General features: G+C 40.8%; 1 non-coding gene across 1 annotated transcript; it reads right to left on the reverse strand.

The window, feature by feature from the left end:
* Positions 1-45,834: 45,834 nt before the first annotated feature.
* LOC133793132 (small nucleolar RNA R71) lies at positions 45,835-45,940 on the reverse strand. Its single transcript, XR_009874592.1, has one exon. It is a non-coding gene; the product is annotated as a small nucleolar RNA R71 (small nucleolar RNA).
* Positions 45,941-72,089: the final 26,149 nt, after the last annotated feature.

Consider the following 72,089-nt stretch of genomic DNA (forward strand, 5'->3'; position numbering starts at 1 on the left):
TACATAGTCTGTTCGATAACTTTTACAAAATACAGAGACTAAAATGGTATTTACCCATTTAAAACAATATCGGTTTAATTGAAAGATAGGACCTTGTTTATTATATCAAGGGTCAATAAAAAAAATTCATAACGAACTTACGTAAAAATTAACAAAATTTAGAAATTTCAAGAGAAATGAACCAGCACATACCAGGATAATATACACAAAATTGAGTGATCCATCTCAAAAAGAGTGTAAGCAACCAGCGAATTTAATTAACAACAATAACTATTCATATGAGCAATTCAAGTCAAATCATTATAGAGAAAGAAAATCATCATAAAAATATGCATAACAATTCAAAGTTGAAATACTTACCATTAATTTTATCAAAATTTATGATAATTGTATACATTATACCGTGTTATCTTGAAAAGCAAATCCTAGATTTAATTTAGAGATCTGTTTTATAAATGAAAATACAACAAAAGTAGAAGAAACGAGAGACCTATTTCTACAACATATATAAAAATTCATCCACATTTTTTTGTCTATCTATTTTGTATTCTTGTTTAGTTCATGCATTTTGTTTTTTATGCCTTTTCTAAATAAATTTGTTATGCCTCTGATAACTCTATAAAATAGAGTTATTTTACCACTTTTTATGTGTTAATTGTTGCTTAGTTCTTGAGTTCTTAATTGATTTATTAAGTTTTTAAGTAATTTTATATTTATTAGTCTTATTGTAATTTTCTAGATTTTTATACATTTTTATAGATATTTTATTATAATATGTTGTAGTTTAAATTATGTGTAATTAATATAGTTTAGTTAGAAGTAAAATAAAAGTGCAATTTTGTTGATCTTTATTGATAAATTAAATTAAGTTTTAATTAAGTATTTTCAAATAATTAATATGATTTATTTATAATTGAAAATATTTTATTGTTATTTAATTTAATTTTTTATGGTGTAGGAATTATGTTGTAACTTTGTTGTGTTTGAAGAATAAAGAGAAGGAAAGAAGATTGGCATTTGTGAAGAAGAAATAGCAAAAATTGGCAAGGCCATCTTTTTCAGCAGGCCCACACCAAGGCCCGAAGCCTCCCCCAGCCATCTGGGCCGCCACCTCCTGCTGCTCCTGGGCCCGTCTGCCTAGCCAGGCCCAAGGCCCGGTTGCTTCCTTCACCGTTCAGCCACTCACCCCAACACCCAGCAGCAACAAAGTCATCAATGAGCTGCCTCCCAACTCCATCCAGCTGGCACCACCTGAAGCTCCTACAGCTACTCCAACGCCAGCCTCCAAAGCTCCACCATCCGCCAGCTGTCCTCATCTGCCTTCTCCTAAAGCTCTTCTAGTCGAGCATCTTGTGATGCATTTCCTTCCTTCAGCAAAGAAAGCCCACGCCACAGAAGGCCAAATGCCAATCTTCTCTCATTCCAGCAGGCCCGCAAGCCCAACTCGCCTCCAGCACCCAACCTTCGGCTAGCACCATCACATGTATCTCCTCTTGAAGCAGCCCTCTTGCCTAGCCCGAAGCATCTCATCACACAGCCACCAAAAAGGCCAAAACTCACATTTTTATTCCCAATGTTTTTCACTTAAATATCAATTCACTCTTCCCTATTTTTCTTACCTCAATAAACATTCCTAATTCATTTTTTTACCATAGTTTTTCACTAATCTTCCATCCAACCAAACATTTCATCTTTCCCATACTCTTACACTTACTCTATTTATCCTACCACTTCCCAACACAATTAAATTAATCAATTTATTTATTTTAATTTGATTAATTTAATCTCCATATTTTGCCTATAAATAGAGTCTTGTAAGACCATTTGGGGGGCTCTTCTTCATCTTTTCAACCTCTTCTACACTTCATATTTTTCTCTCTTCTTTTCACTATTTTCTCTCTACCATTTTCATCTTTTGAAGAGCATGTCAAGTATGTTATTTTGTAATTTTTATTTCAATCTAGTTATAAGCTTCTAATCTTTTTCAAAGATTATTAAGATGATGATGAAGCAAAATGTAACTAGATAGTATTTTTTGTTGTATGTTGATTTCCCATTTGTACAACATTATTTATGGATTTTTCTATCAAAGATATGCATTTTTCATCTAGTGTTGATTGTTAAAGCATATTACACTTAGTTCTTCATTATGCAAAAATATGATATTCTTTTATTAAATGTTTTTCATTAAATTGTTCACATCTAATTCTTAGAGCATAAGTATCATATTTTGCCTAAACATAATCTCTTTGATTTTTTGTAGTTTCATTAGGTTGTACCACAACTAATGCTTAGAAATTATATCTTATATAAGTGAAGAAAAATCCTACCTTTTTTAAAGTAACTTGTGCTTGAATAGAAAATGTATTTTGAAAAAAAAATATAGTGTGATTTATTTCAACTATATCTAAACTTGGGAATCAATATACTTATAAATACTATTGAACTTGCATTTTGTGGATTCTAATATCTTAATAATCTTATTTTACTTATATCATTTGAAAACCATTTTTCTATTTAATCTTAAATCTTTTTATTACTTGTCTTTTATTTTTCTAAAACAAAATCTCATCAAATATTTGGAACTAGGTTAGAATATTCTTGCTTTGTTTGAAATAGTTTATTTTGATGTTAGTCAACTCCCATGGGTTCGACCTCGTACTTACATGAACATTATATTCCGAAACGATTCGTGCATTTGCGAGTTTAAATATTAAAACACCCTCTTTTGGGATCAACAGCCTCATTCAAGACCAAAGTAATAATCTCACACTTATAATATAATTATTCTTTTTTTCAATTTTTTTATACTACAACTTATTAAAAATAAAATTCATTACATTATAAAATTTTAAATCATGAAAATTACTCTTTTTAAAAAAAATTATAGATAAAATTTTAATTAATAAAAACATATTATTCTAAGAGCAAAGAAATGTAAAGTATAATTATTATTTTTTCAATCTTTTTTATAAAAATGTTATAGATAAAATTTAAATTAATAAAAACATATTATTCTAAGAGCAAAGTGTTGACATCGTTTTTCGTCAACTTAAATTTGAAGAGCACTAAACAATATTTTAGAAAAGAACAGCAGAACTTTTACGTGGTTCAGCAATTAAAATCTGTCTAGTCCACTAGTCAATATTATTGATCTTAATATTCTCTCAAAGTTTTCTCAGAGCAATTTGACAAAGTATTTCCAATACCAATTTGTGCCTAAATGCAAATGAAAATTACCAGGCTATTTATAAGCCTAGTTGGGAGAATATCTTCCCCTGATTCAGGGAAGTTACAACCAATTATTTAAATCTGAAATAAATGTAAATAAATACATTAAATACATAATATCCCATGATAATTAGGATTTAATATCAGATTATAACAAATCCCTAAGAAATAGGGATCTCCTAACAGCTGTTGTGTGCAAGACGTGTTGCTGACCTCGAACAGAAGGTTAACGCGCTTTCGAGATCGATCAATACTTCGAGCTCCTTATTCCAATCAGCCTCCTCCCTAGTTAGTGGTTTCATTGAACTCAATCTTCGGAGACCAATATATTTGAGCTTACAACTAAGTCTTGAATAACACCCATATGCGTCGAAGAAGATTCTTTCTTTCGAGCTTGAACCTTAAGCTCGAGCCTTTTAAATTTATGCTTGATTGCCAATAAGAACAGGTCATGAATCATGCATATTTATACAAGTGTTCAGCTACTGCTTGTCATTTTCGATCTTAGCTTTATGAACCTATATTTTGATATTCATTTATTCATCCTCGAAATTTGGGTGTAACATTTTGCCCCCTCAAAAGTGTTGGTTCGAATCCTAAGAGAAGGAAACTTTTGAACTTCACTTTCAAGAATCGTGTCACCTACCACACTCGAGTGCGAGCATGCGTCACTTGGGGATTGAATACCCAGAGTACTCGACTACTCTATTTTTCTGCGCACATCCCATCCAATTATTTTTTGCCGCCATATTTCGGGAATCAAACATGATCCCTTGGATCTTCTTCTAATGTAAACCAACAGTCCAGATCAGCTCGACCCTTGAAATGCCGGCTGGGGTTTATATATACCCCTTCTCCATCTTCTTCATTCCCACTTTTATTCTTCAGAGAGCATGAACCATAGAGAAAAAGGAAGAAAGAACCAGAGCTTTCTTTGCATGTTTGTCAAATCGAAGAAACAAAACAACTCCAGTACCTTCAACTCTATGGGATCATTCCTACTTCCCATCCTCCAGTTGACGATCTCCACGTTTCCACGAACCAATTTGTGTAAGTGCTCTGATCTCTCCTGGTTGTGCATGTAAATTTTTTTTCTTATTTTTACATTTCTTTCGTCTGTGAGGATGTTTCTCTGGCTTTTACCAGATTTTTAAGGTTTTTCTCTTGCATTAAGCAAGTTTTTTTTTTATTTGAGGAGATTTGGTATGAAAAAAAACCACAGTTTAGGCCCAAAAAATTATGGTAAGAATAGGTAAAAATGTTGTTTTTCAAGTAATGGGGTGTTTTTGGTCATAGGTTTCACGTAGCTTAAGAAATAGGGTTTTGGATTAGGGTTTTAATGCACGAATCCCGAAAATATCACCATTTCGGGTAACTGCCAACTTTTTTCCTAGAAATTCAGGATACTTTTAAACTGGTAATAACTGCCCCACTCTCGCGTGGGTGCACACTCGATCCCTCGAACTTTACAATAGTTCGGGGGCGGTCATTCAAATTAACCTCGCCCTTTCGAGCCTTCAGGCTTGATTCAAGGCCATCTCATTATCTCAAACCTGCAAACTCGACTTATTAAGCTATTTTTTCCATTCTTTAAAATTATGGACCCTCACCTTTTTCGTTCTTGTTAGATATCACAATTTTTTAGAGAATTGGTGGGGGCCCGAGCTTGCCATCCCTTACCCTCCCTCAACCCCTGGACTTGAGTCACCTTTCACAGAAAATTAGCAATTGATTCACGAGCACAAAGAATGGTGCGAGCAAGAAGATATACGAGCTCACCTCCGACGTCAAGGAAAGAAAAAGGAAGAGACTTCAAGTCACAGCCTATCCCGACCCGGATCCCGAGATCCGGCCTATTCCATAAACCCTAATCTCAAAGTCACCATAGTATTTCCACCTGGTGAGCTCTCATTCACCCTAATGGAGAATACTTCAAAATAACCAACCACCTCCCAAGCCCTCTAAATCCCTACCTCGAAGGAGGATTTTTTCGAGGTTGAGCACTACTGGAGCTAAGTCACTTCCACCAGCCACATCTCTGAGCTGCTGGCCTACCATGATCTTAAGCTATCTGGTACGATGATGTGCTGACCTACAACCTCCAACGAAATAAGTTGTTATGCCCCGAGAGATGGAAATCCTGATCGGAAGGTCAATCTCGCTGCCTGGAGCTGCGAGCACTTAAAGGTTGGGGCCATGCTGCCCCTAAAATCTTACTTTAAGAGTTTTTTGGATTATGCCGGCGTTGCCCCCTTCCAACTTTAGACCAACTCTTTCAGAGTTTTATCATCTCTGAAGCGTTGTACTTCCAGATGAAGTGGGACAGGCCTTCGACACAAGAGATTTTATATCTCTTTTGCCTCAAGAGCAACCCTTCACAATCTCATGAAAGAGATGGGTTCTACTACTCGAGCTACCCGAATGAGAAGCGGTTGTTCGAGGACATCCCAAACTGTAATGCCCTAGTTACCCTAGAACAGTTACGGTGATCGGTGAACCAGAAATTTGACCCGCTACCCGAGTCCTTTGGTTAAAAACGTGCTCTAAGTGTTATTAGCAGGCTAAGGTGGAAAAACAATAAAAAGGAAAGGATGTATTTTATTCAATACATAAACTGCTCATGAGCTCATCAAAACATTTACAAGATATTTATAACTCAAAATGGTCACTACTGTTTCAAATTTACAAACCCCGCCGACCTAAGCGGCAAAAATACGGTAAACCCCTAGTTCCTCTGAGAACTCCTTGGTCGTGGTGGTCAAGCGGCCGCATATGTACACATCACCACCTAAGCTCTCCACTTAAGGCTGGGTGAGCTTTTCTTTCCCTTTACCTGCACCACATAGCACCCATGAGCCAAGGCCTAGCATGAAAATGCATTATAGCATGATATAATATCAACAATGATCATAATAATCATTCAGGACTATCAGTCCAAAACACTAGGTGACAGTCGCAAAAGTCAATAATGTGGGTACAGCTCCCTTAAGCCATGTGACGATAGGGTCACCAGGCTTTACAGATAAGTGAACCTTTCACTAGCTTGAACAGGATAGTTGCATGGTGACTGGTCACCAACATAACCTTCCTCATGACCATAGAGTCATAACCCTGGAACATCGTTCCCTAGCCATGTGGCAAACGGTCACCTGGGCCTTATGCCCTGGCTCTGAGTAACTAGTCTTAAACTAGCCAAGCGCTTATAAGTTTCATCGACCTTAGGGTCGGTCCAGCATTAATGCCTTAGAGACATTCAACGCTGATATCGATTAGATCTAATCTTCATTCGGCTCTGCGTTCAGGATGCTTATGCCGTTTCTGACTCTTAGGTCAGTGTCCCTGACTAGTCATGGCCATATACAAGTAAGCAATATTCGCTAGCATTTAATATGCAATCAATGTCCACATTTATCAACCAGCATGCCTCAACAACTATCATACATGTCATATACACGGGGTGCAGTTTTCTTACCTCAGGTTCGAGCGAGAAATATTATAAGAACGATTCTTGAGAACGATCGATCTTTTGGTTCCTTAGCGGTTACCTAATCACAACCAATTATAACCTCCACTAATGAAAATCAACATGGATAGGGTCTTAACCTAAGCACCACTCTTGGGACCTCGAAACATGCCCACACGGTGAGTAGATTCGATCCCGGGCCTTAAGGATTGAAACCCCAAGTCAAAAACTCTTAAAAATACTCAAAATGGGACTTTGAAGGAACAGAGTAGCGCTACAGCGCTGACCCCTAGTGCCCCAGCGCTGACCCCTAGTGCCCCAGCGCTATTCTCAGAACCCCCAACATGCCCAAATGCCCCCTGAGTAGCGTTGTAGCGCCCTAGGGTGGGCGCTATAGAGCTACCTCCAGATCAGGTACCCCCTGAAACCTCCTTCTTCATCTCCTTCTATTCTAACCTAATTCCAATGCTTCCAAATCCCATTTTGGTGCCAAATGAACCCAAAAACCATCCTAACATACCCCAAACATCACAACCATAGGAACTCTAGCCAAAACTCCCAACAAAACCAAGATCTCAACCTAGAAATCACAACTGTAAAACAGAATTAAAATAGGGCAAACCACGGATTTCAATGGTTAGAAACTTACCCAAAGCTCAGCTTATGATGCTCTTCAATGGAGGAACACACTCCCAAACTCCCAAGGCTTACTTCCCAAGCTTGAATCCTCAAGAACAGCTCAAAAATCCCAAAGGAAACTGAAGAAAAAGAAGGTACGGGAAAACTCTCCAAGTTGCTCTATTTTCTACCTCTTTCTCAGCTCAAAAATGGTTATATCTATCCTAGGGGTAAAAAGACCAAAATACCCCTAGGTCAATTAATAGTTTCTAAAGGCTCCCAAGGGCAAAATTGGTATTTTCTACCTATCTCGTTAATCATAATTAACGCTCTCCAATTCCCGCTATTCTCGATAATCTCAAACACCAATAATTTATATCCAGTTACCATTTAATTCCTGGTAACGCTCTAATCATTAAAATCACCCCGAGACTCATCCCGAGCCCCGAACTTAAACCTGTTATGACTAAACCGCTAATCAACATTCCAAGATCGTCTCATGTCGAATAGCTTGAACAAACCCACATTATAATGTGGTCTCAACAACATATCACCGACATGCATACAAATATACAATTATACCCTCAACGGGCCAAATCACCATCACACCCCTGTAATTTAAATGTGGACCCACATGCATGCATTTAACATCATATTATAATATAATTCACATATACATGCATTCTATCAATTAATGGCATAATTAAGAAATTATGGGCCTCCCGGCCTACTATCCCCGCCATTAAACCACATCGGAGAATTCGAGGCATTACACAAACCATCCTCCAAATTTTGAAACAATCTTCTTCTGGATGGGGGGGCGAACTCCATCCCAGTTCTATTCCTTCCAACGCATTTGTAAGTATTTAAACACGCTCTTCTTTTATTTTTTTTCTTTGACCTGCTGAGCTCGGAATATTCATTCAACTCTTGTCTGCACCCACCTATCATCGACCCACCCCAACAAAGGTCATGAAAGAATGCAGGGCGCAATTCTTCAGCTTCCATATGGTCGAATATCCCTCACCTATCTCCTCCATGAAGACAAGCTCCGAGCTTGTGGCCTCTTGGGTGAAGGCAAGTCCACGGACTATTCGGGGATTCATAAATACTTGAGGTGGGAAGACGTGTCATTCCCCACCGCCAAACTTCCCCTAAGAGGAAGCCTTCGGGCTCGCAAGCCCGTGCCACCACCTCCCGTCTTCCTGAGCGACCAGTCTCGGGCAATGAAGCCCACGACGAGGCCTCGACGAGCTCGATAGATGAAGGTAAAGTAGTGTTGGATCATTCCATGTGGTCTCCTACCCTCCTTAGCTTCGAGCCTGAAGAAATGGTTCTTTTTTAGGACTCCAGGAATACTTTCCTAGCATGGTCGAGGGTAGACCTTAGAGTACGTAAGTTTGATAGCTGGTTAGGAAAATACCAGACCATGTATAGTCTAAATGAGGTCTGGGATGGGGTAGTTGTACAATATGGGACCAACATCTATAGGGATCTATCGAGACTATCCCCCACCTATAGAGAGGGGACTCCCTTAGAGTCATCAGAAGACAGGGAGATTTCTTGGTCCCCAAGCTCAAGCTCGGCTGAAATTACCAGTTTGGTTTCTTTTATCTTGGAGTTTCGTTACTTATGGCAACCTTGTTCGATTGCTGACATACTATCTTTTCTATTTCTCAGGTGACATGGATTCAGACTTAGACGACCTTCTCAACAAGCTTGTGGCCTCGAGGGCAAACAAGCACCAACAGGTGTCTTAGAAGGGAGGTCGCCCCTCCAAACTCACCAAGAAAACTGAGGTGGTCCCCCCGGCCCAAAAGTCGTCAAACCCAGGCCAGATTGCTGAGCTCACAATGCCCTCCGAATTTGTGCCTCCTTCGGTTGCTCAACTGAATCAAGCCCAAGCTCCTATCCGAGACCGTTTCTAGTCGATCTCAACTTCTGTGCCCAAGTTTGTAGTCAACAGCACTATTGGAACCCCTGGGGTCAACCTCGGTTCTGATGCTTTCACCTGCGTGGGTCAAAGTTTCAGCAACCTCGGGGCCCCTCAGTGGGAATTCCTTACCTTGTGCCAAGATGCCAACACTCTTTTTGACAAGAGTGGCGAGCTGTTTTCCTCGGTTACTCATTTTTACCTAGCTCCCTGCTTCTGTGCTAACTTTGATTTGTGCTTTTGACCTTGACCTTTTTTTCTTCTTTTGTAGGCATTCATATCCTTTGTCCAGCATAATTTCGTGCTACTTAGTGAGGTCACAGCGAGCAAAGCACTTGCCCAAGAGGCCCGAGATGCCCAACTGATGGTCGAAGGCGACCTTAAGAAGGCCCAACTAAAAATTGAAGTGAGGGATGCGGAGATCAAGAGGATCCCCGAGCTTGAGTCCAAGCTGGAGGCAACCTTGAAAGAGATCGAGGCCAAGGACTCTGACATCAGGAGGATTCAGGAGCTCAACATCAAGCTGGAAAAGGAGAAGAAGATGACCTTTGAGGTTATCGAGGGCGAGAAGGCTCGTCTTCTTGAGAATTTTAAGACCAAAAAATATCGCGCTGTAGACATGGCGATGTATTGGATTTGGGCTAACAATCCTGACCATGGTACCAACTTCCTTGCTGACAGGGAGACCGAATTTATTGCCAAATGGCAAGCTTGACTCAAGGAGGAAGAGGCCAGGCACAATGCTGAAGAGGTGGCGGAGGTTTCCGGGATTGTGGCTGAAAAGACATCTAATCCTTGAAGTCCAAGTCATAGGCTGCAACCCATTTTTGTTTCGTATTATATTCGCATTATATTTTATGCCCTTGGGGCAAAGACAATTTACAGCTCGAGTTTGAGCTATTTTGATTATCTCGTGAATGTTATATTTTACTAGTAGTTTTATGTCTTTAACTTTCTATCTTGAAAACTTTTTTGCACATTATCTACCTTTAGCTTTTTTTCCTTAATAACATACATCATATTTCTGGATCGAAATATTTCAAGCATGTTATTAAGGACCTACTTTTATACTCGTTTATTTGTACAAATATACGTTGGGTTTAAGTTCAAATATCGATGCATTAATGCACAGTTTATTCGAAATGCCCATATTCGACTTTGTTATTGTCAAGGTCGAATCTTACTTTTACCACGTATTTAAAAAATACTCAAATGGTATGTAACCTCGTTGGTCTAGTTATATTTTGTTTTTCCAATTACTTTTCCTCATCCTCCAGGTTGAGAGGTCGAAACTCAGTTGCAAAAATTTCCAGCCCTAATCTCGACTTATGTTTTTTTTATTGGTTTATCTAGAATTCCAACTTTTGACTGTGTCAATTAGGTCTTGCTGGTCTGTTCCAGACTTGTTTAATTCGTGTTTGGTGAATGATCCATACACTTATTATTTTCTTCATGTTAGGTTAACAATCCATACATTTTTATTTACATTTTATTTTTATTTATGTTATATTGAATCGAGCCTATGGTATGATTGTATACCATTTATGCCCCTTAGTATCATAAGATTGTGATTTTAGGTTATTGAATTTTGAGGGCTTGCAAAAAAGTATAACAAATAAAAAGACAACATTTGAATGAAATTCAGTACTTTATTGACAAAAAGAAAAAAATCAAATACACGCTTGGTTAAAACGAATAAACAGCATTCCTATATTACTGATAATAAGGTTGTAGATGTTCACCATTCCAAGCTCGTGAAACCAATCCTCCATTCAGCCTTGCTAGTTTATAAACTTCAGGTCGAATAATGGATTTGATCTGATAGGGTCCCTCCCAATTAGGCCCGAGCACTCCAACACATGGGTCTCATGTGGCTAGAAATACACGCCTTAACACCAATTCACCCAATCTGAATTTCCTATCTCAGACCCTTTTGATAAAATATCTCGTAGCCCTTTGCTGGTATGCAGCCTTTTTCAGCTGGGCTTCATCTCATATTTCTTCGATAAGGTCCAAACTTTCTTCGAGCTGAGATTGGTTCGAGGTTTGTTCATACGTGTCGCACCTTATAGTTGGGATTTCGACCTCGATAGGCAACATGGCCTCGCATCCATAGGCCAGGGAGAAGGGGTATGTCCCGTCAAGGTTCTTGCCGTTGTTCTGTATGCCCATAGGACTTGAGGTAGTTCCTCCAGCCATCTCGCCTTAGCTTCTTTTAACCTTTCCTTCATAGAACTCTTTAGAGTCGTATTTACTGCTTCGACCTGTCCATTTTCTTGGGGATGGGACACAGAGGAAAAGCTTTTATTTACCCTTTTTTTTTGCAGAAGTGTGTGAACAAATCACCTTCAAATTGGGTCCCATTATCCGACAAAATCTTCTTGGGCATCCCGTATCTACAGATGATTTTTTTACTATGAAATCTAGGACTTTCTTCGAGGTGATAGTAGCTAAGGGTTCACTTCGGCCTACTTCGTCAAATAATCGACAGCGACTACAGCACATTTTATTCCACCTTTTCCGGTTGGCAAGGAGCTTATGAGGTCGATTCCCCATACCATGAATGGCCATGGGGAGCTCATCATGGTAAGCTCGGTGGGTGGAGCTCGCGGTATTGAAGCAAACCGTTGACACTTATCAGAACGCTTAACGTACTCGAATGAGTATGCCTTGATTGTTGGCTAGAAATAGCCTTGCCGAATCACCTTTTTTAACAGGCTATGCCCCCCAGTGTGGTCGCCACAAAACCCTTCATGGATTTTTTCTAAAATCTTCTTTGCCTCGAGGGGAGTTACACACCTAAGTAGTGGCATAGAGTATCCCCTTCTATACAATTTTCCTTCCAAGATGGTGTATCTTGGTATTTTGTACATAAGCTTTCTAGCCTCATTATGGTGTGTTGGGAGACTTCCAATTTTAAGGTAGTCAACTATCGGGGTCATCCAAGTGGGTTGTGAGTCAATCATGTTTACATCCTCTTTCTTAGGCTCGGTTATGCTCGGAACCTATAGGAATTCTACTGGAACCACATTGAGTGTGTCAGCTTCATTGGTCGTGGTGAGCCTAGAAAATTATTTGCATTCAAATTTTGTTCCAGTGGAACTTGTCCTATAGCGTAGAGCTCAAAATCCCCAAATGTTGCCTTAAATTTCTCCAGGTAGGCTACCATTTTTATGCCACGAGCCTAATATTCACCCAGGACTTGGTTAACGACCAATTGAGAGTCACTGTAGTAGTGAATGACCTTTGCTTTGAGCTCGGAGGCTATCCGAAGACCTGCTAACAACGCCTCGTACTCAGCCTCGTTATTCGATGCCTTAAAGCCAAACCTTAACGCCGAATGGAAGTGATTTCCCATCGGGGTGATCAAAATGAATCCTACCCCCAACCCATTTTCATTAGAGGACCCTTCAACATAAAGTCTCCACAGCTCGCAAGCTGAGGTTATGACTTCCTTGTTGGAGATCCATGTACATTCGACAATGAAGTTTGCCAAAGCTTGTCCTTTGATCGTTGTTCTAGGATGATAGGTGATATTGAACTGTCTGAGCTCGACAACCCATTTCAACAATCTCCCGGATGCTTAAGGCTTGGATACTACTTGCCTTAACAACTGATTAGTTAACGCATGGATAGGATATGCTGGAAAATAGGGTCGAAGCTTTCGAGATGCGTGCATTAGGCTCAAAGCCAGTTCCTCCATTAATGGGTATCTTGATTCTGCCCCCAGTAACCTTTTGTTGAAGTAGTATACAAGTTTTTGTACTTTCTTATCCTCCTGAACAAGTACTATACTAATCGCATGCTCAGTTGTTGCGAGGTATAAGTACAAGACTTCCCCTATTATCAGTTTAGAAAATATTGGTGGCTCGGTGAGGTGCTTCTTAAGGTTCTGGAACGCTAGTTCACACTCGTCCGACCATTCAAACTTCTTGCCCCCTCTCAAAAGATTAAAGAATGGAAGACATCGATCTATTGATTTCGAGATAAACCTACTTAAGGTCACCATTTGTTCAATTAGGCTCTGAACAACTTTATGTTTTCGAGGTGAGGGCATGTCAATTAATGCTTTAATCTGGCCGGGATTATCCTTTATACCCCAAGCATTCACTACGAATCCGAGAGAATTTCCCAAGGACACTCCGAATGAGCATTTCTATGGGTTAAGTCTCATATTGTATATTCGGAGCACAATGAAACATTCAGTGAGATTGTCCACATGGTTATAGTTATGTTTGGAGTTGACTAACATATCGTCCACATAAACTTCCATGTTATTCCCTATCTGCTCAGCGAACTTCCTATTCACTAGTCTTTGGTATGTGGCTCCTGCGTTCTTGAGCCTGAAAGGCATTACATTGTAGCCATACAAGCCCTTATCGATCAAGAAGCTTGTACGTTCTTGGTCGGGTGCATGCACAACTATCTAGTTATATCCAGAATAAGCATCCATGAATGACATGATGCTGTGACCTGCAGTGGCATCTACAAGCTGATCTATTCGAGGTAAGGAAAAGAAATCCTTGGGGCATGCCTTGTTGAGGTCCGAATAATCGATGCAAGTTCACCACTTGCCATTGGGCTTCAAAACCAGCATAGGATTGGCTATCCAATCAGGGTAGAAAGCATCTTGGATAAACCGATTTGCCTTTATCCTTTCGACCTCCTCTTTCAGGGCTTTCTTCCTATCGTCGTCCAGGAGCCTCCTTTTTTGTTGCTTCGGAGGGAAGCTCTAATCTATGTTGAGTGCATGGCTTATAATACTCGAACTGATCCCTACTATATCTGAGTGTGACCATGCAAACACATCCTGGTTTTCTCTCAAGAAGCGAGTTAATTGCTATTTTCCATTTTCGGAAAGATTTTTCCCTATTTTTACCACCCTCGTGGTATCTTTCTCATCGAGCTTCACTTCTCCAAGCTCCTCCATTAGTTCGAGATCGGCCTTTTCTTCAATCCTAGGGTCGATCTCTTCTTCAATTTCAAAGACGGATCCGTTCATTTACCGAATAACAATACATGCTTGTGCACTTGTTTGGTTCTTTCCTCTCATAGAAATGTTATATCATTCTCGTGCAGCGAGCTGGTCTCCCCTCAGCGTTCTGATGCCACTAGACGTCAGGAACTTGATGGCCAAATGCCTAACAGATGACACTGCCCCCAGCCCAATCAGGGTTAGTATCTTGAGCAGTACGGTGTAGGCCGACGGGGTGTCCACTACTATGAATTCCATCATCTTGGTCACCGAGACTGGATAGTCTCACAAGGTTATGGGGAGCTTGATGGATCCCGTGCTGGCAATCCCTTCTCTTGAAAATTCATACAACATCGTTGCACAGACTTTCAAATCTCGAAGCATGAGTCCCATCTTTTCTAGAGTGTCCTTATAAAGGATATTGACTGAGCTCCCGTTATCTATCAGGACTCTACGCACCCTTTTGTTGGCAAGCTGAAGTGTGATGACCAGAGGGTCCTTATGGGGAAACTGAACATGTGAAACATCTTCTTCTATAAAATGAATGGATTGAGATTCAACCCTTTGTTGCTTTGGAGCTCGTGGTTGAGGCTCGTAGGGAGAACCATCTTTAGTCTTGAACTCATTCACATATCTCTTCTGGGCATTTCTGCCCGATCCAGCAAGGTGTGGTCCTCCGAGGATGGTTACCATACCATATCCTCCCCATCTATTGGGGGAGGTCAATCATTCTCCCTTGCTCGGGAGGTGTTATTATGTTGGGCAGGTTGCATGAAAGTTTTCTTTTGTCCAGCTGACGCTTGAGTGGTATTTCGTTTTCTTATGTATTGTTCGAAATATCCTTTCAAGATTAGGCCTTCGATCTCGTTTTTTAGTTGTTGGCACTCATCGGTGGTATGTCTGACGCCTCTGTGGAACCTGCCATACTTGTTGGTGTCTCTCTTTGATTTATGATTTCACATCAAGTCAAGTCGCCTACATGGGACCTGATTCTCATTTATGACAAAGATATTATCCCGAGTTTTAGTGAGCTTGGTGTAAATCGTATAAATGGAGAAATACTTGTCTCCCTTCTTTTTTTCCCCCCGTCCGCCTTTGATTTATTCCCTTCATTTTTCTTTCTTTTTGAAGGGTTATCTCCGGAGGGTCGAGATGTTGATGGGGTAGCCAAGGTCGAGGCTGAGTTAACATTCGTCGTTGTAGTTATTATGGGCTAAGGGGTCAGTTTTAATGCTGACCTTGCCTCTTCTACATTGACGAATCTTTAAGCCCTTTTGTTGAACTCAGTTATTGTTCTTATCAGTTTTCTTTGTATATCATGCCAAAGAGGACTTCTTGAAAATATACCAACTCGAACGGCCATAAGATGACCACTATCATCAACATTACGAGCTCAGGCCACCTCTATGTTAAACCTTGCCAAGTAGCTTTTTAATGATTCTCCCGACTGTTGCCTAACATTAGTCAAGGTCGAGGCCTCGGGCTTGATGCCTACCATGGCCTTGAATTGTTTCTTAAATTCCTTTGCCAATTGATCCCAATATTTAGATCGAATGTCTTCTAAATTTATCGAACCATTTTTTCGCATGTCCTGTCAAAGTAGTTGGAAATAACATGCATCTGAGCTCGTAGCCAACGTTGTTGGCTCGCATAATGTGTTAAATGTGCCCAGATGGCTGTATGGGTCTGTGTTCCCATAAAAGGGAGCTACATGGGGTAACTTGAACCCATTAGGGAATGGAGTGTTTGAAATATGTGGATCAAAAGGCTCGAGCTCCTCATCAGAGTCGTTGGTGTTGTCCTTGTTCATTTCATCCTGAAGGAGCCTGAACTCTCTTTCGAGCTGATTAATTCTCTCTTAAACCAAGTCCACTGGAGGTTGAACTTATGCTTGGGGTATCTGGTTATTATTTATAAAATCTCCAGCTCCTTGTCCCAGTATAGGGTAATATTGGTTTCCATATACCGGCTGCACAGGTTCTTTTTCGGCTGTTTAGATGTGCACGTAAATCAGAGTTCGAGGAATTGGCTTGCCCCCAATTCTGGTTCAGATGATCTCGAAGATCAGGATTATTGTCATAATTCCCAGTATTCCTGAGCTCAGTATTATATACATTTACAGACCTAGTGCGGTCCAAACTCCCACTCATAAAACTAACATTTCTTTCGGGTCGAGGGGCTCGATGGTTGCGAGGTGGATCTTCCACCGACCCTCTTGCTCCAGTCGTTTGTGATCTCAACATGTGGCTTCCTGCTGGTTGGGTTGTTCTATGTCCTTGGGTTGTCTCTCGCTCACCCCCGTGTCCAGGTCGAGTTCGACGGTTCCCGTCTCGGCTGCCGCTTCGAGATGGCCTTTGTGGTGCATGCTCCCCTGCCCGGTTCCTATTAGGAGCAAGTTGGGGTGCTTCTCGAGTTGGTGATGGGTGCCTTATGGGAGACGGTGGATGCCTTATGGGCGATGATGGAGGCCTTCCATTGTTGGGCATGGAAGGTCCAAAATTGGCCCGGACTGGTTCCAAGTTATTCCTGACAAATTCAGGGCTAGTGCTCTGAGCTGTTGGGGGAGCTCGGTTATTCCATGTTCCTGCAGTTACCTCCACCGTCGGATTACCAGCAGTATTAGCTTGAGTATTCCACCCAGGGCGATTGTCGCCAGTGTTTGCCCTGGGCCTTGGCTGGGTTTGCTAGGCCCCTTGTTCGACCCTCCTAGCAATTGTGCTCCCGCGGGGACGCCCTCTGGGCCTCCGGGGTGGCGCCTAGACCTCGGCGGTCTGCCTAGCAAATTCTTCATTGCATCATGTGGCTTCTGCCAATTTCTGACGCAGTTGGTGATTCTCTAGTTCCACAATGGGAATGTACCTCTCAGGATTATAATAGAGGTCCTCGTCAGGCCTAGGAGCAGGCGGCCCCCTGGAGTTAGATGATGCACTCCCCTCGTCTGGGTCGTGATCTGTCATTGGTTGTTTCCCAGGCCTCTGGGGATAATTCTCAGTTTGAGAAGTCTGCTCCTCAGGTATTTGGGGAAATGGTCGCCCACCAGCTCCTGGGTTGTTCGCGGCGGTCATTGATGCAATGCAATAGGTTTCTGATTAAACAGTACAAAGTTTGCTTAATTCTCTCAATGAAAGCACCAAACTATTGACGTCGTTTTTCATCAACTTAAATTTAAAGAACACTAAACAATATTTTAGGAAAGAAGAAAAGAACAGCATAATTTTTACATGGTTCAACAGTTAAAATATGCCTAGTTTATGAGTCAATATTATTGATCTTAATGTTTTCTCAAATCTTTCTCAGAGCAATTTGACAGAGTATTCTCAATACCAATTTGTGCCTGAATACAAATAAAAATTACCAGGCTATTTATAAGCCTAGTTGGGAGAATATCTTCCCTTGATTCAGGGAAGTTACAACCAATTATTTAAATCTGAAATAAATGTAAATAAATACATTAAATACATAATATCCCACAATAATTGGGATTTAATATCATATTATAACAAATCCCTAAGAAATAGGGATCTCCTAACAGTTGTTGTGTGCAAGACGCGTTGCTGACCTCAAATGCAAGGTTAACGAGCTTTCAAGATCGACCAATACTTTGAGCTCGTTATTCCAATCAGCCTTCTCCCCATCTAGTTGTTTCATTGAACTTAACATTCAGAGACCAATATATTCGACCTTACAACTAAGGCTCGTATAACACCCATATGCGTTGGAGAAGATTCTTTCTTTCGAGCTTGAACCTTAAGCTCGAGCCTTTTAAATGTGTGCTCGATTGCCAATAAGAATAGGTCAGGAATCATGCATATTTATACAAGTTCAGCCACTACTTTTCATTTTTGAGCTTACGCTTTACGAACACATATTTCGAGACTCATTTATTCATCCTCAAAATTTGGGTGTAACGTAAAGAAATATAAAGTTAACAATAATTGAAATATTCTTTTGTAAGTATTTCCATATAAAAAGTTTAAGTTGTTATTATATAAAATATTTTAACTAATCTAATTAAAGCTTTAACTAATTAAAATTATAATTATAATTATAAGGGGTATTGGCGGCATAAATACCTAATATTTTACACTTGTTACAGATAAATACCTAATCTTTTATTTTTACGGCAAAAATACTCAATGTTCAATATATGTTAAAGATAAATACATAATTTTTTTTCTGTGGCAAAAATACATAAAGTTGCTAAAACATTACTTTTGTCAGTACCTCCTGTGTTGGAACGGTTAAGCATATTGACTAAGCAGACATTTGTCACCCTGTAATCGGTCAATTTCATATTTATTTTTTAGGAAAAAATATATTTTAAATTAGAAAAATGAATTGAAAAGAAACTTTAAATTAATACATATTTAGAAAAAAAAATTGATAACAAAAATACCTAAATTACAGAGTGATACATATCTATTGAGTCAACACTTAACAGCTCCAACAGATACGGTATTGAAAAAAGTAATATTTTAAAAACTTTAGGTATTTTTGCCGCAAAGAAAAATGATTATGTATTTATCTTTAACATATATTGAACACTGAGTATTTTTGTTGTAAAAATAAAATATTAAGTATTTAACTGTAACAAATGTAAAAACATTGGATATTTTAGCCGCAAATATACCTAATTAAAAAAAACTTAATTTTTCTACACGTGCTCCGCCACCTAGTTGTAGAAGAAAGATCTAATATGAGACATATGAGATGTACATGGTATTTATATTATGAAACCAAAGAAGACAACCTAAAGCCAAAGGTAAGAAGATAATTTTTCTTTCTACCTATTCTCATATATACTTAGTCATAAATCCATACTAATTAACAATTCAAAGAACTAAATATTTATATTCTCTAATATATATTGTTGATTAGATATTTATGATGAGTAATAGCATGAGACATGTAAAATATAAAAAGAAACCTGAAAAAGCAAAGATATTAAGGAATGTATCACTTATTATCCTTATGCTGTTTTTTTTTTTTTTTGTTATATTAGATTTAGTTACCAGTAATTTCGTCAATTTAAATAGCTGAGTAGATAATTTTGTAAAAATATTAAATTAATATTTCATAAATTTATATTTGATATTTCTCACAAAATTATCTTTTTAGCGTAGTTTACAAAAATTATCTAAGATAATGTGATAAACTAACACATGAGAAAGTTTATAGGGAAAGATCTTAAAATTTTCTAAGTTTTGTCAAATGAAAGAGTTTGAAAGGGTAACATAATAATTTAGAAGAGTGTTTGGAAGCTATTTTGTAATTAGAATAATTTGAGATATTTATTAGATTTGACATGTTTGTTTAACTAAGTAATTACACAATAATCATGTAGTGTAATCAGAGATGGTTAAGTGTTCCAATTATACTCTCCAATTCTCATGTCCTCCATAAAAATTAATTATAATTATGACTAAATACTATTATTTTTAAAAAATAATTATTTTATTATGTAATTATTAATTGTTTTACTAAACATAAAAATAGAAATTTCATATGCAATACTAGATGTTATCTATATTTTCCACATTTGACACGTGGCAAGGTCAAACAGGTCCATGGGCCCTCAGAAGAGGTATGTGCCTAACTTGGGCCCAGTGAACAATGAATTAGGAAACCCTGACGGCCCAGACCATACTAAGCCCGATGACGGGCAAGTAGTATAAGCATAGTGAGGGGGGCCAGAACCAAGGTGCAGGCCCATATCGTCTCCCTGACCACTCTCAACCTACATCCTCCGGGATGTAAATAGTGATGGTGGATGGCTCACTCCAGAAGACGAATCCCATCAAGTGGGATCCAAGAGAAGATGTCGTGAACAAGGTATCTGCCTTGGTAAATGAACCTGGGTCCTGGTAAAACCAGGACTTAGGTAAACGATCCTGGATATTTGTAAATGAACCCGGACCCTACGTCCGAATAGTGCAAGCCTAGTCTTCCTTGATGTCGACGTGTCCCTGGGAAATCTGGAGGTTGGTCTCCCTAACTAACCTACAGAATGGGGTACACACGGTTGGTACATTGTTCCTAGGAAACAATATCGCCACTACTCTGACAGATCCTGTCCCCAGGACCCCCTTAGTAACCCTTGCGGGTCAGTCTGTACCAACGAACAAAGGCAGTTGTAAGGCTCGACTATGCCTAAGCCAGCCCAATGGGCCCAGATTAACAACATCTAATTATGTTACATTCTTTGTATTTTGGCTCTGTTAATGAGAAAATTGTAATTACATCTCTATTGGGCCCAGATTAGTCCGACCCAAGCTACTTGGTTGTGTGCACATTAGCAAGGATCCCATAAATTCTCTTGTAAGAAAAATATTGCTGAACTTGTAGAAAAACTCCATTGTCAAAGCTCTCTAAAGCCTAATACTATTGACTCATGGATTAAGGCTCATTAACGCCCCAACCACATAAAAATTGTGATTGGTCATCTCTTATCCTTTCTTTCCAGCTCTTATTTTACAATATATTCCTACCTTCTGAAAAACTCGGTAAACATTTTGGTGCTTTCATTGAGAGCTGAGGAAAGCTTGAATCAATCTCTGTCATCTGCGAAAATGGTGAACACCAGGCATACCATGTTTGATCCTGCTCACCAGCAACAACAAGACAATGGAGAACCATTGCCCAATCAACCACTTCCTCAAGACCAACCAGAAGACATGCCTTATCAGGGGCCTCTGCCCGAAGACTCCTAGAACTTCGGAGAAGGGTGACTACAACGAAGGCTATTACGAGGAAGACGAAGGGGATTATAAAGATCACAAGGCCGAGAATCCCGTTGATTTTGAAGAGAAGGATATGGATCTAGAACAGGAGGATCCAGAGGTGGTCCATCAGAGACAACAGGTCCTGGATCAAGAAACCATGATGGCTGAACAATAGGAGGCCACCCGCCAAATGCAAGAGTCCCTCCTAGCTCTTCAGGCTTTTATTGCTGCCCAAGGATTAGCAGCCAATCCTTCAGCTATTCCTCCCCCTGGAACGTAGCCGCTTGTCCCACCTACAAGGACTGGTGTGCCTAACAACGCTGCACCTATTCCTCCTCCAGGACAGTCCCTGCATCCCGGAGTCGGTCAATTAAATCCTGCTCAAGACAAGGGGAAAGCCAAGATGGTCGATCCCGTCAAAAAAGCAAACCCCCAAAAGAGTGCTCCTCCCGCTCCAAAAACTAGGGCTGACCCAGGGAAATTCCCTAGGAAAGAACAGATGAATCCTGTCCCAGATGGAATCATCTGAACAATCCGCAGGGGTAGCACCCGCAGGGTACAAAGCCCCAGAATGTCCCCAGGCAAGACGAGCAGGGAAGACACTTCTATCCCAGCGCTTCTAAGAACAAAGATCATGGAGGATGCAAATGCGGATACAAGCCAGAAGCGGTCAGTTCGGGAGATGACACATCCCGAGTGGACTTGCAAGACGGCCTCAACGCCTGGAAGGAGCGGACCCGAAAAGAAAAGATCTGCCCTAGAGGAGGTGACTTGAGGAATAACCTCAACAACAGGAGGAATGAAAGAGTCCCCCTGGACGATGGAATGGCCAAGCAGTTCATGGAACAGCTAGCCGCTTTGAAAAGGTCACGGACCAATTGGTCTGAAAACAAGAAGGCGGAGGTTCCGATTCTGAAGATGAGGAAAATGAGCCATGCGCCAAACACATCCTGAACGTCGTGTTACCTAAAGGGTTCAAGATGTCGGACATACCCGCCTATACCATGAACACTGACCCCAAAGATCATTTGCTTGCTACAATCGCCTGATGACTGTAGCTCACGTCTGTGACAACAACAAATGCCTATGTTTCTCAATCACTCTGGCTGGACCCGCAGAAGAGTGATGGAAAAGACTCAAGACAAAATTGATCCATTCTTTGTCCAGATTGAAGTCACCTTCCTGTAAAAAATTCATGGGCGCCATAAAGCTGGACATGGAAGTCAGCGCGCTAGCCAACATCAAACAACATCCCACGGAGACCCTTAGTGTTTACATCCAACGCTTAATGGAAGAAGCCTCAAAGACTAAGGTGGATGATGGAAAGCGCCTAGTAGCTCACCAGTCTGGAATTAGAGCTGGATCCCCTCTCTGGGACGACATGCAACGCAGCAAGGCGGCCACCCTTGAAGAATTCATAAGGAGGGCACAAGGTTTCATCAACTGGGAGGAGGCTCGAATCCAAGCCTTTGGGTGGCAACCAGCAACCCAGTCGACAGAACAAACCTTCCCTAAATATGGAGCACAGTATCCGATAAATCTCTATTCGGCACCTCCAGCGGCGTCTGAGTCCACTGGGACCCGCATAGTATTCGATAAATCTCTATTCGGCACCTTTAGCGGCATCTGAGTCCGCTGGGACCCTTAGGATGTCGTTCATGACCCCAACGGTCTATGGGCCCACTTCATCGGGATATGCTCTGGCTCCATCTGCCCCGTTCTCCGGGTACGGAGTGGTACCACCAGGGTACAGTGTCGCTCCCGACGGTGCCCAACCGCCCAAGGTCGAAGCGGCCGAGGCGAGCATAAACCCCTCCCAGGGAAAGAGATCGGGCAAAATTCAGAACCAATCTGAACCCTTGAAGAAGGGAAAGAAGGGGTACGAACCCCAATACACAGAGTATACGAACTTGGTGGACACCCGGGAAAACATCTACCTTGCAACGGGCAATGTAGTCCATTACCGAAAACCAAGCCCCATGTTTAAAAGGGGGAAGAATTCAAGGGACACCAGCAAGAGGTGTGCCTAAAACAAGGATGCGGGCCACACGGCTGAGGAATGTCATCATCTGAAGGACGAGATCGAGAATCTAATCAAACTAGGACATCTCCACCAGTGGGTCAGGATGCCAACGGGAGGTCCAGGACTACCCGCAACTCCTAGACAACCTTTGGCCTCGGGTGCACAGGTGTCGTACCGAATTACTTAAGGATGGTACGCTACAGTATCGAGAGCACAAGCCCCTCAAGGGGCCCCAATAGTGCAATCACCCGGAGACTTCATGGCTCCTAGGCCCGGAATGTCGTATCCTCCCAGAACTGCGCCTCCTCGGGTAGATGGCCACGTGGCCACCATATGAGGAGGTCCGCACCTCGGAGAACTATCCCAAAACGATAAAAAAAAGATACCTTAGGAAGCTCGATCACGATCATGAGGTGTGCGCCTTGGTCCAGACTCCGACCCAACGTCCAAAACTAATGAACCTGCCTATAACATTCACAGAGGAAGACGCCCGAAATGCTCACTTCCTGCATCACAAACCTTTAGTCATTGATGCCCAAATCGCTAACAAATGAGTGTCCCGAGTGTTGGTGGATGACAGGAGCTCTGTCAATATCCTATCCAAGTCAGCCTTCACGGTGATCGAGCTAACGGAGGCGGACCTAGCCTCCTACCCTACGCAGATTTACAGCTTCAATGGGGATTCTTTGCTCCCGATGGGCAAGATTCAAATCCCCATGACACTGGGGAACGAGGTTCAGGGCTCGTTCAAGTACTGCACCTTCTTGGTGGTGGATTGCCCCACGGTGTACAACATGATCTTTGGGCACCCTACTCTAATTGAATTTGGCCATAACCTCCATCTGCCACCTATGCATGAAGCTCCCGTGTGATAACGACAGAGTGGGAACTATACGAGGAGATCAGAAGAGCACCCGAAAATGTTATCATGTCTCCGCCTGACCAATCTTCATGGTCTGCGAATAGTCTTTTGAAGAGGAAAACGATGATCCAATCCTACCACCACAGCCAGCACGAAGGGTGGTCTGGGAGGACGACCAATTAGATATGTGGATAAAGGCGTATAGGGCATTAAAGCCCATGGAAGAAGTTGAGGAGTTGTACATCAGTGACACCGGCCTAACCAAAGTGATCTGGGTAGGGAGGAACTTGACCTCGGAGGTCTGGGCTACCATAATTGTCTGGGTGAAAGAGAATCAGGACGTTCTAGCATGGTCTCACTCAGATATGACTGGGATCAACCGCAACAGACCGCAACGCCATATGCCACGCCTTGAACATTAACGAAAACACAACTCCCGTCCGGCAGAAGCGAAGGCCCCTGGGTGCAGAAAAGGCAGAGGCCCTCAAGATAGAAGTCGAGAAGTTGTCCTCGATCAACTTCATCCGGGAGGCCTTGATCCCATATGGCTAGCAAATCAGGTGTTGGTGCCAAAGCCAAACAGAATATGGAGGACTTGCATTGACTTCACGAACCTCAACAGGTCATGCCCAAAGGATTACTTTCCTCTGCCCCAAATTGACTAGATGGTGGATGCTACATCTGGGTATGAGTTGTTAAGCTTCATGGATGCTTACTCCTGCTATAACAAAATCTCAATGCATGTAGCAGACCAGGAACAAACCAGATTCCAGATGGACAAGGGTGTATACTGCTACATCGTCATGCCCTTTGGGCTCAAGAACGCTGGGGCCACCTACCAAAAACTGGTCAAGAGAATGTTCTGAAACCAACTTGGGAAGAACATGGAGGTCTATATAGATGACATGTTGGTCAAGTCTAAAACATCGACCCAACTCACGAATGGCCTAGCAGAAACATTTTCCATTATTCAAAACTATGGGATGAAGTTAAATCCCAAGAAGTGCACTTTTGACATGGAATCCAATAAGTTTATGGGCTTCATAGTAAGCTCAAGAGGGATAGAAGCTAACCTGGACAAGATCAGAGCCCTGATCGACATGTCGTCACCATGAAAATACAAAGATGTTCAAAACCTGAAAGGAAGGATAGAAGTTTTAAGCCACTTTTTGTTGAATTCCACGGACAAGTGCATCCCGCTCTTCAATATTACTTCGCAGAAACCAGAGGTTCAAGTGGAAAACTAAATGTGAAGAAGCCTTCCAAAAGTTGAAGGAACATCTGGCCCAAGCGTCAATCTTGTCAAAGCCAGTGGATGGGGAACCACTGTACCTATATTTGGCAGTGTCAGTACACACCACCAGCGCCGCATTAGTGCGAGAAGAGGGAAAGGTCCAACTCCCGGTCTATTATGTGAACTAAAGGTTGATGGGCACGGAGTCAGAATACCCTTTAATCGAGAAACTGACATTTCGCTTACTAACCGCTTCCAGGAAGTTAAGACCTTACTTTCAGGCCAATGCCATCAAGGTACTAATAAACCATCCCTTGCGACAAGTATTACAGAAACTCGAATCATCGGGAAGAATTTTGAAGTGGGCCATGGAATTGAGCCAGTTTGATATCGTTTATGTCCCTAGAATCTCCATCAAGGGACAGGCCCTAGCCGACTTCATTCTGGAATGCACCGGGATAACCAAGGATGAAGAACCCGCCGACCTCGTAATGCCCTTTTGGAAGATCTTCGTGGATGGTGCGTCCAATGAGAATGGGACCGGGATCATCCTAATATCCCCTCAAGGTCATCAGTTGCAAAATGCCCTATGCTTCCAGTTTAAAGCGTTGAACAATGAGGCTGAACACGAGGCCATGCTGGCGGGATTACGCTTAGCCCAGGTGGTAGGGGCAGAAAACATTGAAGTCCACAGCGACTCCCAGCTGGTGGTCAAGCGGATTTCGGGAGAATACCAAACAAAAGGGGAGAAGATGGTTGTCTATGTGGCTCAAACCCGAGAGTTACTCCAATTTTTCAAAAGACACTTCATTCGTCAAATTCCTAGGGAACATAATGTATTTGCAGACACGCTGACCAAATTGGTCACGAATGTTGAAGCAGAACTCTCCGAGGTAGTCCCGATCGACCTTCTACCCATGCCCAATATTCAAACTCCCATAATCATCAATGCCATTGATTACACTATATCCTGGATGGGCCCTCTCATCTAGCATCTAACCATTGGGGAATTGCTCGCGGACAGGGCCGCCACTAAGAAACTTCAATACCAAGCTCCCAGATATGTCATGATGGATGCCAGACTCTATCGTAAGGGGTTATCCATGCCCTATCTTAGATGCATATTCGAGACAGAAATGAGCACAATCATGCCCAAAGTGCACGAAGGCTTTGCAGAGATCACACAGCCAGACTTAGCATGTCCAAGAAGATCCTCAGGGAAGGATATTTCTAGCCAACAATGAAGAAGGACTGTGTAGATTACGTCTGCAAGTGCGAACAATGCCAAAGGTACGTGAAGATCTCGCGAGCCCCTCCAACAAAGATAACCCTGATGGCCAATCCCTGGCCTTTTGCAATTTGGGGGATTTATTTGGTAGGATCCCTCCCGAAAGGGAAGGGCAGAGTAAAATATGCCATTGTAGTCGTCGACTATTACACCAAGTGGGTCAAGGAAAAACCAATGAGCACCATCACCTCCATAAAGTCCCTCGACTTCTTCATCAATAAAATTGTGTGTCGATACAGCCTCCCTCATAAAATCATGTCCGACAACGGGAAGCAATTTGACAACGTCCACTTCACTGACTTCTGTGAAAGACATGGCATCATAAAAAGCTTATCCACAGTTGCAAGGCCTCAAGAAAATGGGCAAACAGAGGTCGTGACCAAGATTTTTGAAGAGGAGTTTAAAGAAAAATCTACAAGTCTGCAAGAGAAAGTGGCCGGAAGAGTTGCCCCGCGTCCTATGGGTGTAACAGACCACAGAAAGAACATCTATCGGACATACTCCATATTCAATGGTGTACGGATGCAAAGTAGTCGTCCCAGTAGAAACGGTGGTCCCATCTCACAGACGAGATACATATGATCCCAGAACCACGCCCTACTCCAAGAATCTTTGGATCTCATCGAAGAGATTCGGGAAGACTCACAAGTGCAACCGAAGATGTATCAGGGAAAGATCACAAGGCACTTCAACTCAAAAGTTAAGAGCCTGAGGTTCGAAACTGACGATCTAGTCCTGCGAAGAGTCTTCCCTGCATCTCAAAATCTGGGAGTGGGGGTTCTGGGACCAAACTAGGAAGGACCCTATGAGATCCAAAATGAAGTATGTCCGGGAACATATCGCTTCAAGTGGCTAGATGGAACAGAGGTCCCAAGAGCTTGGAATGAAGAACACCTCCACCGGTACTATCAGTAGTCGGGAGGATCGAATTCTGCTCTTTCTAACAATTTTGATTTCAAGTAATGTATGCCCCATGGCCATTTCTTTTTTAATGAAAATGGTGTGGACAAAACACCATAAGAAATGTTGTAAGAAAAGAAAAAGTCCACATCTATCTTTAATTTTTCCACGAACAAGTGACCTAAGACTACACTCTTAGATCACTTAGGGGGTAAGACCGTCTATATAAATCCAGGATTAAAAACAAAAAAGGATCCAAAGCTCACAGCTTAGTCCTGATCCAGATTCGTATATACTGGGGGTTCAAAACCCAACTCCCAGCAAAAAAGGATGCAAGGCTCCAAGCCCATTCCTAGCCCAGATCTGTGTGGTCTGGGGGATTCAACTAACAAAGGGACGCAAGGCTCAAAGTGCAGTCCTATCCCAGACCCATATTGTCTGGGGGGTTCAAAACCCAGCTCCCAAAAGATTGGTCCAAACCTAACATGGTCCAGGATAGTCCAATCCCTCTTCATGTTTTTCTTAACGGTCCAGAATCGTTGGAACTTGAATCTTAGGCTTAGATTGATTAAATTTGGTCTCGTACACGGTCCAAACCGTTGGAACCTAAACCATAGGTTCGAGACAAGTTAATCAGCTAAAATATACCTAAGTCATATCTTTAATGGTCCAGGTCGTTGAAACCTGAACATCAGATTCAGGATAGATCAATCAGACGGCAATTAATAACTCCTTAATGGTCCAGATCGTTGGAACTTGAACCTCGGGTCCAGACAAGTTAATTAACTAAGTCATATCTGAGAATTCCATAACGGTCCAGGCCGTTGGAACCTGAACCATAAATTCAGGATAAATCAATTAAGTTATATTCGATAAAGTCAAAGATAGTCCAGGCCGTCGAGACCTAAAATTTGGTCTCAGGACAAAGTAGTTACCTTCTAAAATATTTCCCCTAATGGTCCTGGCCATGGGGACCAGGATTCCACATTTTACCCTAATTCATGCAAAGTGGTTAAACACTTAGTGAATTTTCGAGGAAAAATAAATAAATAAATATAAAGCGGGAAGCATTGCATTAGGACAAAAACCAATATAATAACATGACAAACAAATAAGAAATTGTCTCAGACGCATCCACACCATTTAAAAAATAAGTAAGTTTATGAAGATAAAGGAAAGAAAAGAGGGAGCCCTAAAGTAAAATACAAAGGCTCAGGCCTGTGGTTCATTCTGGTCAGGGACGCCCGGAGCATTCTCACCTTGCTAATCCCCAGCAAGAAGCACTGCGTCCTCCCGTTCCTTCGCTTCAAATTAGGCCATATTCGCAACTAGATCCATATAAAGGAGGAGCTTCATATTTTTATCTTGAAGTGAGGCCATGTAAACGACCTTGTCAAAAGTGGCCTCCAGCAATTGATCAGCCAACTATTTCTCCTTGCGAGCCTCCTCGCTCTACTTCATTTCCAACTGGGCCATGGCCTCCAGAGCCTGATTCTGCATCTTGAGAGATGAAACCTTTTCCCGCTCCTGGCGAAGTTAGACCTCAGCTGCCTCCAAGAGCGCCTATGTAGAAGCCTCCAAGTTGCAAGCATGAAATAGCTCTGCCTCCAGGGCCTCCATCTATTTCTTGTGCTCGGCATCCTTCTTGTACAGAGCCTCCTCATGCTCTTCCTGAACCCGAGCGGCCTCCTAGGTGAGGGCCTCCCTGGCAATCTCCCGCTGATTGACAGCCCCCTCCAGTTCCATTTGGGTTGTCTCCAGCTTCATCACCATCTCGGCCACAAACTCCACGTTCCTATGAGCCAACAACGCATCCTGGATCAAAGCAGAGTTAGAAATAACACAAAAAATAATGGTGATAAAGAAAAGAAACCAAGACAGATGTAGGACTTACCGCAGTGGCCTGATGGCAGATGGCCTGGGGGAAAAAGTGCATCCCCGATAGCCAATGTGGCATAACACTTAAGTTGAAGGGTGGACATGGTATTCCCCACTTGGACCAGAAAGTCCACAGCAATCGGGGTCGTGCCTGCCCGAGCTTAGGCCAGAACCCAATCTCAGCTGTCAACCGATCCATAATCTACTAGGGGGCACCGAAGGCCTCTAGACGGTCAATGAACTCTACCTTCCTGTGAATGACCAGGGCCCAGGCCACCTCGTCCCATTTATCACGCCCCTCGTCCCAAGCCCGGGACACCATCTTCATTCTCTCTCTTGGAGGATCAAGTCCTCATCCCCAAGAAGGGTCGGTTGATGGGTAGCTCGGGAGCCTCTGGGAGCTCCTGTGTGATGATGAGGCTTTCACTAAAGGAATGCTCCTTGGCCAAGGAGAAATCTTTGGTCTTGGCCATCTTGGCCTGCTTCAAGGACTCTACGACGACTGGGTCCATTTTCCTTTTAATCCCTCCACCTCCTTCTGAAGGTTCCTACTCCAAATTAATGACCTGTAGAGGAGCAGGTTGGATTGGACATTGCTCAGTCAATGCCGCTGAGACTAATGCCGCAACCTGAACTCCCTTGGAAGCTCCCAGGTCTGGTTGTGAGTCCCCAAGTATTAGCTCGATTACATTCTTTTTGGCCAGGCCCTTGGCAGCCTTCTTTGCTGAAACATTGTCTGCTGCAGCCCTAGCCTCGATAATCTCTTTCATTTTGGCCACTGGATTAGACATGTCCGGGTCACCTAAGATAGGAATAAAAAACATATTATTAACGTAAAGGAATGGGGGTGACAAATAAATGTAAAGGAAACATTTAAGTCTAAAGTCCTCTGAGACAAACCCTCATCCATGGAATGGGCATGACTCAACTCTCCTAATGCAAAAGAATGAATTCGATCTCCCATGTCATTCGGGTCAAAAAGCTATTGTATTGAAGGAACCAGGACGAGTACATAAGGGTCAGCGTGTCTATAACAATAGGGCAAGGAGGCCCCACATTGCTAACAGTCCCAGTCAAATAATCTTGGTACTATTGCCTATTCCTAACTAAGCCCTCATTATGAGGGGTGTAAGTTAAAATCGGAGGTGTTTTACCTTGCCCCAAAATGCTAACCCTGGGAGCCCCAGTGTTGGGCTGCCTCCCCTCGAGAACGACATCCAGCTCTTTGGACGCGGCCCTCTCCGCACGACCTGCCTGCTCTTTTTGCTTCTTTCCTGCATTTTCCTTGACCGCGACCTCCACCGCCTCAATGTGAATAAGGGCCAGCTCCTCTCTCAAGGCAGGTTCCCTCTCGCATTGCAACCCCCGGAAGCTAGGGGCATCTATTGACTGGTGCACGGCAATCAGCTTGATCAGCTGAAGGTTCTTTGTGGTCACGAAGCCTCCCACATCAAGCTCGTCGGCACTAAGAGTGGCATAATACTTTTTTTTTTATCTAGGATCGATTTACTGAGCCGATTTTGAGCATACGGACCTGTTCATAGGAACGTAAGTTTCCCATAAATTAAACAAAGGGCTAGATGAAAAGTGAAGAAGAACAACTTACCCACGCGTTGAAAGTCCAGCATTGGGGTGGGGTTCTTTTCTAGGAGGAACCCAGATGTCATGAACCAATAGTGCCTAAACTCTGGGGGATGTTTCCACGTGCTGAACGAAGCCGGACTTATGCCACGGGCCTTCAACTTATAGAACATGTCCCACATCTTGTCTTTAGCATTAAGTTGTGGCTCAAGCTTGTAAAAGTATAGCACCTCTGCGGGGGTGGGTGCTGGGATCTCCTTTGAAGCGTAGAATATGTGGCATCCCGCAAGCAACTTATAAGCTTGGGGTAGAATCTGGAAAGGCGCGATCCCCACAAACTTGAGGAACCGTGCCAAATAGTCATGGAGTGGGAGAATAGCTCCCGCACTGATGTTGCCTATGCTCCAGGCCCCGAACATGCCTGCTTTAGCATTAGCTTCCTCTCTTTCTAGGCTAATCTATTGTAAAAAAATCCCTGGAGTTGACTCTACTCCAAGGGCCTTCTCCAGCATTCAGCAACTGGTAATTCAGGAACTCGTTATTTTCCCCGTCCATTTCCCAAGTGTTGTCAATGGGAAGCTTGTGCCCCTCTAGAACAACGAGGCCTGCTTGGAAAATATCTTTCGCGTACAGAGTTATGCCGCGACCCATGATCAAAGACCTAGAAGCAACAAGAAAAGCGAGAACCAGGTAGTTAGCACCGAAACTGAAGAAAACTAGTTAGGTGCGGGGGTTCTCCTAAAACTGCTTGGAGAGGTCCCCTCCGGACTCAGATCTGGGACCAATAGAGATCCCAAGAACATAAGTCAGGAACTAAATGCCAAGGGTATTTGCTAATAAACTAATTTACCTAGATGGCTTTGAGGCGTCCGAGTTATGTTGTCTGGGACAATCAAGCCCGCTTCACCAATCAAGTTGTCTATGGTATGAGGTGCTATCTAGAAACCCTACTGTACAACTCTACCACTACCACTACTCAGAACCACCCTAAATGATGGTCGCAACCCTAACGGCTATACGATTGTGGAAACAAGACGGCAATAAAAATGACCAAAAGGAATAAGAAAGTGACCAAAAAACTTACTGTGGGTTATTAGAGTTGGGATTCGTTGAGTTTCAGGCAACAACGTCGGCAAGATTTCAGTCTTGAACCTGAGGAGATGATGTAGCAGCTTGTCGACACTCCTAGATCGATGGACCAGGACAGAATCGCTTGTTGGTTGAGTGGAAAAAGGATCCGTCGAAAACAAATGAGCACGAAAAAGTATTAATCGTCGAAGAATCTCGTCAGTAATTTTGAACATACAAAGCTCTGGCTCTCTACTCTCTAGATTGAAAATTTGGGATGTGTAAAATGTAGAAATAAGCCTGTCGAGATACTTATAGGATGAAAATTCACTATTCAATCTAAGGGTCCATGATGAGGTTCCCAAAATTATCCCCATCCGATGGTCCCAGACGATGCATGGGCATTAATTGGCCCAATCGAGTACTAAATTTTGGATTCGTCAATCCATGATCTGTGCCTACCTCATCCAACGGTCCACATTGAAAATCCCAAAACTATCCCCATCCAACGACTCTGGATAGTGTAGAAGCATTAAACAGCCCACTCAAGTGCTACAAAGTACCTTTTCGTACAGATGGGACGCTTCGAGAGATGTGCTGACACCCATCGGTCGCCTAGGTTGTAACGCCCTGGTTAACCAAGACTGTCACACTGTGTACTTTAAATAGTGATTAACTCGCTAAACGAGTTATTAGGCCATAAACGTGCATCTAAGTCTTATTAATGGACCAGGGTAAAAATCTCGGTCAAAAGGATAGATATATTTTACTAAAAATGTTAAATTGTACATGGGATCCCATAAAAGTGTTTACAAAGTTGTTTACAATCCAAAATGGTCATTGCAGTTCAAAAATTACAATTCGCCGACCTAAGCAGCAAAACTAGGGTTAAACCCTAGTTCCCCTGAGAAACACCTTGGTCATGGTGGTCAAGCGGCCGCATATGTACACGTCGCCACCTAAGCTCTCCACTCAGGGTTGGGTAAGCTTTTCTTTCCCTTTGCTTGCACCACATAGCACCCATGAGCCAAGGCTCAGCAACAAAACTTATTACTGCATGTATACAAGCATAAATAAATAATCATTTTGGGGCTTGCAGCCCTAATCAGATGATGACTATTAAGTCATTCTGGGGTATTGTGCCCTGAATAGATGACTAGTAAGTCATTCTTCGGTCCTGCACCCTAAATAAATGACTCATGAGTCATTCTGAGGTCCTGCACCCTAAATAGATGACTAGTAAGTCATTATGGGGTCCTGTGCCCTAAATAGATGACTAATTAGTCATTCTACAGTCTTGCGCCCTAAGCCATGTGACTATCAAGTCACCTGAGCCTTTTAGCCCTAGCTCTGAGTAACTAGTCATAGACTAGCCAAGCGCTTTAGTTTTCTTCGACCAATAGGTCGGTCAAGCATTTAATGCTCATATTTATTCGATCTAATCATTTCAACCCGCGTTAATATGCTATTGTCGCTCTTGACTCATAATTCAATTCCATACAACCAGCGCTTAGTACTATTATCGATCATGACTGATAAGTCAGAGATTCACGACCAATACTAAACACCATTGCCGTTTCTGAATAATAAGTCAGTGCCATTCACAAGTAAGCAGTGCTGCCAGGCATTTACAATACAACCAATGTCCATATATAGAGTACTCAATATGCCTCATCAATAATCAAGTATGTCACATATTGGGTGCAGTTTTCTTACCTCAAGTTCGAGCGTAAAATAAATAAAGAACAACCCTTGAGAATGATCCTGTCCTTGGGCCCTTAGTGGTCGCCTAATCATAACCAAATATGAAATCCCATCAATAAAATGAGTAATAAAAGGTTCATGGACTAAAACCCACCTCCCGGGACCTCGAATCCTACTAAAACGGTTAGTAAATTTGATCCCAAGCCTTTAGATTCGAAAACCCGCGCTCAAAACTTACTAAAACCCAATTTGGCTCAAAGAGGACAGGCGGACCACGACCTGCCCCCAAGGGCCGCGGTGCGCCCCCAAGATAGAGAGCCCCTATCTAGGTGCCAGCGGCGGGCCACGACTTGCCCTCAAGGGTCGCGGCACCCTTGCCAGGCAGAGCCCAATGAAGGCCCTGGGGTTCACTCAAGTCGCGACTTGCATGAACTCAGTCGCACTTGACCCCGCGAACCCAGCTCCTTTGCATTTTCCTCAAATCAAACTTAGCCCAAACTCATCAAACAAATCCCAATATCACAACCAATCATTAATACAACATTATCACCAATCTAGCTATAAAACCCAAGCCTCTCAACACCTAAAACACCATCAAACACTCACTTCTACGATCAAAATCTCAAGCTTATAAACCACCTTAAAAACAGAGTAAAACTAAAGGTTTAAACTTAGAATTCCTTACCTCAGTTATGAATTCAATCCCTTCAATGGTTGCAACACAAACTTAAACTCTCAAGCCTCAAAACCTTAGGCTTCAAATATTCTAGCTTGCCTCAAAAGCTAACCGAGAAAGAGAGAGAGATGATTAAGAGAGAAGAAATATAACTTTGATTTTGTCTGTGTAATTCTACAGGCTTCCTTGGCTAAGTTAATCTAATGGTCTAAATGGCCAAAATGCCCCTAGGGCCATCTAAAGCCTTCAAAGCCACCCAAGGGAAAAATTATCATTTCCCACCTATCCTATTAATCATAATTAACATCCTCCAATTCTCGTCATTCCCAATATCCTCAAATAATTATCAAATCATATCCCATTACCCGTTCATTCCCAGTAATGTACTAAATACAAATTTACCCCTAGGCTCAACCCCGAGCCCGGTAATTAACCCTGTTATGACCAAACCACTAACTTGCATCCTACGTTCTTCTCATGCTGAATAGCTCAAACATATCCACATAATAATGTGGTCTCACCCATATATCACATACATGCACGTAAATATACAAATACGCCATCAATGGCCAAAATTACGAAAATGCCCTTCTTATAAGAAGTGGACCCACATGCATGCGATTATCATCATATAACAATATGATTCACATAATCATGCATATAATCACATAATAATGCATTAAATAAATTATGACCCTCCTGGCCCCCTAATCCAGGCCCTAAACCACATTAGGAAATTTAGGACATTACAACTGTGACAGTCAGAATCCCGTGATCCGCAGGGGGAAAGACCGGGTCAAGTGTAATGATTCTAAGACTGTGTAGGTATGAGACTACATAGTTGAAGAGGGCTTAATTTGATTGATGGGTACTACCTATGCCAACAAGATGCATCTTCTTTTCAGTAACCCATCACTTGAGAACTCCAAAGTTAAGGGACCTTAACCTAGAGCAATCTCATGATGAGTGACCTCCTGGGAAATTTTCCAAGGAAGCGTGCGAGTGAGGACAAAGCATGCTAGAAAGACTCGTGTTGGTTTGCAGGGCAAGTCTTCATTCCAGGAAGCAGTCATAGTGACAGGGACGTCAGACTCCTAAGGGGGGTGATTGTGACAGTTAGAATCCTGTGATTCGCAGGGGGAAAGACCGGGTCAAGTGTAATGATTCTAAGACTATGTAGGTATGGGACTACAGAGTTGAAGAGGGCTTAAATGGATTAATGAGTGCTACCTATGCCAAAAAGATGCATCTTCTTCGGTAACCCATCACTTAAGAACTCCAATGTTAAGTGTGCTTGACCTGGAGTAGTCTCGTGATAGGTGACCTCCTAGGAAGTTTTCCAAGGAAGTATGCGAGTGAGAACAAAGCATGTTGTCGTGTTAGTTTGCAGGGTCAGTCTTCATTCTAGGAAGTAGCCATAGTGACGTAGGGCATTACAACAACTATCCCCTCCTTACAGAAATTTTGTCCTCGAAATTTACCTGAACAGCTTGGGATACTCATTCTGCATATCTGACTCTAGCTTTCAGGTCGCTTCCTCGACCTTGTTGTTCCTCCATAATACATTAACCAAAGGTATAGTTTTATTCCTCAGGACCTTGTCCTTTCTATCTAGTATCTGGACTGGTTGTTCCTCATAGAAGAGATATGCCTCAAGCTCCAAATCCTCGTAACTCAAAACATGAGTCACATCTAATACATACCTTCGAAGAGCTGAAATATGAAACACATTATGCACGGCCGACAGTGCCGGTGGTAAAGCTAACCTATAGGCCACCTGACCAATCTTCTCCAGGATCTCGAATGGACCTACAAATTTAGGGCTTAGCTTACCCTTCTTCCCAAATCTTCTCACCCATTTCAATGGCGAGACTCTAAGGAAGACATAGTCTCCCACTTGGAACTCCACATTCCCGCATTTGGGATTAGCATAACTTTTTTGTATGCTTTGAGAAGCGAGCATCCGAGCTCTAATCTTCTCAATGGCCTCATTGGTCCTCTGAACTGCCTCAGGACGCAAGTATCTCCTTTCTTCTGTCTCATCCCAATGAATGGGAGACCTACATTTCCTACCATACAACATCTCATAAGGAGCCACCCCAATGGTCGCCTGATAGATGTTGTTGTAGGAAAACTCTATCAAAGGTAGATACTTACTCCATGACCCACCAAAGTCTAGCACATATGCTCGCAGCATGTCTTCTAATATCTGGATCGTGCTCTCAGATTGTCCATTTGTCAAAGGATGATAAGTAGTACTGAACTTCAACTGTGTACCCATAGCCTTCTGTAAACTTCCCCAGAACTTGGAAGTGAATGTGGGGTCCCAATCTAACACGATCGACCTCGGTACCCCATGAAGGCACACAATCTCTCTCACAAAGAGATCTGCGTACTAGTCAACTATATAAGTAGTCCTCACTTGTAGAAAGTGAGCTGACTTGGTATATCAATCCACAATAACCCATTTTGAATCATGTTGACCAACAGTCCTGGGTAACCCCACCACGAAATCAATCGTGTTGTCTTCCCATTTCCACTCTAGGATATCTAGAGGCTGCAATAATCCTGCTGGCCTCTAATGCTCAGCCTTGACCTGTTCACATGTCAAGCACTTAGCCATATACTCTGCCACATCCCTCTTCATCCCAAGCCACCAAATCAACGATCTCACATCCTGATACATCTTCGTGGTGTCTGGATGCAAAGAGTAAGGAGTAATATGAGATTCATCCAGAATCTCTCGCCTCATAGCAGTTTCCATGGGAACACAAATCCGACCTTTGTATCTCAACAAGCCCATCTCTAACACTCTATAATCTCTGGATACTCCAGCTAAAACATATTCTCTGATCTTGGTCAGGTGTGGATCACCCAATTGACCTTCCTTGATTCTCTCCAACAGAGTAGACTGTAGCGTAACGTTGGCCAACTGGCCTACCAGCAACTCTATGCCAGCTCTAGTCATATCCTCTACTAACTCCCTGGATATCATATCCCGAACCCTTCTGGCTTAAAGCATCTGCCACCACGTTGGCCTTTCATGGATGATACAGGATTTCACAATCATAATCTTTTACTAACTCCAGCCAACTCCTTTGTCTCATGTTCAGATCTTTCTGTATGAAAAGTGCTTCAGGCTCTTGTGGTCAGTGTAAATCTCACACTTTTCCCCATAAAGATAGTGCTTCCATACCTTTAATGCAAAGACCACAGCCGCCAACTCTAAATCATGAGTAGGGTATCTCTATTCATTCTCTTTCAATTGGCATAAGGCATAAGCAATCACCTTCCCTGATTGTATCAGAACATAGCTCAAACCCTAATGTGAGGCATCATAGTATATCACAAACTTTTCCTGATCTGTTGGAAGACTCAGAACTAGAGCTATAATCAACCTCTGCTTCAATTCCTGGAAGTTTTTCTCACACTTGTCTGACCACACAAACTTTTGATTCTTGCGTGTTAGTTCAGTTAATGAAGTGTCAATCTTTGAGAACCCTTCCACAAAACGCCTATAATAACCTGCCAATCCAAGGAAACTTCTAACCTCTGAAGCATTCTTTGGCCTTGGCCAATACCTGACCACCTCAATCTTGGTTGGATCCACCTTGATCCCCTCCTTACTGACAATGTGCACAAGGAAAGTTACTTGAGATAACCAGAATTCACACTTCTTGAACTTTGCAAACAATTTATGTTCCCTCAGTCTCTGTAGAACAAACCTCAAATGTTGCTCTTGTTTTGACTCTAACTGAGAATAAACTAAAATATCATCAATGAAGACAATCACAAACTGGTCCAAATAACCCTTGAACACTTTGTTCATCAAATCCATAAAAGCAGTTGGGGCATTAGTCAATCCAAAGGACATAACTAAGAACTCATAATGCCCATATCTGGTGCGAAAGGTAGTCTTCAGTATATCTCCCTCCTTGATCCTCAACTGATGATAACCAGATTGAAGGTCTATCTTTGAGAATACCCTTTTTCCCTACAAATGATCAAACAAATCATCTATCACTGGCAAAGGATACTTATTCTTAATTGTTAACTTGTTCAGTATTTCTGTAATCAATACACATCCTCAAAGAACCATCCTTCTTTTTCACAAACAGAACTGGTTCACCTCATGGTGAGAAACTAGGTATGATAAAACCTAAGTCTAACAACTCCTGCAGCTGTACCTTTAGTTTTTTTAATTCTGTTGTGGCCATTCTGTAAGGTGCTCTAGACACTGGCTTCGTCCCTGGTGCCAATTCAATCACAAATTCAATCTCTTTGTGTGGTGGCAACCCTGGTAAATCTTCTGGAAACACGTCCAGAAACTCACAGACTAGTCTGGTCTCCTCTGGTTCCACTGGCATTACCTGAGTGGTATCAACAACATTGGCTAAGAATCCTATGCAACCTCCTTGCAATAGATCTCTAGCCCTAAGAACAGATATCATAGGTATACGGGGTCCATGCACAGTGCCAACAAATATAAAAGGATCCTCACCTTCAGGCTCAAAGGTTACCATCTTCCTTCTACAATATATGGTTGCCCCATACCTCACCAACCAATCCATACCCAGAATCATATCAAAGTCGGTCATAACTAAATCTATCAGATCAACTGATAACTTTCTGCCCTCCACTATCACTGGTAATGATCTGACCCATCTTCTGGATACTACTAGCTCCCCAGTGGGTAATAAGGTCCCGAACCCCACATCATAATAATCACATGGTCTACATAATCTATCAATAATTCTACTAGTAACAAAAGAATGTGTAGCACCAGAATCAATCAAAGCAGTATAAGGGGTTCCAGCACTAAAAAGTTGACATGTAACTACTGAGGGACAAGCCTCAGCTTCTGTCTGAGTTAATGCGAACACTTAAGCTGGGGCTGAGTTATCCGCCTTTCTTGCTCTCGGGCAATCTTTCTTTAAATGTCCTACTACTCCACATAAAAAAAACAAGCTTTTGCCCGACACTCCCCTAAATGGTGCCTCTTGCATCTAGGGCACTCAAGAAAAGTTCTCCAGGCCTCACTATCGCCCCGGTGGCCCATTGTAATGCCATGTGGTCGCCTGCTAGGGCCTGGAGCTGGGAAGGCATCAGGAGCCTTCCTCTTCTGATCACTAGGGCCTCCGCCCCTACTTGTACCCATAAATGGAGGCCCCACCCTCCTAAAGTCTCTCTTGGCTGCATTGTCCCGCCATATCTTGATCTCTGCGCTCTCAGCTGTGAGTGCCTTCTCAACCATCTGTGCATAAGTAGTAACTCTAGACACAGTGGTAATACGAACATCATGGGCTATTCTAGGCTGTAGCCCCTGGAGAAACCTCTCCCTTCTGGTCCCATCAGTGGGCACCATTTCCATTGCAAACTTTGCCAGTATGTCAAACTTTAGAGCATACTCAGTCACTGACAGACTTCCCTGAAACAGCTTGCTGAACTCTTAAGCTTTTGCATCCCTGTTGGCATCATTATAATACTTCTCATTAAACAGGGTCTGAAACTCTTCCCAACTCAGGGCATTAACATTTCTGGTCTGGGATATCACTTCCCACCAAATTCGGGCATCCTCCCAAAACATATATGTGGCACAAGCCACCCTCTCATTACCAGACACCCTCATAAAGTAAAGGATGGTGGTAACCAGGCTCATCCATTGCTCAACCTTAGCTGCATCTGCACTACCCTAAAAAACTGGAGGGTGTTGTTTCTTGAACCTTTCATAAAGAGGTTCCCATTTACATCCAGCCACTTACAACTGCTCAACTGTTGGCACCATTACAGATGGTGCCTCTGGCAAAACGTTCCATACAAGAACCTGTTGTTGTCTCAGAAGGTGGATTTCTTCTTCCTGCCTCATTACTCTGGCTTGTAAATCAACAAACAATTGCTGCCAATTATCAGGAGCTAGCTGAGGGGTCTAACCCTGGTCATTATCCTGACCCAGTCTATCATTCTGGCCCTGATCTTCCTGGCCAGTTGATGATTCTATCTGCCTTGGAAGCATACTTTCAACCTATACCTTGCTGCAATAATCAATGCGGCCAGTTAGGTAGTGATAACTAAACCTATTGCCACCTCATGGTCCAAGATCAAACAGAATCCATCCTTGTTCCATAATCATGCTAATAAGCATGTCGATTCATGATCATAACATTTAACATTTAGCACTTAACAATTAACGATGCTAATAAGCATTGTTGACGGTGAAATCTCGTCAATGAAATTAGATCAGAAAATTCAAAGGTAAGTATGGAGATATTTAGATAAGAACTTAGAATGAACTTATGGAAGGATAAACACAGATCAATAATGGGGGTGAGCCTTTGTATATTGCTTAATAGCTTGAGTCAATGAATTTTCCCACCCCTTATTCTGAGGGGTCCAGCTCTATTTATAGCTGGGCTCTGATGGCCCCTTATACATGGTGGTCCTATGGGACAAAATAGTACATGAGTACACTGTCAGGGTAGTAGCACAGGTGGTAGTGGTGTTGGAAGAGTGGTGGTCTGCTCTAGTACGTGTCAGGGGTCTGCAAAAGTACTCATGCCTTGGTATCATATTATGCCTCCACTACTTGTCGGGTACGGACCTCATAAGCGTGCTGAGGGAGTTTTGACCACGTACCATTCTTGTATTGCCACTACCTATCTGGCGTGGACACCGTATCCATACTCTAACTCTTCTTGATCTGTAGGCTCATTCCGTATCTCTTCTCACTCCATCTCGAATCGTTGTGAGGCCATTTCCTACCTTCCTTAACCGCACGTTCAAGAGGCCCTTGACTCTACTTCTCATGGGACTCACAGGGAAAGTGGTTCCCCGTTGGTGGCACTTACCTCAGGAAGAGAGGTAAGGCCTCTTCAATGAGGCCTGCTATGTGTGTGGTAAGGCATGATGCCTACGTATGAGATTAGGATCTCACCTTGTGAGACCATCGCTTTGCAGCCTTCATGTGCGAGGCCCATGCCGCGAGGCTTTTGGTGCGAGGCCAAGGGATGCTTGGTACGAGATCCATGCCACGAGGCACTTGGTGCGAGGCCAAGGGGTGCTTGGCACGAGACCCATGCCGCGAGGCCCATGGTGCGAGGCCAATGGGTGCTTGGTGCGTTGGCACGAGACGGGGCTCTTAGGCCCTTGGCACGAGACGCTTGTGGACGAGGTGCATGGCGAGGCGTGCATTGGCATGAGACGAGGCTCTTGGCGTGAGGCTATGCAGGGCGTGCCCCTCTTGGGCTCGAGATGCCTCCTCTCGCGAGGTGAGATGCCATCTGGGCAGGCGCACGAGACATCTCCTCTCGCGAGGCGCAAGGCCATCTGGGACAGGCGCATGAGACGCCTCCTCTCGAGAGGTGCGAGGCCATCTAGGACAAGTGCGCGAGACGTCTTCTCTTGCAAGGCGCAAGGCCATCTAGGGCAGGCGCGCAGGACACCTCCTCTCTTGAGGCACGAGGCCATCGGGGGCAGGCGCGCCAGATTATGGTGAGGTCATCTCTCGTGAGGCCTCTAAGGATGCGGCTGGTGCGCGAGGCAAGGCCACCACAAGGCCCACAGCACGGCTGGTGTGTGGGGCAAGGCTGCAATAGCCTCGGCATGGTTGGTGCACGAGACGCCTTGGGGCATCTTAGGGGCCGTGAGACGCTTGTCTCCTTATGGTTTCGCAAGGCCAGGCGCGCGAGGCTTACTTACTAGGTGCTCGAGGTGCTGGAATGCGAGGCTCCTAATGAGGGCCTACTAGGTGCACGAGGTCGAGGCAACTTCACGAGGCCTAGGGCGCGAGGCACTGGGCATGGCCAAGGTACCTTCACGAGACCCAGGTCGAGGTGCTTGATGCCTTGTGTGAGGGTCTTACAATGCGAGTGGGTCTTATGGGAGTTTGGACTTGATTGCTTGGGACATTTTACCGATGTGGAATCCTTATCCCTCATTTGGCATGAAGTGACTTTGTGGGGCCTAGGGTCTTGCAAATATGTGGCCTCTTGGTGGCACGTGATGACCTTCTAACTCTATAGCGCACTTGGCGCCTTCAGTGCCTCTTTGCCACTCACTTCAATAAGGGACTAGAAACCCTTTTTTTTCTTGGTGGATTTTTGGTATCCACAAGCATGTTCTAGCAATATCGGTGCCAATAAGCATGTTCCTGCTCACCATGTAGCAGTCAAGGGCCAGCCCTATTAGTGTATCTTATGCATGCAGGTAAAGCATTTATATTCTCTTTAACCAGTTAAACACATAACCACATAAATAGTTACTGAACCATGAGTCGAGCTTGTCTTCAGTGGCGAGTGTACATGCCCAACCAGTCTATAGGAACCATAAACCTTGGCACGCTCTGATACCAAGTTGTAGCGCCCTGGTTAGCCAAGACCATCACACTGTGTACTTTAAATAGTGCTTAACTCGCTAAACGAGTTATTAGGCCATAAACATGCATCTAAGTGTTATTAATGGACCAGGGTGAAAATATCGGTCAAAATGAATTGATATATTTTACTAAAAACGTTAAACTGTACATGGGATCCCATAAAAGTGTTTCCGAAGTTTTTTACAATCTAGAAAGGTCATTACAGTTCAAAAATTACAATCCGCCAACCTAAGCAGCAAAAATAGGGTTAAACCTTAGTTCCCCTGAGAAACACCTTGGTCGTGGTGGTCAAGCGGCTATATATGTACACGTCGCCACCTAAGCTTTCCACGTAGGGCTAGGTAAGTTTTTCTTTCCCTTTACTTGCACCACATAGCACCCACGAGCCAAGGCTCAGCAAGAAAACTTATTACTGCATGTATACAAGTATAAATAAATAATCATTTTGGGGCTTGCAGCCCTAATCAGATGATGACGATTAAGTCATTCTGGGGTCCTGTGCCCTGAATAGAAGACTAGTAAGTCATTCTGGGGTCCTGCGCCCTAAATAGATTACTAATGAGTCATTATAGGGTCCTGCACTCTGAATAGATGACTAGTAAGTCATTATGGGGTCCTGCGCCTTAAATAGATGACTAATGAGTCATTATGGGGTCCTGTGCCCTAAGCCATGTGACTATCAAGTCACCTGCGCCTTTTAGCCCTAGCTCTGAGTAATTAGTCATATACTAGCCAAGCGCTTTAGTTTTCTTCGACCAATAGGTCAGTCAAGCATTTAATGCTCATATTGATTAGATCTAATCATTTCGGCCCACGTTAATATGCTATTGCTGCTCTTGACTCATAAGTCAATTCCATACGACCAGAGCTTAGTACTATTGTCGATTGATTAGTGTTCAGAAGTATCATTTTATTAGTCTTAAAAGTTTAAAATTAATTGAGTTTTAATTAATATTTTCATGGATTTATTGCCATATGTTTTATATTTGAAAATATTAATTTTGATTTAATTTGTGCTTAATTTTCAGGAAATAAAATGTACTTTTGACACAAACAAAAAGAAAGAAATATAATTGAAAAGAATGATGATAAAGTGGTATTTTTGACAAGACTAGGCCCAAAATGGAGCCCAAACCAAAGTTTCAGCTGAGCCCACGTGTCCTTCCAGCCTCCAGTCGCGCCGCCGAAGTCGAGCCACCTGACGCATGCTGACACACCTGACGCACCTGAGCATCTGACGCCGTGGGTCCCACCAGCTGCCAGCCGTCTGACACTCCACGTCGCCATGCTGCTCCCCACGCCCCAACAAAGCAGCTGCCACGATCTGACTGCTGTCTCCCACTTGTCCCACTTTGCACCTATTTTGCAGCCATTTTTCCCACTCTTTAGTACACAATTTTAACACATTTTGGGTCATTTTTTTCACTATAAATAGAGGACCAAATGGAGTAAAAAAGAATCAGAATGTGGAAGGAATTGTTGGAGAGAAAAACACTTATTTCTTAATTTTCCTATTTTTCTTTTACATTTCTTTGAGTGAAAACAATGCCTATTTTAGGTTAAATTCTCTCGTGGAAAGGCTAGAGTGAAGTTCATGTTTCACATTATATTTTTAATATATTGATTCTTTATTTTGTTCTTCATTGCTATATCTTTGTTACAATTAAATTTATTTTCTTCTAATTTTTATTCTAAATTTATTAATGTCTTTTACATAAGTCTAGTCATGCTCTTCTTATGTAATTTAGGCTCTTAATTTAATTTAAGATATTTGTTATATTATATGATTTTTACTGTATTCTGCCATTGGTATTTTGTCGCTCTAAGGTATATAATATGATAAGTTTTTAAAATTAGAAGTTAGTATAATTTAATTAAAGAACATATTTTAAGGTGAGCTTTATTATATATATTTTCCAACTTTAATTAATGGTGTAGAATTATAGTTGAGTAGAATGAATCAATTTTATTAAAATATATATATATATATGTTTACATGAATGAAACTTATGTCTTCCATATTTTCTTTCTGATTCTAATTCATCGATTTTGTTTATTTAATGTTAAAAAAATTATATTCTTTTTCAAAGTTATATTATTTCAAAGTTTATTATTTTTAATTTACTAATCTTTCTTTTTACTTGTATTTTACTTCTCTGTGGATACGACATAGCCCGATTACTACTACGACCGCTTAGGAGTTATTGGGCGATATCAATTTTTGGCGCCGCTGCCAGGGAGGTAATTCTACAATTAAAGGTTTGCATAGTAAATTTTTTTTTTTTCTATTTAAAAAAAAGTAGTATAATTTTTTAATTTCTCTTTTATTTTATCTTTTCTTAGTAATTTTTATTTTTATTTATTCATTTTTTTTTATTTTATTTTTAGGTTTAGAATTTTATTTTCTAGATTTAGGTTTTTTCCGAAAAAAAAAAGCATATAATTTTAAATCATAAAAAAATAAAAAAAAATAAAAAGAAAGCATAAAATTTTATCAAATCATAAAATTTTAAAGCATAAATAAAAAAAAAGGTATTGAGAACATTTGTGTAATTGTGGAAATTAGTAAAAACCAAACTTGTTCTGTCTTAAAAAAATTGGTTCTTAAATAAGGTATGTGTTAGCGTTATCCTCCAACCTTTTCTAAGAACCTCGGGGAGTTCTAGAAAAGCTCTTGGGCCTAAAGTGGTACCTTGGCAGCCTTTCTAATTGGCCTGGGAACATTTTGGTGTATACTTATTACATTATTACACACTTGCGCTTATAATACTTACAAAATAAAAAAATATTTATGCCACGATACAGAGACGCACTAGGGAGATTTGTGAGACAACAAGTAGAAACTTTAGAAAACTCTCCTAGTTCGTCGCTTTCTTCCATTCGTTCAAACACTCCTGATTCACCGAGACTTCCTGAACCACCCACAATGGCTCATCAAGATGAAGTCCAACCAAGAACGCTACAGGATTATTTACATCCTACGCGTACAGCCACACCTTCATGCATAATGTATCCCAACAATATGCCAAATTTTGATTTCAAACCCGGCATGATTAACCTCTTACCAACCTTCCATGGGTTGGAAAATAAGAGTCCGTACGTGCATATACGGGAATTTGAAGAGGTGGTGACTACATTCAACAACCGAGCTGATGTCACCAACATTATGAGATTAAAATCTTTTCCTTTCTCTCTCAAAGACAAAGCAAAAAGCTAGTTGTATTCCTTAAGGTCTAGATCTATTGGAACATGGGACGAAATGACAAAAGCATTTTTTGCCAAATATTTCCTGCCCCATAAGACTAGCAGCTTGAAGAGGCAAATCTCTACCTTCATCCAGAAAGACCATGAAACTTTCCATCAGGTCTGGGAGAGGTTTAGAGATTTGATAAATCAATGCCCACATCATGGATACGAAAGCTGGCGTCTGATAAGCTATTTCTATGACGGTCTCACAACCGGACAAAGACAATTCGTACAAATGATGTGCAATGGCGAATTCCTTCAAAAAGATCCCGATGAAGCTTTCGAGTACCTCGACGATCTTGCTGAAAAGTCCTACACATGGAATGGACCGAGTCCTATGGACAAGCCACGATCAACTAGAATCTACCAATTAAAGGAAGATGACAACGTCAACAGCCAAATTGAATCATTGAGACAACAATTCGAGGCTTTCAAATCTCAAGAAAGTAGAGGAATCCATATGGTTGCAAAGGTAGAGACACGAGATCCATGCTTCATATGTGGAGGGACGGAACATCAACCGCAAGACTGCCCAACTCTTGGTGAGTTAAGAGGAGGAAATGAGGAACACTGCAATGCTTTAGGGGATTACAAGAAGCCTTATAACCCTTTCTCAAACACTTACAATCCCGGTTGGCGCAACCATCCAAATTTCAGCTGGAAGGATTCAAACCAAGCATCTGGGAGCCAATAGAGGTCTGAGCAGCAACAACCACCAAAAGCATACATTGCTCCTCAAAATAACATGCAGTCAAGTAATTCCCTAAAGAATACTTTGCAGATGCTTGCGCAAACCTAAACAGCCTCAACTCAAGAGCTCAAATCTTGTTTCACACAAATGGTAGAGGAAATGAAAGACATGAAAGTCCAAATGACAAAGCTAAACACTACTTTGGCAATTCAAGAGCATGGCAGACTTCCCTCCCAACCTCTAATCCATCAAAAAGGGAAACACATGGCACAAACCTCCTCCTTTGTAGATACAAATTTCAAAGAGATTAATGCCATCTCTACTCGAAGTGGTCAAAGTACGGTTTCACCGTTAACTAAGACAACGAGTACGTCAATGCCTGCTCCAAATGATGATGTGCTAATAAGCATTCCAGTAAAAGCACCCTTTCCTCAAGCTTTGAAATCCACTGGAAAGGTACTGGAAAATCATGGTGAAATCCTAAACCTTTTAACACAAGTGAAGATCAACTTGCCATTGTTACATGTGATCAAACAAGTCGGCTTATGCCAAGGTTATCAAGGATTTGTGCACCATTAAAAGAAAGCACCATGTCAAGAAAACTGCATTCTTGGCGGAACAAGCTAGCGCGGTAATTGACTGCAAGACACCACCTAAGTACAAAGATCCTGGTTGTCCCACCATCTCATGCCAAATTGGGGAGTAGGAATTTGGTCAAGCCCTTCTAGACTTAGGAGCAAGTGTAAATCTCATGCCATATTCAATATACTTGCAATTAGGTCTAGGAAACTCAAGCCCACATCCGTGGTGCTACAATTGGCCGATCAATCAGTTAAGAAACCTTGAGGAATAGTAGAAGACGTTCTGATTCAAATTGAAAATTTCTATTACCCTGTTGATTTTCTCATCTTGGACACTCAATCTGAAGTGAGTATATAGTCCAAAATTTCCATCATTCTCGGTAGACCTTTCCTCGCAACAGCAAATGCACTCATTAACTGTAGGAATGATCTCATGAAAATCTCTTTCGGGAACATGACTCTAGAAGTGAATGTTTTCCACATCAGCAAACAACCACCTGACAACGATGAGTGTTTTCAATCTTATCTGATCGACTTATTTCGGAAGAGATCGAATCAAAATACATGTCTAATCATTTTAATCACCTCTTCCAAATTTCAGAAAGTTCTGAGCCTGATGAGTCTGCAATCAACCCTGAAATCGTCAAACACTCACGGGCTAGAAGAACCATGTTTTGGAATCCAATCTTTGAGGAACTCCCTCAAGATCGAGAAACACCAAAACCATCTATTGAACAAGCTCGTCAACCAAAGTTGGCACAACTTCCCTAGGGTCTTAAGCATGTTTTCCTAGGAACTAACAAAACTTTTCCTATCATAATATCCTCTAAGATCAATGCCACACAAGAGTGCCAACTCATCAATGTGTTGCAAGAACAAAGAGATGCATTAGGATGGACGATAGCTGACATCAAAGATATTAGTCCTTTAATTTGCTCCCATCACATTCAATTGGAAGACGGGGCTATACCACGCCGTGACCCTCAAAGAAGATTGAACCCAACGATGAAGGAAGTAGTTAAGACTGAAGTCTTGAAACTTCTTGATTCTGGCATAATCTATCCTATTGCTGACAGTAAATGGGTCAGCCCAACTCAGGTTGTTCCCAAGAAATCTGGGGTAACAGTGGTACAAAATGAAAAAGGGGAACTTGTTCCTACCAAGGTCGCAACTGGGTGGCGCATGTGCATTGATTATAGAAAATTAAATGCATCCACCTGCAAAGACCATTTTCCACTTCCATTCATCGAACAAATATTGGAATGTGTGGCAGGTCACCCTTTCTATAGTTTTCTAGATGGTTATTCGGGGTATTACCAAATCGAGATTGCCTTAGAAGATCAGGATAAGACCACATTCACTTGTCCTTTTGGTACTTTTGCCTTTCGGCGCATGCCATTTGGCCTGTGCAATGCTCCAGCCACTTTCCAGCGATGCATGATGAGCATATTTAGTGATATGATCGAGAAATGTATGGAAGTATTCATGGATGGTTTGACAATCTCTGGAGATTCCTTTGAATCAAGCCTTCTCAATTTAGAGTCTGTGCTTAAACGTTGCAAAGAGAAAGGCTTGGTACTCAACTGGGAAAAGTGTCATTTCATGGTGCCATCAGGCATAGTCTTGGGGCATGTCGTGTCGGAACGAGGAATTGAGGTTGATCAATCAAAGATTGAACTCATATCAAAGCTGCCCACCCCCAAGACTGTTAAATACATTCGATATTTTCTTAGGCATGCAAGATTCTATAGGAGGTTCATACAAAAACTTTCGACAATTGCTCGCCCTTTGTCAAACCTCCAAGAAAAATATGTTGTGTTCAGTTGGACACCTGAGTGTGAGGAATCTTTCCGAACGCTCGTTGCAAAACTCACTTCCGCCCCTATCATTCAACCGCTAGATTGGAACTTACCGTTCGAAGTCACGTGTGATGCTAGCAATTATACTATAGGGGCCGTCTTAGGTCAAAGAAAGGAAGGGAAGCCCTTCATTGTTTATTACGCAAGTAGAACTCTTAACAGTGCTCAAATGAACTATTCTACCACTGAAAAAGAGTTACTTGTTGTAGTATTTGCACTTGACAAGTTTCGTTCCTACCTGATTGGTTCACCTATCACAGTCTTTACGGACCATTCTGCCTTAAAATACCTCCTTTCCAAAAAGGATGCTAAGGAGCGTTTAATTAGGTGGATCCTTCTGTTGCAGGAATTTGATCTGACCATAAAAGACAAGAAAGGAGTTGAAAACGTGGTAGTGGACCACTTATCTTGTCTTGAATTTTCTGATTCCGTTGATGGCCTAGCCATTCGAGATGACTTCCCTGATGAACATCTCTTCACAGTCACTAAGTTTCCATGGTACGCTCATATCGTTAATTACTTAGTAACTGGCGAACTTCCAACTGCATGGAGTGCACAAGATAAACGTAAATTTTTTATCGAGGTTCGTAACTTCTATTGGGACGATCCATATCTATTTAAGTATTGCTCCGAAAAAATTATGAGACGTTGCATTCCAGATGATGAAATATTTAGTGTTTTGAACTTTTGTCATAATGAAGCTTGTGGTGGTCATTTTTCTATGAAAAAGACTGCTGCAAAAATCTTACAGTGTGGTCTTTATTGGCCACTTTGTTCAAACACACTAACAATTTCTGTCGATCATGTGAAAGGTGTCAGAAATTAGGTGCCCTGTCCCGACGACATATGATGCCATTAAACCCAATTCTTGTAATAGAAATATTCGATTGTTCGGGGATAGACTTTATGGGACCATTTCCACCTTCTTCTGGCTACCTTTACATTCTCCTCGCCATAGACTATGTCTCAAAATGGGTGGAAGCTGTGCCTTGTCGAAATAATGATAATACAACTGTTGTGAAATTCTTAAAGGAAAATGTGCTATCTAGGTTTGGCACACCACGAGCTATCATAAGTGATCAAGGCACCCATTTTTGCAACTATTCTTTTAAGACCTTAATGCAAAAATATAGTGTAATTCATAAGGTTGCATTGCCTTATCACCCACAGACAAATGGCCAAGCTGAGTTAGCCAACCGAGAAATTAAACAAATTTTAGAAAAGACGGTTAATCCTGACTGCAAAGATTGGTCCTCATGACTTCTCGATGCTCTCTGGGCATATCGCACTGCTTACAAAACTCAACTTGGTATGTCTCCTTATAGGCTAGTCTATGGTAAAGCCCGCCACCTTCCTGTTGAGCTAGAACACAAAGCTTATTGGGCAGTTAAAAGCCTAAATTTTGATCTCAAGGCAGTAAGACTCAATCGTAAGCTTCAGTTGTCAGAAATTGAAGAGTTAAGAAACGATGCTTATGAAAACTCTAGGATCTACAAGGCTAAAATGAAAGTGGTTCATGACAAGAAAATCCTAAGAAAAGAATTTGAGCCAAACCAACGAGTACATCTTTATGACTCTCGTTTGCATATCCACCCTGGCAAGCTGAGATCAAGGTGGACTGGCCCATATGTTGTGAAATCTGTCTTTCCCAATGGTGTTGCTGAGGTCATAGACCCAACTGATGGGAGAGAATTCAAAGTAAATGGCCAACGACTAAAACACTACATAGAGAGGGTGACCCAGCCTGAAGAAGTCACTCTCGTGGAACCAGTTTACCAAGTTTGAGTAGTGTTACAAATTGTTTGTACATAGGTTTGTTTTCTGTTTATTTCCCTTTTGTCATTTTATTTTATTTGTTATCATTTTGTGTTTTCAGTTTTTCATGTTTTAGAGAATCAATATTCGCTCTATCACTCGATGCTCACTATCCAGGTGTTCTATTTCTCTGCTCTATTACATTTATTATATATTGAGACATTGAGGACACTGTCAGATTTTGGTTGGGGGGTGAGCATATTCATGCACGTTCATGTTGATTTTTGTCATATTAATATTTTCACGGTCAAATTTTTTAAAAATTACTTATTTATTTTTGCAAAATGTTACTTTTGAGTCAACTTTTGTTATCTGTATTACTAAGAGTTTCTCTATAGTTACTTAATGCACATGCCAAACATTGTGGTAAGATGGTTGATTAGCACATATTTGCTTAGATATATTCCTAGTTTAAGAATCCATACTTTTCTGTGAGAGTTGAGACTTGAGAAAACAACTTTAAAATTGTTATTGATTCTAAGAAATGGTTATAATTATTTGGGCAAGGTATTGTGGTATGAATGGATGATGTTTTAGGGATAATATTTTCTATAGACAAATCTTATTAGAGAGCCTTTTATTATGTTGTTCATGAAAAAGAAAATGAAAAAAAAGAAGAAGAAAAGAGAAAAGAAAAAAGAAGAAAAAAAAAAAAGAGAAAGACACAAGAGCAATATTTCTATCATTTTCAATTATGTTGTCTCTTGTGTCCAAAAAAAATGTGTGTTTATTAATTTCATGTTTTATTGTATGGCTCTTAGAATAAATGTATAGATTGTCTATTTAACTTAAAATCCCGAAAAACTGGTTTTGTGGTACTCTTTATGGTGGTTGTCCAAATAGTTAATTTCCTATCTTCGTTTCAATAATTATTTAAGAGTTTGTCCTAAATATATACCCATTTGATGAGTGCTTACTTCTTTTCCAACTCCATGAGTGAAACCCTTAAAATTTAAATATTTTAAATTACATGAGAGGTTAATGGAGTTGGACTTTTACTTGGCATAATTTCGAAGGCTTTATGTGTTATGGTTTGCGGTAAGAAGGTTCAAGTTTGGTGCACACACTCACAACTCTAGATTTATTCAAAGTAATTGTTGATAACTCTTGTTGACTTGTTACTAACATTTTGTGTCAATACTTAAGTTCTTTTATAATTTTTGACCAGAAATATATCATGTTGACATTTATCATTTCGCTTGAATTGCTAGAGACTAGCAATAAGTTGGTTAGGGATTGTGATTAGTGTTCAAAAGTATCATTTTATTAGTCTTAAAAGTTTAAAATTAATTCATTTTTAGTTAATATTTTTATGGATTTATTGCCATATGTTTTATATTTGAAAATATTAATTTTGATTTAATTTGTGCTTAATTTTCAGGAAATAAAATGTACTTTTGATACAAACAAAAAGAAAGAAATATAATTGAAAAGAATGATGATAAAGTGGTATTTTTTACAAGACTAGGCCCAAAATGGAGCCCAAAGCAAAGTTTCAGCTGAGCCCACATGTCCTTCCAGCCTCCAGCCACGCCGCCGAAGCTGAGCCACCTAACGCACGCTGACACATCAGAGCATCTGATGCCGCGGGTCCCACCAGCTGCCTGACGCCGTCTGACGCGCTAGCCACCCGAGCCAACCAATGCACGCCACGTCGCCATGCTGCTCCCCACGCCCCAACAAAGCAGGTGCCACAATCTGACTGCTGTCTCCCACTTGTCCCACTTTGCACCTATTTTGCAGCCATTTTTCCCACTTTTTAGTACACAATTTTAACACATTTTAGGCCATTTTTTCACTATAAATAGAGGACCAAATGGAGTAAAAAAGTACCAGATTGTGGAAGGAATTGTTGAAGAGAAAAACACTTATTTCTTAATTTTCCTATTTTTCTTTTACATTTCTTTGAGTGAAAACAATGCATATTTTAAGCTAAATTCTCTTGTGGAAAGGCTAGAGTGAAGTTCATATTTCACATTATATTTTTAATATATTGATTCTTTATTTTGTTCTTCATTTCTATATCTTTGTTACAATTAAATTTATTTTCTTCTAAATTTATTAGTGTCTTTTACATAAGTATAGTCATGCTCTTCTTATGTAATTTAGGCTCTTAATTTAATTTAGGATATTTGTTATATTATATGCTTTTTACTGCATTCTGCCATTGGTATTTTGTCGCTCTAAGGTATATAATATGATAGGATTTTAAAATTAGAAGTTAGTATAATTTAATTAAAGAACATATTTTAAGGTGAGCTTTATTATATATATTTTCCAACTATAATTAATGGTGTAGAATTATAGTTGGGTAGAATGAATCAATTTTATTAAACTATATATATGTTTGCATGAATGAAACTTATGTCTTCCATATTTTCTTTCTGATTCTAATTCATCGATTTTGTTTATTTAATGTTAAAAAAATTATATTCTTTTTCAAAGTTATATTATTTCAAAGTTTATTATTTTTAATTTACTAATCTTTCTTTTTACTTGTATTTTACCTCTCTGTGGATACGACATAGCCTGATTACTACTGCGACCGCTTAGGAGTTATTGGGCAATATCACCGATCATGACTGATAAGTCAGAGCTTCACAACTAGTACTAAACACCATTTCCGTTTCTGACTAATAAGTCAGTGCCATTCACAAGTAAATAGTGCTGCCAGGCATTTACAATACAACCAATGTCCATATATAAAGCACTCAATATGCCTCATCAATAATCATGTATGTCACATACTGGGTGCAGTTTACTTACCTCAAGTTCGAGCGTAAAATTAATAAAGAACGAACCTAGAAAATGATCTTGTAATGACCCAACTACTTAACCTTGGACCATTAGAACTACTAAACATAACTATTACTTTAAAGAACATATACATAAGAAATAATAATAATAACTTTATTAAAACTTCAACATAATATTGCGGAAATTACAAAGTAAAATAGAATTTTGGTATGGGTACCCATTGTTTAAAACATAAAACATAATTTTAAACTAAAGAAGATTGTTTACAATACTAAATGCGGAAAATACATAGAAATATAATTTAAAAACTAAAAATAACGTCATCCTCGATCGACTCGCAGCCCATTCATTACATTCATCCTCAATACACAAGTCAAGCCACCAAGAATCCTCTCGCCTTCGTATCTAGTTTCTTGCATCACACTAAAAGAAAAAGGAGTGAGCCTAATGCCCAGCAAGGAAAAATATACTAACACATAACATAAAACATAAACATATGAATATAACAAAAACATATACTATAAAATATATATCACAACTCAAAACCATGTACATGGTAAACATTGGGGTTTACTATCTAAGCAACTATAAGCCTCAAAATACATTGAGGTTTGCTAGCTAAGCAACTATAAACCCCAAGAAACATAAAAGTATTGGGGTTTGCTATTTAAGCAACTATAAACCCCAAGAAACATAAAAGTATTGGGGTTTGCTATTTAAGCAACTATAAGCCCCAAAAACATATATATCATAACATATCATAACATAACATATTATAGCATAATTATAACATATAAGCATATAAAAAAACTATCATATTTTCCTTACCAAAAGCCGGGATATTTGAGAACAAGAACAGGATTAGAAAACTCCTATAAACCAACAGTAGAAAAAGGTGAGAATCTCTAAGAATAGAGATGAATATGAAAACTAAACCATCAAGAAGAAACTTACCAAAAAGGACCTTAAGTTTCAAGAACTTAAATACCTAATCAATAATCATAAACAAGAGTTAGGATCTGAATAAAAGAAACTAAAGAAAACTAAAGGATTATAAAGAATTGAACTTAAGGAATAGGAATACCTTGGTTGATCTTATAGATTGATCTAAACCTCAACACCGAAATCACACTATATCTCACTTCCCAAGTGTTTAGAAAGCTTAGAATGATAAAGCTTTTATCCCAAACCCAAGTATATCTCTCTATACTAACACTAGAACCTTGGAGGCTTTGATCACGTACTTGAAGAATGAAGAAAATGGCTGAGCACTAGGTCCTATTTATAGAGTTTGAGGAGTGAAACTATCCTATTAAAAAAAATCCTTAAATAAACATGATTATGACAAGTGTCATGCTCTTAGTGGTTCTGGAAGGTTCTAGAGTTTCTAGATCTTTCTTTTATTAAAAAAAATACTTAATTTCATTCTAACTATAATCCAAATTTAAATTTAAATAAAATAGAATCCTAACTTCTAACTTCCTAAATCTCGTAACTCTAAACTCACATGTAGTAAAATCAACATAACTGGAGCTGTAGGATTCCAATTTATACCATCTTTATACCGTTCGAAAGCTAATTCAATTATCACCATTTTTTTAGAAATACTATTTTTAGAAATTCATAATATAACTGGATCAAAAATAGGTCGGAAGTTACAGTACCCTAAAGTTACAGAAAATCTATTTAATTATCTAAATAACAACCTAATCCACAAATATCTTAACTAACCATAAAATAACAAACTCTAATTCCCTAGGCTGATTTCGAATTTACAAAGCCCAAAATCTTATTGGGCTTTTGGGCTTTATGTAGGCTCGATCCATAACACTTTTTAATAATATCATAATTAATTTATTCTTATGAAATCACCCCCTTCTCCACAAACAAGACTACTAATATCATAAACCTATACTATACTATAATAATCATAACTACTAAAAAAATTATACCTTATGTTATAATTAATATTCTTAAACTATAGATTAAACTTATAAAATCCATAACTGTTGCTACGAGTTTCCAACTAGGGGTGCACATCGGGCGGGTTTGTCAAGTTCGGGTTTATCGGGTTCGGGTTAGTCGGGTTTCGGGTAGAATATATTATTACCGAACCCGCCCGAAGGAGGGGTCAAGTGGTCGGGTGCGGGTCGGGTTCGAGTCGGGTGTGGGTTACTAATCATATCATATCTCACAGACAATATAAAAATATAATATAAATATATATAATTAAATTTATATATATAATATAACTAACTGATTCTTCCAATATATATAATATATATCAGAAAAAATATAATATAAATATATATAATTAAATTTATATATATTACCTTACCTTGGCTTGGCTTTGCAAGGAGACCGAACCTAACCCACGGACAGAGAGGACGAACCGCGCCACTGCCGAGCCTAGCTGTCGACCGAACCCACGGAGGAGACGAAAGGGGGAGGAGGGAGCGGCGACTCTGGTCTGACATCGGCGTTTCGCATTTGGGGCTTGCTGGCGGTGAGGCGCTGCTGAAGGGAAGGAGTAGGGGATGAGGGGGTCGGGGGGGGGGGGGGGGGGGGGGAGTCGTGGCTTGCTTTGCTGCTGCTGGGTTGGGGTTTGGCTTTTTTAGTTTAGGTTATTTGATAAAACTAAAAAAAAAAAAAAATGAAATATTACGGGCGGGTTCGGGTTTAACCCGAACTCGATATTTGCCTAAGTATCCAACCCGAAACCGACCCGATGAAGCTCGGGTTGAGCCCGAACCCGACTTGAAATGTGCGGGTTTTTTGTTTCTCTCGGGTGTCTCAGGTGAGGGTCGGGTCGGGTGGTCGAGTTTTCGGGTCAAAATGTGCACCCCTATTTCCAACTAAGTCCCGACTTGAACCAAAATCAACGGAATCTAACATACTACAAACTAATACTAACTACTACTACTACTACTACTATCTAGCTAGTTAAGTAAATATTCTGAGACTCTACAATTCTCCCCCACTAAAAAGAATTTTGTCCCCGAAATTTACTTATCAAACAATTCCGAATACCGGGCTAACATGTCTTCCTCCAACTCCCACGTTGCCTCCCGTTCATAACTATTACTCCATAGGACCTTGACTATCAGAAAACTCTTAGACCGTAATTCTTTCATCCTTCTATCTAGGATGCTAGCTGGTCGTTCCTCATAACTCAAGTCTTTCTGAAGTGCTATCGTATCATACTTGAGGACGTGATATGGGTCTGACACATATCTACACAGCATCGAGATGTGAAATACATTATGACTATCTGCTAAAGCTGGTGGTAGGGCTACTTTATATGCAACTGTTCCCACCTTGTCCAATATCTCAAAAGGACCTATAAACCGGGGACTAAGCTTGCCTTTCTTCCCAAACCTCTTCACACCTTTCATAGGAGATATCTTTAAAAGACATGATCTCTGACTTTGAATTCCACATCACGCCGCTTGGTATCCGCATAACTTTTCTGACGACTCTGAGCAGTGAGCATACACTTTCTAATCAGCACTACTGCATCCTGAGCTTCTCTAACAACTTCAGGTCCAAGAAGTTGCCTTTCTCCTACTTCGTCCCAATGTAACGGCGATCGACATCTCCTTCCATAAAGCAACTCATAAGGGGCCATCCTGATTGTTGACTGATAGTTATTGTTGTAGGAGAATTCTATCAGTGGCAAATACTTACTCCATGATCCTCTGAAATCAAGTATACAGGCGCCAACATATCTTCTAAAATCTGTATGGTACACTTGGACTGATCGTCTGTTTGAGGATGAAATCCCGTTCTAAGACTTAACTTGGTACCCATGGCTTGCTGCAAGCTTCCCCAAAATCTCAATGTAAACATTGATCCTCTATCGGACACTATTGTCTTAGGGATTCCATGCAATCTTACTATTTCTTGAACATAAACGTTTGTGTATTGTTCTGCTGTATATGAAGTCTTGACAGGCAGAAAATGAGCTGACTTGGTTAATCTATCTATTCCTACCCAAGTTGAATCATGCTGCTTATTCGTTCATGGCAAACCCGTCATGAAATCCATGGCTATGTCGTCCCATTTCCATTATGGAATACTAAGTGGTTGCAATAAGCCTGTAGATCGTTGATGTTTTGCTTTCACTTGCTGGCATACTAAGCATTTAGACACATACTCCGCTACATCTTTCTTCATTCCTGGCCACCAATACATTGTCTTAAGATCGTGAGTCATCTTGGTTGACCCTGGGTGAACTGAGTATGGGGTATTGTACACTTCTTCTAAAATCTTCATCTTAATCCCTTGATCATTGGGCACGCATACCCGATCCTTATATCTCAAGAACCCCTGTCCTGATATTGAAAAATTTGTGGCCTTGCCTTCTTTAACTGCATCCATATGTGCTACTAATGTGCCATGCCCTTGCCCGATCCGTATATCTTCTAACAGACTTGACTGGATGGACAAGTTAGCCAATTTACCAATGACTACTTCTATTCCAGCGTTGATCAGATCCTGCTATAGCGGCTTTTCTATTCCAGCTAACGCTGCTAAACTTCCATAGCTCTTCCTATTCCAGCAACTACGTTTGCCTTTCCCGGGTGGTATAGGATTTCGCAGTCATAATCCTTCACTAGTTCTAACCACCTGCACTGCCTCATGCTAAGCTCCTTTTGAGTGAAGAAATACTTTAAGCTTTTGTGGTCCGTATAAATCTCACACCGTTCTCCATAAAGATAATGAGGCCAGATTTTTAATGCAAAGACCACTGCTGCCAACTCCATATTCTTTGCTGGATAGCGTTGCTCGTATTCCTTCAACTGCCTTGAGGCGTAGGCTATCACCTTGTCATTATGCATCAACACACAACCCAATCCTTGCTTCGACGCATCACAGTAAACTACAAACTTGTCTTTGGGTGTCGGTACACAAAGTATTGGTGCTGAGCATAGCTTATCTTTAAGCAACTGGAAGCTTTCTTCACACTTATCCGTCCAGTTGAACCTTTGTTGTTTCTGGGTCAGGTTGGTGAGTGGAGTGGCTATCTTAGAAAAGCCCTCTACGAACCTCCTATAATAACTTGCTAATCCCAGAAAGCTCCTTACTTCAGATGTGTTCTTTGGTCTTGGCCAATCCTTCACAGCCTCTACCTTTGATGGGTCTACTGCAACTCCGTCCTTGGATATAATGTGCCCGAGGAACGCCACTTGCGAAATCCAAAACTCGCATTTCTTGAACTTAGTGTAGAGTTGATTCTCCTTTAATCATGACAAAATCAACCTCAAATGTTCCTCGTGCTCAACTTCGTCCTTGGAGTATACTAAGATGTCGTCGATGAACACTACAAGGAATTTATCTAAGTAGTCCTTGAAGACCCTATTCATCAAGTCCATAAATGCGGCTGGAGCGTTGGTAAGACCAAAAGACATAACCAAGAACTCATAATGCCCATAACAAGTTCTAAAAGCTGTCTTAGGAATATCTTATCCCCGCACCTTGAGCTGATGGTACCCGGACCGTAAATCAATCTTTGAAAATACGGTCGCACCTGAGAGTTGATCGAACAAGTCGTCAATCCGGGGTAGTGGGTACTTATTCTTAATTTTTACCTTATTCAGCTTGCGGCAGTCTATGCACATCTGCATGCTTCCATCCTTCTTCTTCACAAATAGAACCGGTGCTCCCCATGGCGAATGGCTTGGTCTAATGAAGCCCAAGTCTAGGAGTTCTTACAGTTGCGTCTTTAACTCCTTGAGTTTTGTAGGTGCCATCCGGTATGGTGCCTTGGAGATAGGCTCGGTGCCCGGTACTAATTCTATTGTGAAGTCAATTTCCCAAGTCGACGACAACCCTGGCAAGTCATCGGGAAATACCTCTGGGAATTATCTTACAATACAGACATCTTCAACCTTAAGTGGTGTTTCCTTTACCACATCCGTGATCCTGGCTAAGAATGCTTGACACCCTTTTTGCTATCATTCTTTGGGCTTTGAGATATGATATTAGCGGTGTACGTAGTCCGGAAACTTGTCCCATGAAGCATAATTTCTGGCCGCCAGGAGTCTCGAACATCACCTTCTTGTGTTTGCAGTCGATGGTCGCGTCATGTTTTGCTAGCCAGTCCATACCTAGTATCACGTCGAAGTCCTTGATCTCCAGTTCTATCAGGTCTCCTTCTAGTTCTACGTCCTCAATCTTGATTGGTACGCCTCGTACTATCCGTGATGATAGAAATACTTTGCCTGAAGGCAACTCGGTTACAAACCTAGTTCTAAATCTTTCACAAGGTTTGTCTAGTTTTTCTATCATTCCTAACGAGATATACGAATGAGTGGATCCCGAATCAAATAATGCAGAACATATATTATTGAGGATAGAAACCTGACCTGTGACCACCTTATTGCTAGTATCAGCCTCTCCTTGGGTTAGGGCAAAAACCCTGGCAGGAACCATCTTATCTTCCTTCTTCCCTTCTGACTTGAGCTGAGGATATTCTTTCTTTTGGTGTCCCTCTTGACCACGGTTGTAACATCCTTTGGTGTTTGCCCGGCATTCCACAGTTGTTGTCGTTGTTGCTGTAGCAGCTCTTCCACTTGTTATCGTAGCCAAACAATTTCTGCGGTGATGTAAACCGGCGGGGGCGCACTTTGATTAGCAACAGTAGTGGTAGCACGCACTTCTCTTCTGTGAACTGGAGGGGCTTCATTAGTCTCAGGAGCGACGTTGGAGGCATTGACATTTGTGCGTGCAGACCTTCTGAGCGACATCTTCAGCAAAAGTTCTAACAGTCGAGAACATATTAGAACTTACCCTAATAGGCTCTAAGGCAAAACTTAATCTAAGCAAACATAACTCGAACCTATTAATTATGACTTCTTATGAAAAGAATTATACAAGCCTTCTTTATAATTAGGGTGTGTTTCTAAACTTAGAAGAATAAGCCATCTTTATAATTTACTAAGTTTGTTTCTAATCATCCTATATGACTTAATTCTCAGGCTCGAAACTCGTCATTGTTCCAAAGTTAACCATATTGAGGGAGGGCTGGGATCAGTAAAATCGTTCCCACTACTATGGCTCCCTAACTCTCAATATAGAACCCGATCCATTGATTTGTATCCACCCTCACCGAACTTGGTCATTATTTATTATATTTATTATTTATTATGATTGTAGAAAAAATCAAACTCATACATGTCATTCAAAAATAACAATGATATTCATTTAGAAAAAGGTTTTCACTAAAAACAATCATAAATGCAAAGATAATAAATAAAGAAAACAAACTAATTTACAAATATTCTTAACTGAAGACATAAGGGATAAAACGTTAACTAAACACATAATCATAACAATTATAACATAAACACTTACATTGGCGGTTAAATTCGGAGCTTGAGCGTGTGTATCAAGGAGAACTTCATGCAAATGGACCGTTGGCTCTGATACCAACTGTAATGACCCAACTATTCTAAGACCTTGGACCATTAGAACTACTAAACATAGCTATTACTTTGAAGAACATATACATAAGAAATAATAATAACTTTATTAAAACTTCAACATAATATTGTGGAAATTACAAAGTAAAATAGAATTTTGGTATGGGTACCCATTGTTTAAAACATAAAACATAATTTTAAACTAAAGAAGATTGTTTACAATACTAAATGCGGAAAATACATAGAAATATAATTTAAAAACTAAAAATAACGTCATCCTCGATCGACTCTGTAGAGTCCAAGAACTTTACTTAGCTAGTTAGATAGTAGTATTATAGTATTAATAGTATTATCTTTATGACTATTGATTTTTGGTTCTGACCGGGAATTATTTGGACACTCATAGTAGTACTTGTAGATTTTCTAAGTTTAACCTATAGTGTAGGAATATTAATTTTAACCTAAGGTTTGATTAATATGTCTGATATTAAGGATAATATTTATTATACTATAAGGTTTACATAAGAACCAATAGGATTTTAAGCACATGTTATGAATGGGTGATTAAGGATTAAAGTATTTTGAGGATTAAATTTAATAAGGGTAAAGTTTGAATGCTTTAAGGTCAGTCAGCAGCTTTGAATACATTTGAGGGCTTAGTCAAGGCTGTTTACTCAATTTGAATTTAGCTAAAAATGTGTAATTTCGTGTTTAAATAATCAGCGAATGCCAATATATCGCAGCTATAGGGGGCGATATATCGCAGCACGTAGATACGGAAAACACGAAACGATGCACGACTACCTCGGGCATACTGGCCCAGGCGATATATCGCCTACAGGGGGCAATATATCGCCTCCTTCAGCTTATTTTGAAAGTTTTTGAATTTGTTTTCCATTCAGCCATTCAACCTTTTGATAAGTCCAGCACCTTTTTGAATGAGTCTTCAGCCTCTGCTGAACGATTATTCAAATTATTTTCACCTAAAAAGCCATTATTTTTATTCAAGTTAAATTAAGATCCTTTCATTCCTAAACTCTATAAATAGGACCTAGTACCCAGCCATTATTCACCTTTTACTCTAAGTTCAGAGGCTGCAAGTTGCTAGGTGAGTGTGAGAGTGTAAACACTTGGGTGGGGAAATCATAAGCTTGATAATCATAAGCTTATCAAACACTTGGGAAAGTAAGGTTTCATAGTATTTCGGTTCGAGGTTTAGATTGGTCTACAAGTCTTCAAGGTATTTCTACACCTTAGTTCATTGGTATTATTTTATTTTAAGTTCTCCTAGTCTTCTACTCAGCCTCTAACCTTAATCTTTATTTTGGTTAGGAAATCTAAGTTCTTGAGCAAAAAGGTTTTGGTAAGTATTTTTCTCAATGGTTTAGTCCTGCCATTCCATTCAATTCTCTTCTTCTCTATACTCACTCTTTTTAATGGTTCTTAGGAGTGTTCCAAAGTCCCACCTCTGTCCTCTTATCCCGGTATTTTGGTAAGGAAAATAGGATAGAAATTCATATGTTATATGTTATCTTATGTTTCTTATGTTATGATAAGTGTTATGATATGTATGTTTGTAGGCTTGGGCATATGACCCATATGACTAACAAGACCCCAAATAGATTATGGGCATATGACCTGCTTAGCTAGTAGGACCCCACTAATCTCATGGGCATATGACTTGTTTAGTCTATGGGACCCCAAGTAATAATGGCCATTATAGTATGTGTAAGATATAAGTGTAATGTATGTTATGTTATGTTTTTATGTTTCTTAGGAAATTTATGTATATGAACTATGTGGTAGATTTTCCTTGCTGGGCATTAGGCTCATTCCTTTTTGTTTATATGTGCAGGAAAATAGCTATAGTGGCGGTAAGATTCGTGGATGCTTGGGGAATGTGTATCAGTGATGAATGGATTCAAGGAGTTGAGAGTTCGATTTTCGAGGATGTAGTCTTGTTTTTATGGTTTTACATGTATTTTTCCGCACTTGCTATGTAACTCCTTTTTATTTTAAATTATGTTTTGTTTTTAAAACAATGGGATCCCATATCCTACTTGACAATTTATGTAAGTAACTCTTATTTTTTTTCAAGTTTCCTAATAAAGTTATGGTATTTTCACAATGTAAGTTTTATTAAGTATTAGTATGCTTAGTTTTCGTTAATGGTCCAAAAGTCTAGAGTAGTTGGGTCATTACAGACTCGCAGCCCATTCATTCCATTCATCCTCAATACACAAGTCAAGCCACTAAGAACCCTCCCGCCTCCGTATCTAGTTTCTTGTATCACACTAAAAGAAAAAGGAATGAGCCTAATGCCCAGCAAGGAAAATATACTAACACATATAATATAAAACATAAACATACGACTATAACAAAAACATATACTATAAAACATATATCACAATTCTAACCCATGTACATGGTCAACATTGGGGTTTACTAGCTAAGCAACTATAAGCCTCAAAATATATTGAGGTTTGCTATTTAAGCAACTATAAATCCCAAGAAACATAAAAGTATTGGGGTTTGCTATTTAAGCAACTATAAGCCCCAAAAACATACATATCATAACATAACATATTATAGCATAATTATAACATATAAGCATATAAAAAAAACTATCCTATTTGCCTTACCAAAAGCCGGGATATTTGAGAACAAGAACGGGATTAGAAAACTCCTATAAACCAACAGTAGAAAAAGGTGAGAATCTCTAAGAATAGAGATGAATATGAAAACTAAACCATCAAGAAGAAACTTACCAAAAAGGACCTTAAGTTTCAAGAACTTAAATACCTAATCAATAATCATAAACAAGAGTTAGGATCTGAATAAAAGAAACTAAAGAAAACTAAAGGATTATAAAGAATTGAACTTAAGGAATAGGAATACCTTGGTTGATCTTATAGATTGATCTAAACCTCAACACCGAAATCACACTATATCTCACTTCCCAAGTGTTTAGAAAGCTTAGAATGATAAAGCTTTTATCCCAAACCCAAGTATATCTCTCTATACTAACACTAGAACCTTGGAGGCTTTGATCGCGTACTTGAAGAATGAAGAAAATGGCTGAGCACTAGGTCCTATTTATAGAGTTTGAGGAGTGAAACTATCCTATTAAAAAAAAATACTTAAATCCTTAAATAAACATGATTATGACAAGTGTCATGCTCTTAGTGGTTCTGGAAGGTTCTAGAGTTTCTAGATCTTTCTTTTATTAAAAAAAAATACTTAATTTCATTCTAACTATAATCCAAATTTAAATTTAAATAAAATAGAATCCTAACTTCTAACTTCCTAAATCTCGTAACTCTAAACTCACATGTAGTAAAATCAACATAACTGGAGCTGTAGGATTCCAATTTAGACCATCTTTATACCGTTCGAAAGCTAATTCAATTATCACCATTTTTTTAGAAATACTATTTTTAGAAATTCATAATATAACTGGATCAAAAATAGGTCGGAAGTTACATTACCCTAAAGTTACAGAAAATCTATTTAATTATCTAAATAACAACCTAATCCACAAATATCTTAACTAACCATAAAATAACAAACTCTAATTCCCTAGGCTGATTTCGAATTTACAAAGCCCAAAATCTTATTGGGTTTTTGGGCTTTATGTAGGCTCGATCCATAACACTTCTAATAATATCATAATTAATTTATTCTTATGAAATCACCCCCTTCTCCACAAACAAGACTGCTAATATCATAAACCTATACTATACTATAATAATCATAACTACTAAAAAAATTAAACATTATGTTATAATTAATATTCTTAAACTATAGATTAAACTTATAAAATCCATAATTGTTGCTACGAGTTTCCAACTAAGTCCCGATTTGAACCAAAATCCACGAAATCTAACATACTACAAACTAATACTAACTACTACTACTACTACTACTATCTAGCTAGTTAAGTAAATATTCTGAGACTCTACAAATCTTGTCCTTGGGCCCTTAGCAGTCACCCAATCATAACCAAATATGAAATCACGTCAATAAAATGAGTAATAAAAGGTTCATGGACTAAAACCTCGAATCCTACTAAAACGGTTAGTAAATTCGAACCCAAGCCTTGAGATTCGAAAACCCGCGCTCAAAACTGACTAAAACCCAATTTGGCTCAAAGAGGACAGGTGGGCCGCGACCTGTTAGAGATATTTGTATTGTCTCAATGGAAAATAAGAAATACTATTACAACTATATGCAAAAATACAATAGACAAGGTAATTAATTAAATAAGATTACAAGTCAATAATCAAAATACATGTAAATGTAGAAATAAGAGGAAGAAGAAAATTATAAGAACTACAACTCTAAAACAAATGATACAAATAAATATGTAAATAGAAAATAGAAGAAGAGAAGACAAAAGCAATAGTAGAAAAAATAACAAGAACAAAAAAGTAAAATACTCTCACTCACACAACCAAAGTGAAGAGCAATGGGGATCACCAACTTGAACAAGGTTTACAACCTTTGCCCAATACCTTATTTCCCCCTATCTCAAGCAATAAGGGATTCTCTCAATATTGGAAATAGCTTTCTGGAATAATCAAGTCTTTTGGTGTACTTCTAGCCAAGTGCTCTAGTGGATAGAAATAGAGTTGTCTTACAAGTGAGCATTAGGCTCCATTTGAATTTCAAATTCCACCAACCCCCATGGTTGTTACCAATGTTTAATTGGATATATATGGAATTAAAATGGAGATTTGGGAGTTACTTGGGATGTTAAAATCGTTCAAATTGGAAAAAACTGAAGAAGAAAAAAAAACAAATTGGATGTCAGCCTCACTGGCCGCGACTAGGACTATCAGTGGTCGGCCACTGGCCTTTGTCTCCCAGGCCGCGGCCAAGGAAAGTCAGTGGCCGCGGCCACAGGCCATTTTCAGCACAAAATGTCATTTTTCCAAAACGTTACAAAGCGTCCCAAATCTTTTCCCACATGATTTTGTAACCTCCAAACACCTAATAGGAGTTAAAAACATGTCTCCAACAGCCATATTTCATAATGGCTTTGTGAAATCCAATCTCAAATGTGTAACATACAATCTACACATTATTGGGTAATATTTGGGAGTTACAAATTTGTAACTGATTTTGTAACTCCAAAATATGTCACATTTGGGCACACACATGTGTCCAATTTTGTGACTCTCAATAATATGTTACAAGGTGTGACAAATCACATTTTGTCACATTATTTAATCTAACATTATATTATATGAAATAATATAACATTCCCCCACCCCACTAGATTAAACAATCACTTTTTTAACACTTATTTAAACAATCAAACATTATATTAAAATACAATTTCCCCCACTTGATTAAATAATCACTCTCTATAGAAACCTTTGCATTGGTGCATAAAGTAAAATGTCTTTCGACTTGAATTTTACCTTAGTGTAATTATCACAAAGTTTGTTGAAATTTTGGTTGCCGAAGCATTGGACCACTATCCCTTGATAACATGCCGGTGATAACACACACACCTTTGCTATGTTCACTTGAGACCTCAATGTCTCGCTTTTTCACCATTAATGGCCATGTGCACATTCCATTCATAGACTTTTCTTGAGAATGACTCCCAATTCTCATGAGGGGCGGCACCACCCCTGGGTCTATATAGGTAGAACTCTTATAGCATTTTGTTACCCTAAAATACTTGTCTTTTCAAGACCGAGCTTTATTAAAAAGCATTTCGGTTTTAACCCTCATTTTGGTAACACACTAGTACTCATATCTCAGATGGGAAAAAATTTGAGTACTACTACTATTCACTTGATTGACTTGTTATTACCTATTGAACCTAATATTAGTTTGGTTACTAGTATTAAGATAGGTTACCATCAACCGTGAATCTCTTTAGGGAGTCTAAGTTTCATCCCTTGAGATGTAGAAATGATTTTATTTTAGTCATTTCTTTTCTCATGTATGCATACTTAAACACTCTCATTATTTTATTCAAATTTTGTTGCTAGCCCTAGTTTGATTAAAATAGTTACCCCTTTAAAATAGTGATTTTGACCATAGTCAACACCCCCACTATTTTATAGTTCAATATCCAACATAAACATTTGAATATTAATTCTAGAAACCTATTTGTTTCTAAAATTCTCCTTTATGTTTTAAGTTGATTCCTTCTTGAATCAAAATATTACAAACACAATAACTTTAGACACCAAGCATGTCTAGATTTGTCCATTCTATACACATATAGCTAATGTGATTTAGAATGTGGATTTCCAAATCACCTATTTGATAGGATGATCAAATTAATCAATTATTATCAACAAAATAAATTGATTAACTTTGGAGCATCACCCCCACAATTCTCACATAGTGATAATAAAATATCACTTTAAAATAGAAATCTCTTCATTTCTATTAAGTAATTTATCCTCCAAGATAAATCTACACTTGTAATTCACAAATTTCATCATGAGTCCTCTAAGCCACATGATAAACTCTCAATAGATCAAGATAAAAACCTCAATATTTATCTTGATTTATTTACTTGCTAAAGCAAGGTACACTTCTTTGAAAGTAACTTTCACTTAATTTCTTTCTTTTATATATTTCACAAAATAAAATATGTGAACACAAATGTCATGTGAAAATTTCTCAAACAAATAATCACTAATTTTCACTTTTAGTTGTCTAAATAATCTCAAAATCACTTAAACAACTTTTGTGTATTTCTTAAGAGTCTCTTTGAGATTCTTTTGGAAATACCAATTTTACATCCATTGATTTTCTCATCAAAATCAATTTGAAGATGTCAATTTTTTAAACACTTTAAATCAAAGAAATAAATCATCATTGATTTATGAAAACACTTTAATTTCTTATGTTTTAGTTTAAAATTATCTCCTCATTGAGATTAATTTAAACATATCACCATCTTTAACCAAAATAAATAAAGTTCTCTTTTATTCACCATTGGTGTAAAGATTCAAAATTGCTTTTCCAATTTTGAAATGTCTTCTCATTGAGACATTGAATATTTAATAATTATTGTCACTAAATAATTCTCAAATATATTTCGTTTGACCATACTTTAGACTCTAAGTCTATTGGACAATATGCTATCTCAAGTTTTGGATCCACCTTGATCCATTTTCTTACAATAGCAAAACACAACCATTAAAAGATGTAACTCCCTTAGGTTCATCTTTTCTTATCTCATAAAATGAGATGCTCATCTTTCAAATGAGAAAATTAAAAATTCTCAAATAAATTTTTTATTATTTACCAAATAAATGGTTACTAATCACATTAATAATCATATTATATGGCAAACCATAAAATCATGATAATTCACATCAATATATTTTTATATATTAACATAATTATGTCTCAATGTAAATTCACATAATTTGTCAACATATGTCTATCATATTAACATGTGTAAATGTGGAATGTTTTCCTTGTGAATTCTATTCACAAGTGAAGCTCTATACTACGAGACATCTCGAAAGGGCATCGCATGATGGTGAGGGAGTTGGGGTAAGAGAGTCACCCTCACTAGGCGAGGGACTTCGGCCACTTGCCAAGCTTCACCCTCGCTATGCGAAGGTCCCCAGCTGGCCATCCGCGTGCGCCCCATTCCAGCAGGCATCAAGCCTCGTCCACACTCGGAGGAAGAACGTCAGCCTCGCTATGCGAGGGACCCTCGCTATGCGAGGGTGAGGGCTGTGTTGAGGTGTCCGTGCTCCTAGCCTCGTGACGCTGCACCTCAGAGGAAGAACGTCAGCCTCGCTATGCGAGGGTGAGGGCTGTGTTGAGGTGTCCGTGCTCCTAGCCTCGCGACGCTGCACCTCAGAGGAAGAACGTCAGCCTCGCTATGCGAGGGTGAGGGGTGTGTTGAGGTACCCGTGCTCCTAGCCTCGTGTCTATGCGATCCGCATAGGCCGGCCCTGAACCTCGGCACCTCGACTTCTCAGGACATGCATAGGATGAAGCCTCCTTGGCACAGGCATGAGATCACTTAGGGGAATCTTGTTGATATGCCAAACGAACATGGAGCTTTGAGCGGGAATTGATGAGGACCACCGAGTACGGAACACGTGCGCTGACACGGAGTGTACGGTTATGGAGAGAACAGAGGCACGACCCTATGATCTGTGTCTGAGGAGTAGTGGCGGTACGGACCTGTACGGAGAGTGGTGAGACCACTTGGACACCCCCGACCATGCGCCAGAGCCGACAGTACTATGTCCAAGGCCACGACTCTGACACCATCAGGGTAGACACCACTACGCCCTGAGCCACTACTTTATCAGAGTACCTATGTACGTCCCAGTGGTCTGGGACTTGTTTGTATCCTGGGCCAATAGAGCCTCCCCTATAAATAGGCTCCAACCCCTCAGGCTAGGGGGTTGGAAAACTGAATGTAAAAATGAGACTTATGAAATATATGCTTCTGGTTCTCGTGCTTTCCTGAGTTTTCTCCTGTTATTTAGAGTGCTTTCTATCTAATTCATATCTTCTTATAGTATAGAGATTGAAGTTTTCTAACCATCAATCGTTGACGAGTTCTTACCGTCAACAGTTTGGCGCCGTCTGTGGGAACGTAAGCACCAAGCTACTGTTCTTCCATTACTTCCGGCAAGGAGAAATGTCAAGACGTTCGGAGCGACTCAGGGAGCCTCGAGAGGTGGAGGTCCACCTTACCAGAGTCCAACTGAAGGCCTCCATGATGGAGCCACCTCCACCCCGAGACGCAGAGCCCCCAAGGGACTCTAAGGTTCGCGATAATGACAGGGAGGCCTCGTCACCGGCCTCCCCGCCTGGTGGGAATCCTCCAAGGATAACTACTGTACCACTCGGGAATGCCAACGAGTTCCCTCCTCCTAAACCACTACAGGTACCGAACTCCGGCCGGCAAGACCCGGGTCCCTCGACGGGTAGATATGATAAGCAACCCCGGGTCCATTCCGTGAGCTCGAGTTCTAAATCTCGTTTCTATGAAGAGGAGATTCATGAACTGCACCGTAAAAACCAAAGACTGGAGACTACCCTGGAGAACATGCAGGAGGTGCTAAATGGCCTGGTGCAAGGAAAGTCGAATGTGACCCTGCCCAAGAGGGAAGAGAAGGGTCGGGAAACCACTGTCCCAGTAGGCGACGGGAGGACCAGGCACTCCACCAGTAACACCCCTAGGAGAGAAAGGCCGAAGTCAGAGGGTGAGCCAGTGATATCTAAGACGCAAAGAGATGCTCCAAGACTCGGGGAGAAGTGGGAACTATTTTCGGAGGTCCGGGGTTTGGAGGGGACTCCCGCAGAGGACGAGATCGGTATGCTAGAGAAGCCAGGCGAAGTCCACCACCCTGTGTCATGAGTTTGGAACAACGACCCCCGAAAAGCTTCAAGGGAGAAAACGATTCGATCACCTTCACTGAGGAGGACGCGCGGGGGGTACACTTTCCCCACAATGATCCGCTGGTGTTGACAGTTCAATTGGCGAACATGCGTGTGCATCGAGTCCTAGTGGACAACGGGAGCTCAGTGGACATCCTATATCGCCCTGCTTTGGAAAAGATGGGACTGGGCATTCGTCATCTGAAACCCTGCCAGTCGTCCCTATACGGATTCACAGGGGACTCAGTACAACCCCTTGGAATGATCGAACTGACACTTACCATGGGGGAGCAACCCCGACAGACTACAGTCATGTCTAACTTTGTTGTAGTAGATTGTGCATCGGCTTTCAACGCGGTATTGGGGAGACCCTCCCTGAAAGAGTTGAAAGCCATAACTTCAATATATCACTTGGTTGTCAAGTTCTCGACTCCAGGAGGGGTCGCAAGTATGAAGGGAGAACAGAAGGAGGCGAGGGAGTGTTACAACACCTCACTCCGCACGCCTGTAAAGCCGCGTGAGCCAATGGCCATGGTGGTACATGAGGCGCTATGTATGCCCACAGGGGGTCCACAGGAGCTGGACCCTCGGGTCGTGGATGAGTCAAGAGCAGCACCAGTGGAAGAAGTAGAGGAGGATACAGTGACGGAAGAACCCTTAAGGAAATTGAAGATAGGGAGGAGCCTGCAAGGTGATGTGAAGGAGGAATTGATGAAATTTTTGAAAGATAATCTAGACGTGTTTGCATGGAGTCATGAGGACATGGTGGGCATAGACCCCAGCGTGATGTGCCACCACCTGAACATCTCCCCAGAAGCAAGGCCCGTCAGGCAAAAGAGGCGGGCGCTAGACCCAACGAGATACGCAGCATTAAAGGAAGAGGTCGACAAGTTGGAGGCCAACGGGTTCATCCGTGAGTCTTTCTACCCTGTGTGGGTATCAAACCCAGTACTCGTGCCGAAGCCAAATGGGAAGTGGAGAACTTGCGTCGATTTCACGAACTTGAATAAAGCTTGTCCTAAGGACAGCTTCCCACTTCCCAGGATAGATCAGCTAGTAGACGCGACAGCAGGACATGAGTTACTAAGTTTCATGGACGCCTACTCAGGATACAACCAAATCCCAATGAACCTGGCAGATGAAGAGCACACTTCATTCATTACAGACAAAGGGCTCTACTGTTACAAGGTGATGCCCTTCGGGCTCAAAAACGCAGGGGCCACCTATCAGAGGCTGGTGAATAAAATGTTCGCCAATCAGATAGGAAGGAATATGGAGGTGTATGTGGATGACATGTTAGTGAAGACCAAAGAAGCAACGGAGCTCAACAAAGACCTTGGTGAGATGTTTGACACGCTAAGGAAATACCGGATGAAGTTGAACCCAGTCAAGTGCACCTTTGGGGTATCCTCAGGAAAATTCTTGGGCTTCATGGTCAATTCCAGGGGCATCGAAGCCAATCCTGACAAGATAAAGGCACTAATAGAGATGAGCTCGCCGAAGAATAAAAAGGAGGTGCAGTGCCTAACGGGAAGGGTAGCGGCCCTTAACAGGTTTATCTCCAGGTCCACTGACAAGTGCCTCCCATTCTTTGACATCCTCAAAGGGAGCAAAAAGTTCGCTTGGGATGAAAGATGCGAGGAAGCATTCGTCAAGCTGAAAGAGCACCTGGGGAAGCCACCCCTGTTGGCAAAGCCAGAGAAGGGCGAGAAGCTGTACCTGTACTTAGCAGTGTCTGAACATGCCATCAGCGCAGCTTTGGTTAAGGGAGAGAAGAAGCAACAACAACCTGTATATTA

This window comes from Humulus lupulus, chromosome 7, assembly GCF_963169125.1.
Source record: "Humulus lupulus chromosome 7, drHumLupu1.1, whole genome shotgun sequence".
Classification (NCBI taxonomy): domain Eukaryota; kingdom Viridiplantae; phylum Streptophyta; class Magnoliopsida; order Rosales; family Cannabaceae; genus Humulus; species Humulus lupulus.